This window comes from the organism of the source record quoted next, unplaced genomic scaffold (assembly GCF_019419815.1).
Source record: "Pyrus x bretschneideri cultivar Hongxiangsu unplaced genomic scaffold, Pyrus_bretschneideri_v1 Contig1, whole genome shotgun sequence".
Taxonomy (NCBI): Eukaryota; Viridiplantae; Streptophyta; class Magnoliopsida; order Rosales; family Rosaceae; genus Pyrus; species Pyrus x bretschneideri.
This window is the reverse complement of record NW_025999390.1, coordinates 5418089-5486409: the sequence shown is the minus strand read 5'-3', so window position 1 is coordinate 5486409 and position 68321 is coordinate 5418089. Positions and strand designations below refer to the sequence as shown.

The window sequence follows — 68321 nt, the reverse complement described above, 5'->3', positions numbered from 1 at the left end:
CAAACAAATTTTAATTATCAAAGTAAGTGATATTTTGGATGAGGTGTGCCCTTTTGTTTTCCATGTGGAAGAAAATATACATTAATCAACAAGTTGAGCTTTCCATTTTCCTAAATGGGTATGGACTGGGAATTTGAGTGGGAACTAAATTCATGAATAATGGTGGATTATTCATGGAAATTGGAAAACATCATAATTTTCTTTGGAACCGAAATGGCCCAACAAGCTTGTTTTGTCTCACCCACTTTCGACGGCCATACTACCATGACCCATAACGTTTGTTTCTAAATTCCTTGTCATTTTTTTTTATTCCCTTGTGAATTTTTGTATTGTTCCCCGTTGTGGAGTTTTGACACAAATTATGTGGTCATTAATTTTTTATTTTCCTTTTCAGAATTAGTTTCATCCAAAATTCTGTACGAGTCCTAGCTAGTGACCGGTTTGATTAAGGATAAGTCAAAATTGATTTATTGATTTCAATTGGTGGAAGATCAATCCCACATTTGAGTGGAATCTTTCAAACCACAACATGATTTTTTGTGGCATTGGTATTCTTAACACTAAATAGATGAGAGAGCTAATCGCATCTTGGATTTGAAATGAAAGCGAAACTTGTACCGATCCCCGTTTTTTTAGCAAAACATTTGATGAAATAATCAGATTAGGAGTACTATACTTCATCATAGACATACCAGATTCAAGCTACCTCTCATGACATGATGCATTTCTTCCAGGAGAGACAAAGTCTACACTTAAAGTGGTTCATGGTGGATTGAAAAAATAATTGAATTAAGACGGTTGAAATTAGTGGCTGAACTACCTTAAAGAATTCAGAAAAGCAAAAATAATATATTTTAATGCTAATTATATAGAGCCACATGAAGAGTGGCAAGCTATATGAGGCAACTGTCGGTCTTCATGTAGCTCCTCTCGTGGTTAAGATGTAGAGAGATTAATTAAAAGCTAGCCAAATGAAAACCATTTGTTTGTCACCATTAATTTTCATCTGAAGTGTTATTTTGAGGATGTCAGGATGATGTGATTAATTAGCATATTCGCATAATTTGTAACAAAAAAGATGCTCATTTTTAAATTTGACTTTTTCATTGACCATATTCTCACGTTTCATGTAGTTAATCAATGGGGTTTTTGAACATTAGTTCTTACAAAAGATTTAAAAAAATAAAAAAAAAAAACTTGGTGCTAGATTATATATTTAATTTAATTTCTTGAAGTGTACTTTTATCCAAATTTATATTCAATTTTTGTTATTTAATGTATATTTTTATTTAATCTCTCCACATTAAATTTTAATTTTATTAATATGCACATATTTAGTTCTTTAATTATAAATGAACATAAATGAGAAAATATTAAAACAAATTTGTCAAATCCCGGCCCGGGCCCCCACCACAGCATGGGCTTGACTCCACTGTAACATGATATTGTCTGCTTTGGGTTCCTACCACACCATCACGGTTTTGTTTTTGGGAACTCTGAAGTTAAGCGAGTAGCGCGCGAGAGCAATCCCATGATGGGTGACCCACTGAGAAGTTCTCGTAAATGTGAGATGTGTTGAGAGCTCACAAACCTGCACCTCGATGTTAGTGTTCCTGCCCAGAGTTAGGGCACAGTCCTTCACGTGATGTTCACATTCCGCACCATACGCTCATCTTGGAGCCAAGTTAGGTGCACAGTCCTGTCGTACAGACCACTATAGGTGGTTCCGACTCGTAGGTGACTTGCGATTATTCACACAGTCTTCACGTGATCGTAGCACTTGAGCGTATTTATTTACACACAATCCTATCGTACATACCACTTTAGGTGGTTCTGACTCGTGTGCAGGTATATTTGTTGAGATGTGAATTTGAGCCATACAAGTCATATTAGGTGACTCCGGCTAGATGGATGAGCTCTAAATTCAGCTGTACATGTCACGTTAGGTGACTCCGGCTAACATATCATTTGCATTGAGTTATATCACCTGGCTTACATTTTTTTTTATGCTGAGATATTTGACATGGCATATTGGTGAATTTTGCTATACTGAGCATGGTTGTGGTATAGATATATATATTCTATTTTTTGGGAAATTATATAGGTTTTACGGCGAGGGGTTAGAACTTTTGAGAAATGTAATGATTTTGAAAAGTTTTGTTTTTTCCCACTCACACTTTCTGTTTTGCGTCCCTCCAGGTTCTAGTTAAGAGTGTTTTTTGATGGCTTGCGAGGAATCCACGGCAGCTCTGACAGATTATCACCATTGTATGGTCACCTTTGGGTGTTGTATAATTAGCATTTGTCCTGCTGAACTGCACTTAGGCTGCTTATGCTTTGGTTGTGTATTTCACACTTAATCTCACACTAGCACTTTTTCTTAGCTAGTACTGCTAGTAGTTGGTTTTTATTTATTCGCATTATTATTATTATTATTATTATTGCTTCCGCACTGTGCACATGGCTATGTCACCCTCATGTAACGGCCAGCACGCCCTGATTTCGGTCTGGGTGTGTCAAAATTTGTGATACAAAAATATATAAATACATAAGTATACAAAAATGACCATGCCAAAATATATAAAATTGACTTTTTTGTATCGAAATATTTGTACATATATGATTGTATCGAAATATATTATAATGAACCTAAATATATGTACCGAAATGTATTATATTGAATTAATATACCAAAATGTATGTACCGAAATATAGTATATTGAATTAATGTACCTAAATGTCAATACTCAAATGTGTGTACCAAAATATACATACCGAAATGCATTATATTGAATTAATGTACCTATATGTTTGTATCAATGGATATACCGAAATATTCAAATGTATTTGTAGACATCGAAATTTCAGTAAAAACAAATGTTCACCAATGCATTAAAGTTTTGACGTGTCAAGGCATACATGGCATACGCCACGTGTTGTACAAATTGTACACATGGTGTGTGACTCAACAAAATAGGAAGAAATACCCTTGAAGGATTAAACAAGTTTTTCTTCTCATTTTGGGCAATGACAAGGCAAGTACATTTCAATCCATTGAGGATCAAAACAAGTTTTTCTTCTCATGTTGGGCAATGACAAGGCAAGCACACTTCAATCCATTACGGATCAAAGCAAGTTTTTCTCATTTGGGCAATGACAAAGCATACACATTTCAAGTTTAAAATGGTGTTAAGTGGGAAATTAGACCATAAGTTACACCACTTCAAGTTTAAAATGGTATTAAGTGGGAAATTAGGCCATAAGTTACACCACTTCAAGTTTAAAATGGTGTTAAGTGGGAAATTAGGCCATAAGTTACACCACTTCAAGTTTAAAATGGTATTAAGTGGGAATTTAGGCCATAAGTTACACCACTTCAATTTCAATATTGCATTAAGTGGGAAAATTAGGCAATGGTGCTTGGAAAGGAAAAAAATATTTTATGGTGGTGATTCATTCTCAAAGCCTATAAATAGACTTCTCCATCAAGGTATCAAGCATCAAGGAATTCACAAATACATTTCTCTACTCCAAAATTAGAAGAGGAATTCCCCAAATCCTTGAAGCTTTGAAACTCCAAAGCTTCCAACCATCCAAATTCCCAAGAATTCCGAAGGATCAAGAAAGCCCTCTTCATTCTTCGTCAAATCCTCCTTCAAGATCAAGCCCCGACGGCCCTTGAAGAACTTACACCAACTCAAGATCAAGCCCCGACGGCCCTTGAAGAAAGTGTTCATTGTTCATCATCCGTTCATCCTAAGCTCAAGCCCCAACGGCCCTTTGGATCAACAACCTCAACAAATCCACACATCCAATCGTTCTTCAAGATTAAGCCCAAAAGCCCTTGAAGATCCGCTCATCCATCAACCTTCAAGATCAAGCCCAAAAGCCCTTGAAGAAATCCACACAACCATTATTCAAGATCAAGCCCCAACGGCCCTTGAAGAAAGCGTTCATCATTCATCATCCGTTCATCCTAAGATCAAGCCCCAACGACCCTTTGGATCAACGACCTCAACAAACCCATACACCCATTCTTCAAGATCAAGCCCAACGCCCCTTGAAGATCCATTCATCAACTGTTCATCCTTAGATCAAGCCCCGACGGCCCCTTGGATCAACAAACAAATCCACACATCCAATCAACCTTCAAGATCAAGCCCAAAAGCCCTTGAAGAAATCCACACAACCATTATTCAAGATCAAGCCCCGACGGCCCTTGAAGAAAGTGTTCATCGTTCATCAACTGTTCATCCTTAGATCAAGCCCCGACGGCCCTTTGGATCAACAACTCATCCACAAACCTACACCCTGCGAAGATAGAATCAGAGGACCAAATTTGAGAGAGATCGTAACCCCAAAATCATCAAACCAAAAAATATTATTTTGTACACGTTATTCTTGTTTCTTGTTTCAAGGAACTTTCGTGTTCACAAATTTGGCACGCCCAGTGGGACAATCTCTACCTCTCATCTCTGTCTCCGTTCAAGATATTCAAGCACACTCCATGGCTTCAAACAAAGAACAAGTCATGACCATCGGCACTACCTCCATTGAAAAACAGCTGGTTCAGATGAAGGAAACAATTGCAAGGCTGATAAAGACTGCAGATGAGAAAAACTTGCAAACTGCCAGACTCATCAACCGTCTGGAGGCGCAACATGGTGTCATAGTGAAACCAAGCTCTCTTCCAACTAAGAGGACTGAAGAAGGCTTCAACCTAAATGCCTACGAACTCATGTCAAAGGCTAGGCATGACTTTGCTTCCTCTTCAAATCTTGGAAAGAAGGTTTCAAACACCGTCAATGACAAAGAACGTAACCTCACCAAAACTCAAAAGAAGTTGAAGGAGCATGGTTACGGAGTTGACAACAACAAAGCCGGACTTGGCTTCACACCAAATGCACCCGTGAAGATTTCAAGCAAAGTGAAGAAAGCTAGCGCTCAACACATCAGCGTGAGCATTGAACAAGACCAAAAAGAGCCTAAACCCGCCCCTCGGACGTCGGTCTTCGATAGGATGAGCCATTCAAGCTCCAGAATTTCAGTGCTTAATCGCATTGGTAATCAAGGCCGAACCTCTGTCTTCAAGAGGCTTAGCGCACCAACATCCCAAAGCTCTGTTTTTAAAAGGTTGTTAAAGCCTAAGAAACAAAGCAACACAGCCATCTATCCTCTGCGACGATCAGCTCCGGAAAGATTTGAAAATAATGAGAAGCCTTTTGGGAAGAGGAAGACAACACCAAAGGAAGAAAGGTTAGATGGGTTAGCAGAAAAAGGCGACGTTCGAAGCTTGATTCCTTCAAGGATGAAGCGCCAAGCAATCCTAGAGGTCGATACAAAAGGACCACTGAAGGTAAGGAGGCGCATCATCGTCCACACTGGCAAATCTTCATGCCAACAAACCCAAGAGGACGGCACTGAAGATGAAATCCCTAAGAAAGATGTCACTTCTGGCTCTTTTGACTCAAAGTCTTCACCTCGACTGTTGGGGGCATGCTCCAAGTCAAGTGAAATTGAAGGATGGACTCATGTCGCTTCGAAGAAACTGCACGAGAAACATATGTCTTCTCCACAAGTGCACCAATCAGAAAGGGGGGAAAGCAGCTTTCGCCAACCTCCAAAGCAATGTGAAAATGTTGAAGATAAGAAAATTTCAACACAAAGATCGTTCATGCGGGATCTTTTCTTCCTCGAAGACTTATTCAATTTCTCGACCAAGGCTCCTTGCTATGAAGATTGTGAGGAATGCCTTTCGAAGATCGCTTCGAAGAAATTGGACAAGCAGCAACCATCTTGTCCACAAGTTTATCAGTCGAAAAGGGGGCAAAACAGCTCTTGTCAACCTCCAGAACAATGTGAAAGTGTTGGAGATAATGAAATTTCGACACAAAGATCGTCCATCCCCATCACAATGTGCGACCTCTTCCCAGAAGACTTCTTTAATTACTCGGTCAAGGCTCCTTCCTATGAAGATTGCGAGGAACGCCTCTCCCAGACCGCTTGACAAATCCACAACAACAACCAAACACTCCTGGTCCGCATGAGCATAAAAGGCGACAACCAAAGCTCCTCGTTCGCACGAGCCTAAAAGGCGACAACCAAAGCTCCTCGTTCGCACGAGCCTAAAAGGTGACAACCAAACGCTCCTTGCCTGCACGAGCTGAAACTGCAAACGGCACCAAACGCTCCTTGCATGCACGAGCTGAAACTGCAAACGGCACTAAACGCTCATTGCCTGCACGAACTGAAACTGCAAACAGCACCAAACGCTCCTTGCCGATCATCCAATCCCAGCTGATTGGAAAATCTCAAATGACTTGCCTGACGAGGAGGTGTTCTACATCGACATCTTCCCAACATGGACGATGTTCTTCGACGGATCCGCACGAGCAGACGGAGCGGGGGCATGAGTAGTATTCATGTCGCCACAAAGGCAAATACTACCTTACTCATTCCAACTGAATGAGCTATGCTCCAACAATGTTGCTGAGTACCAAGCATTGATCATCGGGCTCCAAATGGCGATCAACATGGAAATCACAACTCTTGAGGTATATGGCGATTCCAAGCTCATAATCAATCAACTCTGAACTAAATATGAGGTGAGGAAAGATGATCTCGTCCCATACTTCCGGCTAGCGACCCAACTGCTACAAAAGTTCGAAGCTGTGACACTGGAACATGTGCCAAGAAAGGAAAATCAAATGGCAGACGCTCTCGCCAATCTAGCCTCGAGTATGACACTAGGAAAAGATGAAGTTGCAGACGTGCCAGTTTGCCAAAGATGGGTGATTCCGCTCGTTAATGAAATGTCACTAGATGATACAAATGTCATCTCAGTACTTCCAGTCGATGCTGAAGAGTGGAGACAGCCGCTGATCGACTACTTAGAGCACAGAAAGCTTCCAGATGATCTCAGACACCGTTCCGAAATACGTCGACGAGCACCTCGCTTCCTTTACTACAAAGGAACACTCTATCGACGCTCTTTTGAAGGAGTGTTCCTGAGATGCCTAGGTGAGGAAGAAGTTAATCTAGCCATGGAAGAAGCACATTCAGGTGTGTGTGGGGCACATCAGTCTGGACCAAAGCTACATTTTCGGCTTAAAAGAATGAGTTACTACTGGCCGAGCATGGTGAAGGACTGCCTGGAACACGCCAAAAGGTGCCAAGCCTGCCAATTCCACGCCAACTTCATACATCAACCGCTTGAACCATTACACCCTACAGTTGCTTCATGGCCGTTCGACGCATGGGGATTGGACGTTGTAGGACCAATTAAGCCAAAGTCATCTGCAGGGGAAGCTTACATCCTAGCTGCAACAGATTACTTCTCCAAGTGGGCTGAAGCCATCCCTTTAAGGGAAGTAAAAAAGGAAACTGTTGTTCGTTTCATCAAGGAGCATATCATCCACCGATATGGGGTGCCTCGCTACATTATCACTGACAACGGAAAACAGTTCTCCAACCGACTCGTGGACGAGCTTTGCGACAAATACAAGTTCAAGCAGCACAAGTCTTCCATGTATCACGCTCCTGGCCCGCAAGAGCATAAACTGTGTACGGCAAAATCATCATCAAAACCATCACTCATTTGAACTACGTCATGACTTGATCCCTCCTCAACCAAGGGTACGTAGGCAATTTGAAACTTCAAAACTTCAAGTACAGTCACATCATCAAAATTAAAAAAAAAAAAAAAAAAAAAAAAGGGAAATAACACATCTTGGTGATGTATATGTTTTATCTGTATTTAGCACAATACACTGATAAAATAAAGCATGTTCATTGATCTCCGAGAAATTACAAGTGCGTACAAAAAAAAAAAAAAAAAAAAAAAAAAAGATGAAGCTTTCACAAAGGTTGTTCATGTGAAGCCCCACTACATGGCAACACTCTCGGAGCAGGAGGCATCGGAGCAGGAGGCATCGGAGCAGAAGGCATCGGAGCAAGAGGCATCGGAGATAGAGCATTCGAGGCCTCAATACTTGGCGGAACGCTGGATGACCCAGGAAAAAGGTGCCTCTGGAAGAAAGACGCAAGCCTTTGACGGTCACTTTGCATTCGACCTTGAGATTCTTGCATCTCATCAAGCTTCCTCTTCATGCCCGACGAATAGTTATTTGCAAGCACATGCAAACTTCTATTCTCGTACTTAAGCTGTTTAATCTCCTGCTTAAGATCTTCCACCTCTGCCATCAATGATTCCACTTGACGAGACCGAGCAAGCAGGCGTTGGCCCATGTTGGACACAGAGCTCGCACACTGAACACTGAGAGCGAGGGACTCTTGAACGGCCAACTCATCGGACCGTCCTGAAAGCAACCTACTATCTGTTGGTGTGAGGAGGTTCCTAGCAACTATTGTAGCTGTTGTTGCATTCTGCATCACTGAGTCTTCACCTGTAAGAGGACCGTTAGAAGATAAGAAAGACGGGCACCATACATTACCTTGACGCGGCGCAACCGGATCACTGCTGAGACTCAATTCTAAGCTAAGGTTCGATGGGTTAGCCATTTTTTCAAAGGTGTTAAAAGAGATGGGTGGATGGAGTTAAAACTCAAAAGGCCGGAGATGATTTTCAGGAATGAGCAACCTTCAAAGTGTGCATGTTAGAGGTGATCAATACCTCTATAAAAAGGAAGAGGCGCTTGCTCAGAAATCGAAGGGCCGCTTATTCAAAAGTGAAGAGACATCGCTCTGCAAATCTCAAAAGCTGGATTTTCCGGCATAAGTTGGCGACGCTTTCTCTGCTTTTCAGAAAACGCGTGCAGCTTTGTCAAAAGAGGCGCTCGTTCAGAAATCGAAGAGGCGTCGTTCAGAAATCAAAGAGGCGTATTCAAAGATCGAAGAGTCGTCACTATTTCAAAAAAGCCGGATTTGCGGGATCAAAACGTTTGTCGACAAGGGTAAAAGAACAGTACCACCACTTGCTATTGGGAAATCCCTATATATGTCGACCTTCATCTTTTATGGCAAGGCAGACCTGCAAACAAAAAAAAAAAATGCCCAACTCTTCCTCACCTCCGAGAGTGCACTCCCAGCCCTGCTCTCAAGTACTCATCTTCAACTATTGATGTACCCCCAAAGAAGATACCAGATGCCTGTAATACAGATGAGGCAGGAGGAAACGGTAAATCGAAGCATGTGGAGACAAGCACAACAAATATATGTGTTGATTCATTCGCTGCTTCTTCAAAAGCAAAAGTATCTCATATCATCAAGGGCGAAAGCAAAGGTATCTCATATCATGCTTTTTCCCTGTCTTTTCCTTTGCCCTTGTTCTCACCTGCCAAGACAAGGACAGAGAGAGCAATATGTCGGAACCTCCACTCAAACTTGCGCTGCCACCAAGAAGTGATGGTCCATTCAAATGCAAGGTTTGCATTCTACTCCTGTATCAGAAGACAAATACTACAAGAGAATATGCCAAACCTGCATAAGGAAATACCACTTCTGCAAAGGGGAGCAAGTAAGGCAAGTGAAAATGATACATTGAAGCATGTGGAGACAGGCTACAACTGCATATGCTGAGCTATCCTCTAACCCTCTTCAATACGAATTGGAGAGATTGAACAAAGAAACAGAAAAAATGAGTAAGCTCAGACCTTCGGGGGAGACCAAAAGAATCCTGCTACCCAGTTCAAGAGTAGCACAAAGGAAAATCAACGAGTGGAGGAGACCAAAAGAATCCTACACCCAATTCAAGATCAAGCCTCGATGGCCCTTGAAGAAATCACAAGCCCGATTCGAAATCAAGTGTTCTCCACCCTTGAATCAAAATCAACTCCAGATAAAAGGAGTAAGTTCAGACCTTCGGGGGAGACCAAAAAAATCCTCCAGCCCAATTCAAGATCAAGCCTCGATGGCCCTTGAAGAAATCACAAGCCCGATTCGAAATCAAGTGTTCTCCACCCTTGAATCAAATTCAACTCCAGATAAAAGGAGTAAGTTCAGGCCTTCGGGGGAGACCAAAAGAATCTTCCAGCCCAGTTCAAGACTAAGCCTGTGGAAAATCAACGATTGGAGGAAACCAGAAAATCTTTCAGTCGAACTCAAGATCAAGCCTCAATGGCCCTTGAAGAAATTTCCAGCCCAATTCAAGATCAAGCCTCGACGGCCCTTGGGTTGACATCTACATTAAGGGACTTCAAAACGCATCTTTTACACGTGTCAAGCACATGTCTACGACGCGCCTTGAAGTGGGGGCATTTGTAGACATCGAAATTTCAGTAAAAACAAATGTTCACCAATGCATTAAAGTTTTGACGTGTCAAGGCATACATGGCATACGCCACGTGTTGTACAAATTGTACACATGGTGTGTGACTCAACAAAATAGGAAGAAATACCCTTGAAGGATTAAACAAGTTTTTCTTCTCATTTTGGGCAATGACAAGGCAAGTACATTTCAATCCATTGAGGATCAAAACAAGTTTTTCTTCTCATGTTGGGCAATGACAAGGCAAGCACACTTCAATCCATTACGGATCAAAGCAAGTTTTTCTCATTTGGGCAATGACAAAGCATACACATTTCAAGTTTAAAATGGTGTTAAGTGGGAAATTAGACCATAAGTTACACCACTTCAAGTTTAAAATGGTATTAAGTGGGAAATTAGGCCATAAGTTACACCACTTCAAGTTTAAAATGGTGTTAAGTGGGAAATTAGGCCATAAGTTACACCACTTCAAGTTTAAAATGGTATTAAGTGGGAATTTAGGCCATAAGTTACACCACTTCAATTTCAATATTGCATTAAGTGGGAAAATTAGGCAATGGTGCTTGGAAAGGAAAAAAATATTTTATGGTGGTGATTCATTCTCAAAGCCTATAAATAGACTTCTCCATCAAGGTATCAAGCATCAAGGAATTCACAAATACATTTCTCTACTCCAAAATTAGAAGAGGAATTCCCCAAATCCTTGAAGCTTTGAAACTCCAAAGCTTCCAACCATCCAAATTCCCAAGAATTCCGAAGGATCAAGAAAGCCCTCTTCATTCTTCGTCAAATCCTCCTTCAAGATCAAGCCCCGACGGCCCTTGAAGAACTTACACCAACTCAAGATCAAGCCCCGACGGCCCTTGAAGAAAGTGTTCATTGTTCATCATCCGTTCATCCTAAGCTCAAGCCCCAACGGCCCTTTGGATCAACAACCTCAACAAATCCACACATCCAATCGTTCTTCAAGATTAAGCCCAAAAGCCCTTGAAGATCCGCTCATCCATCAACCTTCAAGATCAAGCCCAAAAGCCCTTGAAGAAATCCACACAACCATTATTCAAGATCAAGCCCCAACGGCCCTTGAAGAAAGCGTTCATCATTCATCATCCGTTCATCCTAAGATCAAGCCCCAACGACCCTTTGGATCAACGACCTCAACAAACCCATACACCCATTCTTCAAGATCAAGCCCAACGCCCCTTGAAGATCCATTCATCAACTGTTCATCCTTAGATCAAGCCCCGACGGCCCCTTGGATCAACAAACAAATCCACACATCCAATCAACCTTCAAGATCAAGCCCAAAAGCCCTTGAAGAAATCCACACAACCATTATTCAAGATCAAGCCCCGACGGCCCTTGAAGAAAGTGTTCATCGTTCATCAACTGTTCATCCTTAGATCAAGCCCCGACGGCCCTTTGGATCAACAACTCATCCACAAACCTACACCCTGCGAAGATAGAATCAGAGGACCAAATTTGAGAGAGATCGTAACCCCAAAATCATCAAACCAAAAAATATTATTTTGTACACGTTATTCTTGTTTCTTGTTTCAAGGAACTTTCGTGTTCACAGTATTAATGTACCTAAATGAAGAACATACAAAATTGTTATCGGAATATATATTATAAAAAAATTAGTTGTCTAAATGTAGACATATTATGATGAATGAAATAAAAATTAAATTTAAATGTAATTAGTGCATTAAAATAAAAATAAAAAGATAAATAAAACATCGAAATATAACTAATAAATGAGATGATTAAATGTACTAGGGACTAAAATTGGATTTTAATCTTACACAAGGTTATCGTCTAAAACTCATATTTTTTTAAGGATTAAAATGAAGTTTTCTATTAATGAATACAATATTGCATGCATGTTATTGTGATACGCAGCAAGTATGACACTTGCCCGTTAGGGTGGGCACATTTTGGTTCGGTGCGGTTTTAGGTGAAATCACCACACTAAAATTCAACTTAAAGTAAGTTCAACATCAAAACTCAAAAGGCCTTATGGCATTACTTTAGTACAACCCAATTGAAAAAGTTAAGTTTACCATACTAAACTATAGTTCAAACAAACTTCAACATCAAAATGCCTTCTGACATTAGTAGTACAACATGAAAAAATAAATTGTCCTTGCAATTCAAGTCACTATTTTGCATTGTTAAACTCGTTCTCTTTCCTTTTTCTTTTGGACACCTACTCTTCGAAGGTTGAGGAGGCCTTTGAGCTTATGAACATGCTTGAGAAGGCGATACGTGGGAAGACCATGAACCTTGTGAAAGTGAAACGGATGGATGAGAAGTCATGAAACCTTGTGAATTAGAAGCTTGAGATTGCCTTGAAGCTTGTTAGTGTGGTTGTGGATTAAGAGTACCAGAGATGATACTTGAATTCAAAATCAAAACCAAATCGTTTTTCCATATTGCTGTTCAGTTTTAAAATCGCAAAAACTGAACCGTGTAGTGTTATTCAATTTAATTCGTGTTTCAATTTTAGTTTTCAGTTCTAAGTGCCTATCCCTACTGCTAGTGGCTACGCGTGGATGAGAAAATGCCCATATATATATATATATATATATATATATATATATATGTTAGATGAGATGCTTCAACATTTACATGTACATGAAAAGAACCGTTTGATTAATTTTTTCACCTTTTCCTGGGCCGGTTTTTCTTAATAATTTATTGCTAAAATTAAGTCAGACAACGAAATGAACAGTTGTACTAGACAAGTATGGTTTCTTTAGCTAGCTATAGTATGTAATTTCAAATAAAGATTTTGGATGTGGTCTCTAATTATGAATATTTTTTAATTGAAATTTTGTTGGTTTTTAATTTTTTATCGAAGTCTTTGAAATTAATGCGATAATTTATTTCTATGTATGTTACTATATTTTTTTTAATTAAAAATTAAAAATTATAGTTATATTAATGAGATTTTAAATAAAAAACCATAATTTGTGGGATTAAAAATATTAAAATATACATATACTATTGTGTGTGTGTGTCTGTGTATAAACATGGGTACATTCATTAAAATTAATAAAAAATTATTGTATCAAAATATGGGTACATTCTTCAAAAAAAAAAAAAAAAAAAAAAAAGAAGAAGATATTAGGCTTAATAATATTAGTAAATTTCTTCGATTAAACTTGATAGGGTACATTCTCAAATCAAAGAAAAAAGAATGTACCCATATAAGTTTAAAAATAGATTAGAAAAATATTGAATATATTTTATATATAAAAAATGGTACATTTTACATATAACAAATTGGTATATTTAAGAATGAGTACATTTTAAGATTAAAAATTTAAAAAAAAAATTAAATGAATGGGTACATGTGACATCTCACAACGCCCAGGGGAGTGATCCTTAAATGTATATTCCCATCCCTACCTAGCACGAGGTCTTTTGGGAGCTCACTGGCTTCGGGTTCTATCGGAACTCCGAAGTTAAGCGAGAAGGGGGCTTGAGCAATCCCATGATGGGTGACCCACTGGGAAGTTGCTCGTGAGTTCCCAAAAACAAAACCGTGAGGGAATGGTAAGCCCAAAGCGGACAATATCGTGCTACGGTGGTGGAGCGAGCCAGGGAAGTGGTCTCGCCCGGGCCGGGATGTGACAATTTGGTATCAGAGCCTAACCCTGGTCGTGGTGTGCCGACGAGGACGTCGGGCCCCTAAGGGGGGTGGATTGTGACATCCCACAACGTCCAGGGGAGTGATCCTTAAATGTATATTCCCATCCCTACCTAGCACAAGGCCTTTTGGGAGCTCACTGGCTTCGGGTTCTATCGGAACTCCGAAGTTAAGCGAGAAGGGGGCTTGAGCAATCCCATGATGGGTGACCCACTGGAAAGTTGCTCGTGAGTTCCCAAAAACAAAACCGTGGGGGAATGGTAAGCCCAAAGCGGACAATATCGTGCTACGGTGGTGGAGCGGGCCCGGGAAGTGGTCCCGCCCGGGCCGGGATGTGACAGTACATATAAGATTTAAAAATTGAAAATATATTTTTGAAGAAAAGCTAATGGGTACAAACTTATTCTAATTTTATTTATTTATTTTGGAAATGTTTTGAATTGAAAATTAGTTAAGAGTTTAATAAAGGTGTGAGTATTAAAATTCTAAATCAATTATTAATTTTTATTTTAAAAAATTATGTAACTGACATGTGAATTCATTATTACATTAATAATAGGAACTTTGATCAAAATTTGAAAATTAATAAATTTTCAGTCAATAAACATTAGTAATTAGAGACCGGATACTAATTTTTCCAATTTCAAATTTATTCTTCTACGCAAAAATTGATGAATATTTGACATTATGTATACTCAAAACTTGCCGCCTGCATGTACCAATAAGAACACAACCCAAATATATAATAGTCAAATAAAGGTCTGTATAGTAATTGGGAATATTTTTGCTCACCCTTAAAGTGGGTTGATGGGTTGATGATGATCACCATCAATTCATTGTTGTTAGAATAATTTAAATTTTGAGATTTTATGTTTTAGATCAATTAAATTAAATTAATTTAACAATAACCAATGAGGTGGTGAGCATCATTTTTTTTGAACAAACGATATTATTTACACTAAGGGTGGAAGTGAGTTTAATCTCACAATGGGCTAGCAATAATATGGTTCAAATTCGTCTTTGGCGAGAATCGAACTTAAGACCTCTTGCTTACAAATGAAGAGGAATACCACTAGATCGTAATACTAACTGGTGCATCACCTCATTTAAGAGTGAACCAAAATGATCTCATTGTAATTTACCATTTAATATGAATTCGTAACCCTAGCTAGTGGCACACTTCTATGAAGGGAGCTTCAATTAAGGGACACTTTTGTAGGGTATTGTATTTCAATAAAGAAATAGTTGCAAATATTGTGGGAGCCTCATTGGAACCTTAAAGAAAATTCATTGTGAAAACTCTGAACGAAGGAGAAAGAATGCCACACCCTCCTTACACCTCCAGAACCGGTCTACCGGCAACAATACACAATCCAATAGCCACGCTTGGTCAACTCCAAATCAGAAAATTAAAATTCAAGGTCTGTGATCGTTTATAAGGTATCCCTCAAATAACTTAAATGTGTTGTTCAACAAGTTTACGAACAGAAACACACCGTACTACATGGTTGTAAAATGCGATCAAAGATCAAAGTTGTGAAGATGACACTACATATATATATTGGGACAAAATAATTGATGATCCTATCGATCTTGTTTCCTCCCAAAGAAAGTATAACCTAAATTATCACTCTAATAATGTTTGATTTAACTTGAACTCATGTGTGACATTCCAAGGCTTTTGTTAAAAAAAAAAAAAAAGAACATATATATGTAATGATATACACACACACACACACACATATCTGCGTGTATATAATTTGTCTCAATGTTAACTTAGGACATACTAAAATAAAGTGAATAAATTTTGAAATTCTATACGAAATATTCAGGCATAAGGAAAAGAATATACGGCGATTTCCCCTTTTATACGTACTTCTAGAAACAAAATCGTCGTTGGCTCTATAAATATGGCACATATGTATAAAATTACAATTGAAGTACGAAATTGATAGGATACCTCAATTTGTAGAAACATTTAACCCATCTCCTAACAGATGTGGTTTTCCTAGCATCATCCTCGAAATAAATAGTGCACAAAACATCGATAAAAGATTCAAATTGCATGTGAGCTGTAAAATGGACTCAAATTTGATACCACAATATGTTCGGACAATGCTATGGGGCCAAATTATTTTTATTTATGCAAAAGCCACCGACTACAGCCTACCAACTTTGAAGCTTAATTTGGGATTTTATCTCATAAAAAAGTTAAGACGACCACGTCGTTCCACCCCAACCAGTATGAGGGCTCGGAAAGAGTTTTCTCATCGAGCTGCGTCTAGTACACGGACGATCAGACCGAAAAATATCTCACTTTCTTAAATGCCTATGTCATTATTGCCATAAGACACATCTAAAGGCCATTTTCTAGGAATTACAATAACTGTCTGCACTAAATGACCGATCTACTTGTGCCCCAACTCAACAATATGATCGAGGTTGCTCTTTCTCCACTGTCTATAAATAGAGCCAGAGGCCTTCAAGCTAAGGATTTTCATCAAATTCAATCTATATGATCAATCAACTCAACTGCTTTTCAGCCCAACCTGAATTGATCTTTAGCAAAAACTCTCTTAACTCTTGAACTACAGTCTCAATGTCTTCTTTTGAAGCAAACACTCTTACAATCTAAAACTTTTACATCTTTACCACCCCATGGTATGATTTGGTTGATGTGCCATTACAACCCTCTTAGATGCGTATGTTTTGTACTGCTCCAATTTGATACCAGTGATCTCGGTGGACTTCTCTAGCCTTATCTTGACCTTCATGGCCTGAATCTTACTATATTTTTTACTACTTTCTTTACATTTCTGGTCAATTTACATTTCAATTCATGTAGTTAGGCCCACCTGCCTAGATTTTACTTTTGTAAACATTTTGTCATCTTAACTCCACCATGAAATGATTACATTTTGTTTCACTTTAGTTTTTGTTTCGCTTTCATTTACTTTTTAGAAAAGTGTACACAAAGTTACATTAAATTTTAAGTGCTCGTTCCCTCGATGCAAGAAAAAATACTTAACTGAATCACCTTCGCATTTAGTGCACAATCATTTGATTAAAAAGTTAGATTTACGTGCAACTTTCACACACATTCGAGCCCAAACACTGTCTGGCGGTAGCCTCAAACAATGGCTCGTCTATTCTCTCTTTCTCTCGAGCCATTCCATAGCATTGAGACCAAAAAACACTCGAGCCAAATACGTGTGCAGGCTTCGTCTGAATTTCGGCACCAACAATTTCTGGTCGATTATCATTAACAAAGAAAATTTAACAGGTTAGACATACCGTCGATTTATTCTTGTCGATTATATATCAGTCAAATTACACATAACATATACGCTATCTGACAATTACATTTTACCGCATAAAATATTATGTTGAAAGCTGAAACCTAATCATCATATCTTTATATAGCATATATACGGTATCCCTATCGTGTGAGTTCTTGTTGTATGCAAGCCAAGATATATATTAATTTATTTATTTTCCTTACCAAAATGATATAGTAATTAACTTGGAGGTATCGCCCTAGATTTTTTTTTATAAATAAAAAAAAACATTGCTTTCCTTATTGCATGACGACATAACATCAATTTATCATACAAACATTATAATCTAAATATATTTTTTAATCATAATTCACAGATAATTTTTGAAAAGTTCAATCAATATATGGAGACCTTTAAGTTATCCACATGCATAAAAATGATAATTTATTATGAGGATGTTATTTGTTATTATAATGTTGATTTGTTAACACATATAGATGGCTAAACATTAAAATGTTGCCACGTAATTTTTTAGATTTTATTTTATTTTTGAGAGTTGAATTAATCCTAGCCGTCGAAACTTTCAAATTTTTTTATTGTTTACAGTTGGAAATCCACTGGTTCTGATCGACAGACCGTTTAGAAATCCAACGGCAATTTTTGCGCCTGATTTAAGTAAGACCTGGTTTGGTACTGAGGTGATTCTGAAAAAAGCTGCTATCAAAAAAAGCTGGGAGTTGTTTTTGTGTTTGGTAAACACTCAGCTTCAGCTTTTTTTCACAGTTTTGGATGAAAAAAAGCCAAAAACAAGAAGCTGCAAAACCTAGCTTTGAAAAACTGGCTTTTTTTCACATCTGTTTTACATAAAAGTTTACCAAACACTCTAATACTGCTTTTTTTTTTTCAAAAGCACTTTTACAAAAAAGTTTACCAAACACTCTGCTGCTTTATTTCACAGCTGCTTATTCTCACAGCACAGCGGAAGCAGTTTTTTTTCAAAGCACAGCAATACCAAACCAGCCCTAAGTTAGCTCTATGTCCTTCGCTTGGTGTGGGCCCACCAGGCCGCAAGCCCCTGCAATAATCAGCAGGGCAGTTGGCAGGGCACCTGCCTTTGCCAAAATTACCCTCTTATATTTTCACCACTGGAGCAAGTTTTGTGGGCAAGAAGGCAGTTTCACCTAAGTGCAAGGACAATTGGAAACTGCTGCAGATGCTGTTAATAAGAGGGATGGAAAATGATTCTTGTTGGATTTTTTTTCTAAGGATTTCATAATTGTGACCGTTCATTATACATCGTACTGTCATTTCAAAATTTAAAATTTAAATTTAAATATAAATAAGATCTAACAAAAACTGATCGTACAATATACAATAAACGATCACGACCACAAAATTCTTAAAATCCCCAGAAAAAAAATTTGCGAAATTCATTTTCCAAGAGGGAGATCTTTAGTTAAACTATCAACTCACAGCATGGTTTTCTCTTTAAAAAAAAAAACAGACAAAAAATTAGCTATGTCAGCTAGTGAACCGGAATTCCACCAATTAAGATTCCAAATTGGAGATGCTTCGCACAGGACATTTTAGCACTGTTTCTAATTAGTTAATTTACCCTATTTGCAATCTTTCCCTGCAGGCCCTCCTATATAAAGACCAGTACACCTCACACTCTTAACACCCAGCTGCTTAGTTCTTAGCTAGTATTCATGGCTTCCATAACATTTTCAGGCACTACTGGAAACTTCTCTTTGCAGCCAACAGCTGCCTTTTCTGAGAACTCCAATCATATAAAAGATGGGTTTAATCCCTTAAAGAAGAACTTGAGTAATACTAGTAAAAAACACAATGGTCGGAGCTTGGTGTCCACAAATGTAGCAAGTCCACCATTGCCGGCAATAGCTCATCCACCCCCAAAAAGAGAGAGCGGCAATGGTTACGACGGGAGTCACGTGGCATGGACGAGTGTGCGGCAGGAGAGATGGGAAGGAGAGCTGCTTGTCCAAGGAGAAATACCATTGTGGCTGGTATGTGATCGTTCACTAATTCATTTCATGTATATAATTATTGGTTTATTCTATCAAAGAATTGTTGCTAAGGATTTCATGTACATGTATATAAGCTTGAATGTAGAATTTATGTGGACGAGTGATATTTCCTTGTCAATCCTGTTCAAGTTTATTAAAATTCAACGTAATAAATTGTTTGAGATTCATAATAACATCATATCTTTTACTGCCCAGACAATAGAATTTATTTGGATTAAGTACCAAAAATTCCCCAACTTTCTAGTGTCATTCCAAATTGGTTTCAATTTTTTTAAACATTCCAAACAAGTACTTAACCTATCACATCTATTAAGCCCTAGTTAAATTTTTATTAAATTAACTAGGGCTTACTTTTGCTAAAAAAAAATTAAAAAAATGGGGCTTCCTTTGTCTCCAAAATCAATAAAAGGTAATGGAAGCCAACCACCAACTCCACCCTACAACTCAAGCCGCCAACATCGAAAAGAAGGTCAAGGAAGATGCTCAAATGGTATAAACTACCATGATGCACCCACCACCATCTTCACCGCCTACAAAGAACTGGAAGCTTTACGAGACAAGAATCAGTGAATGAGAAAATCACAAAAGCAGAAACAAGCTCCATGATCTTCTTCTCAATGTTGGATGCTTGAGTTATAGGGTGTAGTTGGTGGTTGTGTGTTGGGTTTGGAATTGATGGCTTGATGGGGGTGGTGGTGATTGTTAGTTGTCGAAGCCATGCTTCCATGACCTTCTATTGATTTTGAAGACAAAGTAAACCCTAATTATTTAACAGAAATTTAACTGGGCTTAACGGATGTGATGTTTTAATAGGTTGGGTACTTGTTTGAAATATTTTAAAAAATTGAGACCAATTTGAAATATCGCTAAAAAATTAGGAGATTTTAGGTACTTAATAAACAATAACGGATAGGGTTAGGCCAAAAATAAATAAAAAAGCCAAATAACTAGGTACAATGTTGTCAAGGGCGGATCCACATAGGGACCTGGGAGGTCCCAGGACCCGTCGGCGATTCTCAATCGCTGCTATAAATTTTCCGGAGACCCCTCGTACTTGAGCATGAGGTCTGTGCAGATTGTAGGTTGCAAGTTGCAGTGGCTGTCTTCTTCTCGGAGAAGATGACCGCACGAAGAAAGAAAATAGGGACCTTTCCTGCCTCTCTCCTCCTTGCTTATGCCATGGTCTCATCCGTTGGTGCCACCCACTTCTCCTCCAACCTTTCTCTGACATCTGGTGGGGGCAGTACATAAGCCCAAATTTTCCCAAATTATTTCAACCATCTTAGTAATTTTTCTTATGGGTGAAATTTCCTTCATAAGGTTAGTAAGATGGATATGATCTATCATGGGTTGGTGAAATTTGGGGGTGAAGCTGCCATGGGGAGGGAGAATGGGGAGGGATGCTGTTGGTGGAGGTATGACAGCTTTGTTCTTAGTGAGAGAGAAGGTGGATGTTTGGAAACCAGTAAAAGAGAAAAAAAGGTGTGTTTGGTTAGAAAGATAGTGAGAGTTTGGGGAGAGTTTTATTTGACCGGTATTTTTGAATGAAATGTATTATATTTAAATTTTCAATGTTATTTTTGTCTATAAATTTTTTGACCTTTATAATTGGGACCCTCCGAGTTTAAAATCCTGAATCCGTCACCATCATGTTGTGAGCCAAAGTAAGGTCTTTTTTATTCAGTAAATTGCCGGAAATAGGAATAGAAGAAAGCTCAACCCCCATTACTTTGATCGTGCTTTTTCTTTCTAATCTTTATTGCTTCGTAAGTGAGAGGCCTACCACGCACACAGAAAGAAGATTTGTCCTTGATGTGTGTGTCTTCTTGCTAAATGCTAGTGCTAAATCTGATTAATGAATTAATCAACTTGCTGTCGATCGCCACGTACAAACGTTGTGCTGGCCAAAGTATACATATATTCCTCACTTTAATTACTTTTAAAATGCTACAACAACTCCTCGACAAGAATGTCATTGACGTTTGCCTTGTCATTTCTTTTTATTTTTTTACCAATTATTTTTATGCTTCAGAACGTATCAGTGTCTCATTCCAAATGTATTTCTAATATTTCGATCTACAGGTATTTATAGACAAAATGATTCAAATTTATTGAGCACCATATTATTATAAAAGGTGAACATTTATCGAATATACAGCTGGCTCATAATTAACTTAATGTCACATGCAGAAAGGGACGTACCTAAGAAATGGTCCAGGGCTGTGGCACGTCGGGGACTACAACTTCCGCCACCTATTTGACGGCTATGCCATGCTCGTCAAACTTCACTTCCACAACGGTCGCCTCACTGCTGGCCACCGCCAGATCGAATCCGAGGCCTACAAAGCCGCCATGAAGAACAAAAAATTATGTTTCCGTGAATTCTCTGAGGTCCCTAAGCCTAACAATTTCCTATCTTATATTGGTGAGCTAGCCAACCTATTCTCCGGTGCATCACTGACTGACAACGCCAACACCGGAGTGGTTAAGCTCGCCGATGGTCGGGTTGTGTGCCTCACAGAGACCCAGAAAGGGTCAATAGTGATTGATCCTGCTACCTTGGAAACTGTAGGGAAATTTAAGTACAGTGACACATTGGGTGGCTTGATACACTCGGCACATCCTATCGTGACCGATACGGAGTTTTTGACTTTGTTGCCGGATTTAATCAACCCAGGATATTTGGCAGTCAGGATGGAGCCGGGGACTAATGAGAGGAAGGTGATCGGGCGGGTTGATTGTAGCCGTGGACCGGCTCCGGGTTGGGTGCACTCTTTCCCTGTGACCGAGCACTACATCATTGTGCCCGAGATGCCACTGAGGTATTGTGCTGGGAATTTGCTCAAGGCCGAACCCACTCCCTTGTACAAGTTTGAGTGGCACCCTGACTCCAAGGCGTTTATGCATGTTATGTGTAAAGCTAGTGGCAACATTGTAAGTTCCTTCCAATCTGATGTTTTGGGTACTAACTATTTTGCTTTTTGTTCTTCTTTTGATTTATTAATTGTATACAATTTCTTTGTTTTGAAGGTGGCGAGTGTGGAAGTTCCATTATACATTACGTTCCATTTCATTAATGCTTATGAGGAGACAGATGAGGATGGTAGGGTGACTACAGTCATTGCAGATTGTTGCGAACACAACGCTGATACAACGATTCTGGACAAGCTTAAGATACAAAATCTTCGGTCGTATATTGGCAAAGATGTACTACCAGATGCCCAGTACGTACATGACATGAATATCTATCTAATATGAAAGCAAGAAAAAAGTTATCTTGCTGAATTTTTATCATGTTTATTATTTTGAAATTATTATTGGCAATCGAAAAATGTAGTTGTGCACTCTAAACTCTCTATATTTAGAAAAAAAAATACTATTTATGAGAAGTGTACAATTAAATTTTTGGAGTACCAATAATAATTCTCTATCATTTTCTAGAATAAAAAGCACAAAATTAACTCAATATGTGACCTAAATTCACCGACAAAAAAAAAAAAATTTATGTATTCAATTTAATGTGGAGCTAGCGATTAATTTGTTGGGTAATGCTAAAAAGACTAAATGTGTAAATTATATAAATTTTATAAAATAAGTAACATGAAAGCTGATGATTAGATTATTATTTAAATTTTGTAAACTAATTTGTTGTTGTTCTTTTGATGGAAAACACAGGGTTGGTAGATTCAGAATACCACTGAATGGGAGTCCATATGGAAATTTGGAGGCAGCACTAGACCCAAATGAGCATGGTAGAGGGATGGACATGTGCAGCATAAACCCTGCTTTTCTGGGCCAAAAATACAGATACGCTTATGCTTGCGGAGCTCAGCGCCCATGCAACTTTCCTAACACCCTCACCAAGGTATAGTTAATTATTAAAGTTACAAAATTACATGCCCTGCTTCCATTTTCCACTTTGTATCATATCATACCGATTTCGAGCTAATTTCTTATTCAAATTCTTTGAATATATATTTGCAGATTGATTTGGTAGAGAAGAAAGCTAAGAATTGGTACGATGAAGGGGCAGTGCCATCCGAACCGTTCTTTGTGGCCCGTCCTGGGGCAACTGAAGAAGATGATGGTGAGATTACTTTACTAAAAACTAAAAGTTAAACTAATTAAAATTTTGAAAACTCACAATAGTTTTTTTTTTTTTTTTTTTTAGTTTCATTTTTGTCAAAAGTAAAAAACGATATGATTATTAAACGATTCCTTAATATTATAAAATTACCTTCAATCAGAAAAACAAAAAAGAGTTCGTTTGGAACAATTTTTATGACATTTATATGTACATGATGTAGGTGTTGTAATATCGATGATTAGTGCGAAAAATGGAGATGGATATGCATTGTTATTAGATGGATCAACGTTCAAAGAGATTGCTAGGGCAAAGTTCCCCTATGGTCTTCCATATGGACTGCACGGATGCTGGGTTCCCTCCAAATAATCAAAGAAATGATGAACTAGCCAGTGGCAGTTCTAGTTTCGTTATTTACAGCTAGCCAAAAAATGTACCCACTTCGAATGCGTTGATGTGTAGGTCATGGTTAGCTAGGAACACAAAAATATGCTATTCATTAAGTTATATGATATGAATAACATTTAAGCAGACAGATATAGGCTAAAGTTAAGTATAGCAGTGTGACATATCTTTGTTCATATTTCTTAGCTTTTAAGTGAGCGTTGCGTGTAATGTACTATATTTGTAGGGTTGTCGAAAAATAGTTCACCATCTTAAGAGCCGTTTGATATTCATTTTATTTTCAGTTTTTGTTTAAATTTTTTAAAAATTGAAACTTATTTGCCCACGGAGCCAGCTTGGTATCAGAAAATAGAAATGCATTTAACTACTGCCTATTTGATAATTAAAACTCATTCAAAAGTTAACCAAACAATTTCGGCATGCAGATAAGAATAGGGGTAACTAATTACATGCAGAGAGCACGTCCGTAAGAAATGGTCAGAATTTTCTATCCATTGATCTGTTTTTATTCATTTTTTAACAGAGTTGAAGTTTCGAATTTTTTGACATCTTTTAACATTAATTTCATTTGTTGTGTATGAAACTCTATAGTTCATGACAATTTGCATTGTGCTTATGTAATTAAACTATAAACTATCCGATCATCCTTTACTTTTCTTCCAAACAAAATGAGCAGAGACTTTTGGCATGTTTACTAATCTGGATCGAGAATTGGAACTACTTTGATTGCTGATTTTCCCGCCGTTTACTAACCCACGACTATTGCAATTTCTCCAATTTACGACTTTTAACTTGGTAGAAATTGGAATCCAATCATCTGCTGAAAAACTGAAATTCTTTAGACCAAATTATAGACAAACTGAATTGTTAAGGGCTAATAAACTCTAGAGAGACTAAACTATGAAAAAGTTTCTGAAACCATGAAGCAGCAGAGCACAATAGTTGTTATCTGCATCCATTTTTCAACGCCAAAGCGATTCTGCAAGAAGTGCTTCCATTAGAAGTATGTTGTCACTTTCATAAAAAATACAAGTGTACCTGACAGATGCTTCTCCAAAAAACACTTCTACCATGACGAAGAAGCTCTCTTCTTAACCTTTTACACCAAACAGTCAATAAGCAGAGTTTCCAAACCCATGGAGCACAAGAGCAGAAGAGATGCTAGCTGCATCCATTTCTCAACGCCAAACTAAACCAACCAATTCGCCAATCCTTTCTTGCATCCACGTTCTGAGTCCTTTATCCAGCACAATGCACTTCAATGACGAGCATCGAAGAACTAAGTTTTCGATGTCACACACACTGACATTGAAGCAAGAACAGAAAACAATTGTCTCTAAGCACGCATGACTAGAAAATGCAAGAATGCCCTCACCGCTTACCAATTCACAGCCGGTTAAATCCAGCATCTCCAACTTCCGGCAATTCTCAGCAAGAGCAACGACTGTTTGATTTGTCACATTGATCAACCAAGACAGGTTCAATCTTTTAAGAGATCCAATTGCAGCAATTGAAACAACTCCGGAGTCGGTGATTTTCGGACCACATTCCGCCAAATTCAGCTCCACCAAGCCACACATAGTCTGCAAAATGGAGACCCCAAAATCAGTGATTCTATCACACTCTGCAAGATTCAGCCTTTTCATGGTTTTTGAGCAAGACCCATTTGCCAAAAACTTTAACCCGCGATCCGTAATCAACGAACATCCTTGCAAACCCAAAACCATAATCGAATTTGAAGACCCAATTGCATCTAGGGTTGGGTCCGAAACCAAGCTGCAAAACCCTAAATCCAAATACGTCAAATTACGCGATAAATCCACAAGCGAAACGATCCCAAAATTCCCAACATTCTTCCTCCTTCTGATCGAAACCTTACGCAATTTCGGACACCCATGTGCCAGAGCGCACAGACCGTCGTTCCCAAAATCTTCAAACAACAATGCTTCGTCAAATTCGTCAGAAATCTTACGTGGGGTTTTCGAATTGAGGTCGATGACTTCGACTTTGGGACAGAATCGAGCTATGAGTTCGAGGTCGGAGTCGGCGATGGACTTTGATGCTTCGAATTGGAGTAAATTTGGGAATCTGGGTAGGACTCGGAGGAGATGTTCGGGTTCGAGAAGACGAATTGAGGATCGGTTCAGGCCCTCCACTCTCAGCCATTGTTTGCAGACCTCGGAGAGCAATTGTCTTTCTTTTGGGTCGGTGACCCAATTGAGGATTAGGGTTAGTTCGTCATCGCCTAGCTGAGACATGTCTCTGTTAAGCCTGCGTGCGCGGGGGTGCCTTTGAGGTGATAAAATCATAAGTTGCATCCGTTTTTTAGAATGATGACAGGGACATGTAGGAGAGACTTTCGACAGCATGTGATATCTATACATTTTATTTTATTTTTCACATATTTTTTTAATTTTTTAGTCGTTAGATCAGATGAATTGAAGAAGATCAACGGACAAAAATTATCAAGGGGTATGTAAGAAGTAAAATAGAATGTGTGGATAGCACATCCCATTTTTTAGCGTGTCTGAAACACAAGATGTACATCACGTATCATTATACAAGTACTGTATTCTAAATTAAACTTCTCGCCACTTATATAATATCATGTAGTGTACCACCTTGATTACAGGCTCGATGAAAAATTTCTCGACATGTAGAGGCTGTATTTTAATGAGAATTTTAAGGCATTTTAATTCTTTTAATAAATTTAGAGGTACTCTATTAAGATTTTAAATGATTATCTGAAATTTGGAATGTCTTTAATCAGGATTTTAAGAGCATCTCTAATAAAGATGTCAAATGTTAATTTGATGGCTGATGCAGGTAATGTCAAATTTTTTTCTTTTTCCAACCGATATATTTTTTTGTTATAAATGATATTTATAGGACCCATTTTAAAAAGAAATCAATTAAAATAAATTTTCAAGATTTATAATTAATATATTAATAGGACCCACACAATAAAATAATTAAAATTATTTAACATCATCTTTTCTTATATGTTAAATTTGACATATAAAAACTCTTATGTCAATCCACATAGGATTGACATATCGGTTGGACCTTGCTCCTATCTTTAAATTTGATTACATGACATTTCACTTAGGATTTAACATCTCATTTGAAGATGATTTAAGATAATTTATTAAAATCCTTATAAATTCGACTGTATTTAATGAGAACCTTAAAAAAATTTATAACATACCAAGTATATTATTAGGAATTACTTTTTAAAAATTTTAAATAGTTGAAGAATTCGAGATAATTTAAGAAATTTCATAAATAATGGCATGCCATTCTCTCCGCAGCCATGCATACCTAAGCGTAAACTTACAAAACTCAAACATGACCCGACGATCACATGCTACGAACATGCACACTAAAACATCAATAATTGAGTCGGATAATAACATGGTGGACTCGTTCCCAAAAAAAAAAAAAATAAAAATAAAAATTAGCAAGTCCATAATTTAGTTTCATTTGTTGTGGAGTCGTTTTCTCAATCAGTAGTATTCTTTTATTAGATGAAATAAAAATTCAAATCTGTTTCTCTTTCGCTTGTGTAAACACAATTTTTTATAAATTATATCAATAGTGGTTGGACTCGTTAGCCAATAAAATTAAGTATTTGTAAATTCCTTACCTCAATCTATTTAGACGGGGGAGTCTTAACTCTTAAGACGATGGTTTTCGAACTCGAAACTGGAACTGTTCACGTAAGAAGGAATCAAACATAAGAAGCTTCAGGTGATCATGACTAATTAAGAAAATAATTTTTTAATTAATTAGTTGTAATCACTGATTAAATGGTATGTAAGCATTCTCAAAACCATGCTGTCGTGTACTAATCTTGTTCTATAAAATTATATTATATTATATAAATTATTCGACCGTCATTGTAAATCTTTTCTTTGACTCTACAAACAAATGATGAAGGATTATTATTATTTAATAAATAATAATAATACATGCAATCGCATTCCAGCATAGGATAAATAATAATTTGCGAAAAATGAGTAATTGAAATAGTTAAATATATTGAAAAATCAACTGCCAACACCGGTATGTATTAGTATTTGTCTATTTTCTGTATTATGCTCTTAAACCTTTTGATAACTCACTCTCTCACCCTTAATCAATCCAACTTTCTTAATATTTACGATAAATTATATGATTCTTGTCTTTGTAGTTCGGACAAAGTTTTGGTACACGTAGTGTAAATTGTCGCAATTTAACTTCTGAAGTTTATTAACTGTTGCAATTGAAAGCTAACCGCGTCACTTTTAATGAAATTAACAAGTGACAAGTTTTATCACGTCCAAGACGCTAATTTTGTTTCATAAAATAATATAATTAAGTTTATTATTCTTGAATTTGTATCAACTTATAAGCTACGTTGTAGAGACCACACTATAGTATAGTGTGACTTGATATTTGTATTAGTGCAATATTTCGGTCAATTGTATAGGAATACACGATAATTAAAGGCTTATTTGAAAATGATTTTTGAATGATTGACTGAAGTTTTGGTAAAAGCGTTTTTGATTAAAGGCTTGCACCAAACATTTGCTTCTTAATTCAAGTAATTTCTTAAGATTCATTTACATTTTATTTTCAAAAATACTTTCATAAAAACGATTGAAGTCATTCTAATAACAATTTTAAACACATTATTTTTAGCCGACGAGCTTCGTAGAGCGACGGAACCCAGCAAAATCCTTGTATAATAAAATATATACAAGTGAAAAAAAAACAAAAGGGAAGTTGTGGACCCGGTGACCACCGATCTTTTGCCTGCGTGTTCCAGCTTTCATTTGTACCTTTTTTCCAGTTCCAGAAGCATGAGAGGTTGTTGCTTTCCCACGCTCCTTCCTCCTCTCTTATCTTTTGTGAATTATATATTCAATATTTAATTAATCACAATTCTTCATTGTGAATGTTTTTTAGTTTTCGATGAAAAATAATAATAATAATTAAGGGAACAAAAACATGAGAAAACATCCCATGAACTTTTCTTTTGGGCCGGTCAACACCTCCTTCTCTTTTTGTCTGTATTTGACTCGTTTCACAACAAGCATGGCCGCAGTTAAATAGTAAAGGGAGAAGAAGATAGAATTTATATAGTGCTTTGTTTTAAAAATATCTGTTTAGCGCTGTTTAAGTCTCGAGTTTCAGGCTGATAAATGTACCATAAATTTGATAAATAAAATTTCACTCAAAAAACAATATAGGTAATTTTCATGTGTAGCCATTTCTTTTCTCATATTTTGAGAATTTGTTGAGACATCAATTCAATACATGACTTTTTACCACGATGGCAACAGTTGAAAAAATATTTCATAAAAATAAACACAATATAATAAATAAATAAAAATTTGTCAAACAGTATATTTATTTTTTTATTTATTTTTTGGTCAAAAAACTTATTTTTGAATCACCCTAAAAGTCACACAAAAAAAATTTAAATAAATAAATAAACTGTCTGTTGGGGGACGTGTGTGAGAAAGAGAGAGGAGAGAGAGTAACATGTACAAGTAAAAAGTCCAAAACTTTGGACTTGTTCATCTCTCCCTCTCTTCCCCTGTATCTTCCTCAATGGCTCATCTCTTCAGAGACCTCTCTTCGCTGGGCCAATCCAAGAGAGGTATCACCGCCCCCACAACCACCACAGCCACCGCCTCACCCGCCAAACCACTCAGCATACCCACCAGATCCATTTCCGCAATGGGCACCGATCTCCCATCCCCGCTCGGCCAGCTCTCGGCCCAACTCAGCGACTCGGACCTCCGACTCACCGCCTACGAGATCTTCGTCGCCGCCTGCCGTACATCCACCGGAAAGGCCTTGACTTTCACACCCTCCTCCGCTGACTCGCCGACCCAACACGCCAACTCCCCCAACGGCTCCCCCGCAATGCAGAGATCGCTCACTTCCACAGCTGCCAGCAAGATGAAGAAGGCATTGGGTCTCAAATCGCCGGGCTCCGGCTCCAAGAAGAGTCCCGGATCAGCCGGGTCCGGGGTCGGGTCGGGTCCCGGAAAGCCCCGGCGGGCAATGACGGTGGGTGAGCTGATGAGGATCCAAATGGGTATTTCTGAGGCCACTGACTCCAGAGTCCGGAGAGCTTTGCTCAGGATTTCTGCTTCTCAGGTCAGCTCAATTTCTTCACCTTTTTTTTCTTTCTCATTTGTGACTTTTGTTGATCTGACTTTGAAAGGTATAATTTTGCTTTGAATTATTTTTAGTGGGTAATTTTTGGTTTTTGATAAGTCTGATGATGTGATGAGATTGTTTAGCTCAAATTTGAGAGTGGTTTGGTCAATTTGGATTGCAAAAATTGTTTCTTTACTAAATGTAGTTTGATCTGATGAAACTGACAGTGTTAAATGAATCAAAATCTCGTTTCGAGCTCAGTATGCTACACCGAATGTTTAGTTTTATAGTCAGCATTTTTGAGCTTTTGTTTAAGGGTCGTTTGTATTGGAGTTGTAATTGATCGAGTGTTCTGTTTGTTGTACTCATTGCAGGTCGGAAGGCGAATTGAGTCAGTGGTAGTGCCACTGGAGCTGTTACAGCAGCTCAAGTCCTCTGATTTCACTGACCAGCAAGAATACGATGCATGGCAGAAAAGAACCCTCAAAATTCTTGAGGCCGGTCTCCTATTGCATCCCCACGTGCCACTTGACAAGTCGAATAATGCTGCACAGAGATTGCGTCAAATTATTAATGGGGCATTGGACAGGCCCTTTGAAACTGGCAGAAATAACGAGACTCTGCAGGTTCTTCGTAATGCTGTTACAGCTCTTGCTTCTAGGTCATCTGATGGTCTCTATGATACATCACATTGGGCAGATGGGTTGCCATTGAATCTCCGGCTTTATGAGAGGCTTCTAGAAGCCTGCTTTGATCTTCACGACGAAACATCTATAATAGAGGAAGTTGACGAGCTAATGGAGCATATTAAGAAGACCTGGTCAATCCTTGGAATGAACCAGATGCTCCATAACCTTTGCTTTACTTGGGTTTTATTTCATCGTTTTGTTGCAACTGGTCAAGTAGAACTGGACCTCTTGTATGCTGCTGATAGTCAGCTAGCTGAGGTTGCTAAAGACGCAAAGGCAACAAAGGATTCCGAGTACTGCAAGATCTTGAGTTCGACATTGACTTCAATATTGGGATGGGCAGAGAAGAGACTCCTTGCGTATCATGACACTTTTGATAGCAGTAACATTGATGCTATGCAGGCCATTGTTTCTCTGGGGGTAGTAGCAGCTAAGATTTTAGTTGAAGATATATCAAATGAGTACCGCAGGAGGAGGAAAAATGAAGTTGATGTTGCCCGTAGCAGGATTGACACCTACATCAGATCATCCTTGCGCACTGCTTTTGCTCAGGCAAGTCCTCAGTATCTGCTGCTGATTCCCCCCTTTCCTTCCTTCAATAAGAGGGAAAATGCAAAGAATATCATAGCTGTTTTGGTTTTATTGGATCCTTTGATGTTGTATGAAGCCAGTAACATCTATGCAGCATGGATACTAAAGTCAGATTTGGTATCCAACAACTTGCATGGTGTTGATGCTTTGTCAATGTATCCCAAAATAAAAGCCTAATTATACGGAGAATGCATTACTTGCTTAAGGCATATCATGCATACGACATAACAGTAGACTGTTATTGTGAAAGGGCCTGAAAGGAACAAAAACAATAGTTAGAAAAAATACATGATAATTGATGTCCGTATATTTTTCTTCCTGATATGAAATTATTTGTTTACTTATTTTGCAGAGAATGGAAAAGGCTGATTCAAGCAGGAGAGCATCAAGACACCAGCCAAATCCCCTTCCTGTTCTGGCCATCCTTGCAAAGGATGTTGGTGAGCTGGCAGTTAAGGAGAAAGAGGTGTTCAGTCCAATATTGAAGAGATGGCATCCTTTTGCTGCCGGGGTGGCTGTGGCAACCCTTCACGCTTGCTATGCGAATGAGATTAAACAATTCATATCAGGTATAGCGGAGTTGAACCCAGATGCTGTACAGGTTTTGAGAGCTGCTGATAAGCTGGAGAAAGATCTTGTGCTGATAGCAGTTTTAGACTCCGTAGATAGTGATGATGGTGGCAAGGCAATAATTCGTGAGATGCCTCCTTACGAGGCTGAAACTGCAATTGCGAATCTGGTGAAAGTGTGGATTAAGACAAGAGTGGACAGATTGAAAGAATGGATTGATAGGAATCTACAACAAGAGGTGTGCACTAACTATATTCATTTGTTAGTCTGAATCAAATGTTTATACAATTTTTTGGTCTTATATCTGGATCACTCCTATGCATTTTCTTTTATTGTTAGGCTTTTTCATTCGTTATTTTTGCTCATTACTTGTGACTGGTGAATCTTTCCGAAAGATAACCTTTTACATTGCAATGTTTCAGGTATGGAACCCACAAGTAAACGAAGATGGATATGCCCCATCTGCTGTTGAAGTTTTGCGAATCCTTGATGAAACTCTGGAAGCATTCTTTCAGCTGCCAATACCAATGCATCCTGCATTGCTTCCTGACTTGATGACTGGCCTTGATAGATGTCTTCAGTATTATGTAACCAAGGCAAAATCTGGATGTGGTAAATAATTTCGTAACTCAAAAGTTATTTGTATGTGGACTAAGGTATGATCTTTTTGTGATAACCAATACTGTTCATTCTGTTGTGCAGGATCTCGCAATACGTTTGTTCCCACTATGCCGGCATTGACCAGATGTACCATGGGATCAAAGTTCCAAGGCTTTGGCAAAAAGAAAGAAAAATCACCAGTTCCTCAAAAGAGGAACTCTCAGGTTGCAACACTCAATGGGGATAACTCGTTTGGGATACCTCAGATGTGTGCTCGTATAAATACATTGCAAAGAATCCGGAGTGAGTTGGAGGTTTTGGAGAAACGGATTATTACTCATCTCAGAAATTCAGAATCTGCTAATGTAGAAGACTTTTCGAATGGACTGGGGAAAAAGTTTGAACTCACGCCAGCAGCTTGTGTGGAAGCAATCCAACAGCTTTGTGAGGCAGTGGCTTATAAAATGATCTTCCATGACCTAAGTCATGTTCTGTGGGATGGTTTGTATGTTGGGGAACCATCCTCTTGTAGAATAGACGCTTTTCTTGACGGGCTGGAGAAGAACTTACTCATAATATCCAATACTGTGCATGAAAGAGTTCGTACACGGATTATAACTGACGTAATGAGAGCGTCATTTGATGGATTCTTGCTGGTTTTGCTTGCTGGAGGCCCCTCTCGTGCATTCTCCCAGCAGGATTCCCAAATAATAGAGGACGATTTCAAAGCCCTCAAGGATCTATTCTGGGCCAATGGGGATGGCTTGCCTTCTGAATTGATAGACAAGTTTTCAACAACAGTGAGAAGTGTGCTTCCCCTTTTCAGAACAGACACTGATAGCCTCGTCGAACGGTTTAGACGAGTGACCTTGGAGTCATATGGCTCGTCCGCCAGGTCCAGACTCCCGTTGCCCCCAACATCTGGGCAGTGGAACCCAACTGAACCAAACACGCTCCTTCGGGTGTTGTGCTACAGGAATGATGAATCAGCTACCAAGTTTTTGAAGAAGACCTACAATCTGCCCAAGAAACTGTAAAGTTAAAGCGAGGATGGTAACCGTGGGATGGCCTTTTGGCGGGCGTTGTCTTGCAGAAACTTCTAGGAAGCGCAGACAATGATTGTAAGTGTATTAAGTGATGATCACCGTGCTGAGATGCTCGCATTTGCCCTTGGCAGTGTTCTTGTATAGTAAGTTCATGAGAGTTTGGTATAAATCCAGCAGTTTGCAAAGACACGAAGATCGGAGACCAGAAGAGTCGAGAAGGACGCAGACTTCTAGAGGTTGATTATTCTTTTTTTTTTTTTTTTTTTTTTTTTTTCCATTCATTTTCATCGTTTAGAGGCTTATATAATGCGATTGATGTTATTCTTTATAAATGCTCTACTGCACAGCATTTTTCTTACCCCCGAATGTTCGATGTTATATATTTGTCAGTTGTTTGTTGGTTTGCTTGTTGGTACAGAGAACAGCGTCGTTTTGTTGGTCGTATAATTTATCAGAATGTAATATAAGTGAGGTTGTTGACAATTTATGGATCCCTGAAAGTTGATTAGAAACTTGATTCCATTTCAGCTGGATCAGAAGACGGGAGTGTGAAAATCACTGCCCCGAGATAATTCTTCTGCAATCCCAACTTTTACTCTCAAATTATATCGCAAATTTACAAAGACGCCTGTTTCGGGGAATGTCTGCAAGAAACTACCAGGCCTCGAGTTTTGCTGAAACTTTGTCTTAGCGAAGATGTGAGGGTAAATATCAAAAGTACACAACATCTATTACAGCAGTTTAACATGTTGACTTCTACATCTCAGAGCCGCCGGAGAAACAGACATTTTCTTTACTCCTCTAAGGTGGCACGGCCGAGATTTGCAGCAAGAGCTAACCGTACAGAAATGAGGGCTTGCGGTGGCAAGTCTGCCTCGATAAAGTCTGGACGGAGCTTAGCCATGGACAACTCTTGCAGTTTATTCAACAAGAGGGTTGTCTGAGACACATCTAGCAGAGGCCGGTCCGGCCAGTTAAGCAGCTTGAACTGCACAAAAGTAATTGAAAATGCAGTGAGAAATCATGTTTTTACGAAAGTGTATCAACGCGACCAAGCATTTAATTAATCTAAAAAATCATTTTCGTTACATACAAACTGATGCAAAAGTAAATAAAACGTCGCCCTCCACCCGCTAACTCATACCATATTTAGTTTATGTCCAAATCCAGATTAGCAACAATATCGTATAAGTCTTACCGAGTCATGCAGAAGAGGCAGCCAAAAGCGCTGAGGCGTAGATGGGTTTTTCATAAGCTGCAATTCATAAGCCAAAAAAAGAAAGTTACAAGACACTTCAAGCCTTGAAAACTATAGATCCTACGCAACGAATGCACCAGCCACATAAAAGTTACACACTAACCGATATCAAAGATTCTACAGCTTGCCGAGCAGCATCAGTGGTCTTTCCATCATAAACTTGCTTAAGGGACTTTTTGAAATCCCTATACCTAGAGCACACCAAAAGTTGTACGTGTGAAAAATCTAGGAGAACAATGACGAGGATAATTATGAAAATTCAGACAAATTTCATACTTGTGCAAAAATTCAAGACCCCCTGTAGCCTTGGATTCAGAACCCAACAATTCAATCAAGCCTTCCCATTGCTGTATGTAAACAATAAACCATGAGTCGCTTCTAAAATGAAACTGATTTTTGTTCTAATATCAATATTTCACGTTGTGTGCAAACAAATAATATTTCACCTTGAAACTTTCATCAGATATCGACTTTCCAACAGAATCAAACAATTGCTGAGCAATCCTGCTAAGACGAACTTCATCTCGGGCTTGTTGAAGCCAAAAAACTCCAGCACCTTTCCTACCATGCTTCCAATGGTACACCCCAGCAATCTAAAAACTGAGAACCTTTTAAACACAAAGTACCAGTCTATACACTAGATCATGCATGTGGTTACTATTTCCTATATCCGATTTCTCGTACAAAGTACATAATCTGACGATAATTTTTCATGAACAGAAAAGGCAATCCTTACAAATTTAAACATACCTTCATAATGTTTGAACTAACAGTGTCGAGTTCATAAAGACGGCATATCTCTATATTCTGCACAACAAGTTCAAAACAATGTTATTTTGTCTATCAGCCACAAGTATACACAAAGAAAAGATCCACAATCCAGGAAAAAGAACCACGTGTAATGGTTAGTAACAATAAACTTTGGCTCTAAAACTTTGCCTATCACCTTAAGTAGCGTTTCATTATGTTGAATTGGCAGCTTATATAATAGAATCTCTAACAAAGCCATTCCCTGCTTCGTGCAAGATGTCAAGTAAATTGGAGCAATCTGCAAACATGAGAACATCAAACCGTCAACATATTTAGTGCGTACACTGTGAGTTTTACCAACTCAATGTCATAAGAAACAAAGAGAAACTGTAACAGAAAATTGATAAGCACTTCAACTGATAGTGATCAAGAAATCATCAATCGCAATGTGCAAGACTAGAAATTTTATATGCCTACAAGTTTGATTCGACTGAGAGGACTGAATACAATCACAACAGTGAGCCTAATGGTACCCCTAGAATCAAACATTTTAGAAACAGTTTGAATGACCAACATGGTTTGAAATATCATGTGCTTGTAGAGCATTAGAAAAAGTTCATACACATTGCGTTGAGCAAAACATAAGAGTGGATCTCTCAAAAAAGTAACAAACATTTCATATATTAATTATTATCATGGATTCCTAATCAAATACTGTAATAGCAAAAAAAACTTTGCCTTCGGCACACAATTGTATATGCTAATTTGTCTATGAAACTTGGAAAAACACAGGATCATGAATCAAGTACTGCAATACTCATAACAAAAACAATCTAGAATTATCTCATCTGCACTCACTTGCCAAGTCAATGGATGTGACGACAGGACTTGAGCATAGACAAGTCGATGTGATTCTGCTATACTAATTCCCCCCAGGCTATCGCGTTCTTCCTGTAGAAGAAGTTCTGCTTCATCGCTCCCAGTAGTCAACAACTCAATGGCATGGGCAACCATCCTATTTCAAATAATGAAGAGTTACATCTATATGAATTTCAATAACAAAGTAGTAGCACATTCAATCTTTTTTAATCTCACAAGCCATTTAAACTTTTAAAATTGGTGGGTTGGGGGGAATTGGGGAATGATTGAACATTATACAGCCTCTCTGGACCAAATGCTGAAATACACGCAGTTACAAGAGAACATAGAAGCTCACCAAGGCCCAAATGCTCTTGAGCATTCTGCTAGGACAACCTGTACCATTTCCAAACACCCAAAGGTTTCAGTAGAAGAAAAACATGGACAAAATAAATAGATTAGTACACTATTAGTGTCTAGTCCAAACTACTTACCTCGGTATTTTCCCCTAGGATTCCAAGAAGAATTGCTATCAACCCATGGGAACTAGACATTGGTTTTAACTGCATGCACTTCTGGGCTAGGTCATGCATGCTTTCAAGACCCTGATTTTCAGAAAAGGAATTAGTTTTCAACTATAGTCCAGCTGCTAGACGTAAGAATGTATTAAAAAGAGATGATAGGTACAAACCTCACAATCTATCCAGAGTCTTAAATTACAACATATTAGGAAATTTTAATTATGATCCTGTAATTAGAACTATTAAAACAACGATATTGTAATTGGGCATTTACCACTGTGAATGGTCTGACATATAGAAAGTGAGAAACAAACAGCTCTATCCAATGGCAAGTTACGTTGCAGAGATTGTCAGTGTTTCCAAGCATAATTTGTATCATATTTTTCAACCCCTCCCGGGTTTGACGGTGATCACAATGACGCCAGAATGCACTGCAGTCGAGTTTAGTAATTTGCGCTCTCCATTTCTCCCATGCCTAGGCAACAAGGATGTTTAAAGTTACAAATTACAGTAGGGTGAAAAAAAAAAAAAGCAAGAAAATAAAAAAACACTAATTTTTTACAGGCTCAAACACACCTTGATAAAATCTGGCTTTGCTTTGAAGCATTCACCTAACTTTCCATCTTCTACTTCAGGACGCATGCGTGGCATCTTTGAAATAAGGACGGAAACTGTCTCTACAAGTCCATTCTCTGTCTATTTAGTTACACACAGGACAGGCATCAGTTGTTTCAGCGCTAAATCCATAAAGTACACAATAGAAATTTACATGGAGCATTAGAACACAAATATGGTGATCTGTGGCCAGACATGGACAAGATTCACGGAACAATTAGCACAGAACTTGAACATATGGAAAGTTAAAAGGAGGTAGCAGGAACATCATAATATATTATAAACTACCTATTCCGTGTTCAATATATTTACCTCACGGTTTCCAAGCTGATGAAGTTGATAAGATCCATGTAACCGCAACATTTTCACCTGCACAAAAACAAACAGCATCTATCAGTCTTTCATAACTTGGAAATGGAACTACTTAACAATTCAGAAGACAGAGAACTCGAGCAATAAAACAAAAGGTAATATAGAAAGAAAAGGGAGAGGGTCCTTAAGACTACAAACCACAATCTCAATCCAGCCAACTGCCAGTGCCGAAGATAATACTTCCCAATATTTAGGATTGTCCTCAATAACCTGCAGAAACAAATCTAATCAAATTCTCCAATATCTTTATGAACCAGTGTGTGACGAACTGACCATCAGAGACATAACCCACAGAGGTGGAACTTCATCAACAATATTTTTACACCAACTACATTAAAATCAAAAGAAAGCAAATTTAACGATTACTAGGCTTTATTATATCAAAAAGAAATCACATTCACAAGCTAGTGTAACAAGAGAAAGAATCCATAAAGTAACTATCAGCGGCATATGGTCCTATGGATGAAGTGAACAAGCAGGGTAACATAAATAGGTTCCAAAAACTTAGCTAGAAATTAAAAAAAGCCATAGTTGAGTTCTGTTGTGTTCCCATTATAGACCTTAGTAAGACTCCAAGAAGTGTTTCAGAGCCAGCTAAGGAACTATGAACGCTAATGAAATTCCAAAAGAAAGATGAAAAGATTTGATTGAAACTGGAACAGGACAGGTCAAACCTGTAACTCAACAAGTTCATTTTGAAAATCCACTAGCTTCAAATGGACCGTTGGCTGTGTGCTGGAAAGTAGACTATCGAGATCCTGCCATGAAACACATGCATAGCATCAAGTTGTGACTTGTGACCATCAAAAAGCAACAGCTGAAATTATGGTGTAAGCACTAATAAACAAATAAAGGGAAGAGAACAAGATCATTACTGCCAGCCAATCAACAAGCCGTTCAGGTAGCCATGGTTGAGATTGTTTGTCTGCATAAAATATCTCCATCAACTCCCACGCAGCTTTTAAAGCGGTAGGCTCCTCAACTTTCTACATTAATTTTTTTGAAATTAGACCTAACAATTATATTTGTAGTTGTAATTCGGAAAAGGAAGATCGTATGAAAAACCACATGAAATTACTCGAATTTACCCTCAAAACCATTTTCGGGTCTTCGATCACTGCAATAGGAAGCGACTTAGAGCTACCAAGAAGTGAATTTATGTCCTTGCTGTACTCCATCACATACTCCCACCTAATATATTTTTCTCAACGGAGTCACATTTCATAATTTAGGGAGAATTGAAGAATCCAAAGAAACTAAACTGGATATTCTGCAGATTTTTGTATACTTTTTTCTCAGCAACCAAACAGACTAATCAAAATTTCTATTACCAATCAATGTTGTACAGCGACGGACCCATTGACACCTTCGATAAGCTCGCAACCGAGCTCCTCCGGCTCTGTAGTAGGGCGAACGGCGGCACAGAACCGTAAGCGATCCTCCGCCACTTCGCATCGCCATTTTCGCCGTCTCCATTACTAAGCCTCACCTCCACCACTTTCCCGCCAACTTCATCCTTTTCGGAGTCTTCGCCGGAAGGCGGACGGAGAACTGACACGCGCAGAGTGTTGCCCCGGGACCACGAGATGGAGAGGCGAGCGATCGGAGGGTTGAGGCCGTGGTGAAGTGAGTACACGACGGGTTGCCGGATCTCCGGCGAGTGTGGGACCATAGCGGTGTCATTGGAGCCTAATGCGCCAGCCATGTCGCCGGAGTCATAGGCGACGCCGGGCATTTTGTGCCAGAGATGGGGCTGGGGAGTGAGTGGGATTTAGGGTTTTGGGAGAGGTTTTGTGAGGGGGAGAAAAGAGAGGGAGAGTCAATACGCGCGTAGCGGTGAAAGTTGATGACGGAATGAGCAATTTGGGAACCGGACCCAAAGCAACTTAGCCTGTCTTCAAATGATTAAAAATTTAATTCAACGATTACAAACGGATGATTTTTTAAAAATTATAATAATTGTAGCTGTTAATCAAATTTCAATAGCTCGGATCATTTGATAAGTAGGCTCAGTTCTTTTGGGTCCGCAGGGAATCCGGTTCACAATTTGGGTATGTTTGGCAACGGATAAATGCTATCATGGCGTCATTGTTCTCTTTTTCTAGCTTATAGATACGGCTCTAATCCATCCAATTGTGATTAATTATTATATGGTTATAAATGTCATAATCAAGTTCGACTCTCGCTTAATAATTATAATAATTTGGTACGAATTCGTATTTAACTAGAATCAAATCTAATTGCAATTGAGTGGAATCATTAGTTCCAGCCAATTCAATTTTCATTTAGTTTGAATTTTTTTCGACTGTTGATGCTAAGGAAACCACATTTTATAGACCGCAATATATTTATTCACAAATTACATGATCCCCAATATATTTATTGTATACTGAATCTGCTGACAAATGCATGATCCCCAATATCTTTATTCAAAATTTAAAAATAATATGGATTGTTCCCCACAATTACATATAATCTCTTTATTTTCTAATCAAACTCTCACTTTACATCACGTATCAAGCACTTGGGAAAACCAACCGGGCAAAGTTTCTGAACAAACTACAAAGAGATTTGTATTACAAATTCAAACATATTTGTATTGCCTTTGTATTTCACATATTGGAATTACACACTTGGATTTATCGAAGAAGAACCGTGACATTCCTTTATCATCTCTTGAATCTTTCTCTTCATTAACTTGTCTTTAACACCAGCAAGCATGTTCCGGTAGAACTTTTCCAGCCTGACGAGATTGGCCCGATCTGCTGACTCTAACATGTTCTCCCATTCCCTTGCAATGTCATAAGTACCCGAGTTCTGCAACGAGACTGGAATATCCTGCTCTTTAAAAGGTTTTCCGAATATTGAACCATGAAGTATGCCAGTATACTTTTCCATGACTGAAAGTTTTGACTGCAGAAGCTTCATCTCTTCCATTGCCAAAGACAACCTTTTCTCTTCTTTGCCGTCTCCTGTCAAATTTCTTTCACCAGTGTTATCTCCGTCATCAAGAGGCTTTTTCTTATCGACAGTATTTAATTCTTCTTGCTTGAAATCATCTGCAAGCGGAGGCCACAAGACAACAGCAGGAGAATAACAGTCAATTGTCTTACCATTTCCAAGAACCCCACTCCTTCCTCTCCCCCATGACCAAAGCTTAAATCCATCATTTGCAACAACAACCGTATGGGCAGCCCCACAGACAACTTGGATTGGATCCTGAAATTTTGCGCCATTCAATTCATTAATCTGTAGGGGAGAAACGGCATCCCCCGAATCATTCCCACTAAAACTAGCATCTGGGCATAGGCCAAGACCCTTCTCCATTCCCCACGACCACACATCTCCCGCAGACGAAACAACACTAGTGTGAAATAAGCCACAGTCAACAGACACCAGATATACGTACTGCGGCAATTCTTTCACAGGTTCAGGAGACAATCCACTTTGGGTGGTTCCATGCCCGAGCTGCCCATTTTCTCCGAGGCCAAAAGTCCAGCACATGCTTTCAAATGTGTCACTTGGCCTTTTTTTGTGGGTGAGCAAAGCCGTGTGAAAAGCCCCGCATGCTACCTCATAAACTGCGAAGGGGGAGTCGTGATCAAAAGGTTCTACTATTTGGGGACGACTCCTGCTCTCTTTATCCCCCAGGCCTAACTGGCCATGGCTGTTACCGCCCCAAGAGAAGCAAACAAGATCTTCACCTTTATATGTTTCTTCGGCAGAAACCAGGGCCACAACGTGCTCATTTCCACATGCCACCTTCACAACAACGTGGCCATGGAAATCCCAAACAGGAGTTGGGGTAAAACCGCTCACCAGAGAGAACCCACCTTCATTGCTGCTGCTTTCGTGTGGGAAATTTCCCCACACCCAAAGGGTACCTAGATTATCAATTGCTAGGGACATCATTCCTCCAGCTTTAACAGAACAAACCTGATGCAAAAAAAGCATGTAAGGTTCCTATCTTCATAAGGTATTTATTTCGGCGAATACAATTTTCTTCAATACCTTAAGTGGCACTTCACTCTCTGTTGCGGATCCCACATCAAGAAACTGCTCCAGCAAGCAGGGCACCAAAGAATTTTCTCCGTTTACACCAAGTTGGCCATCCATTTAACAGTCAAGAACTTAAACAATATAAACGAGGAGCAAACACAAAGGCAAATACTAGGGATTCAACTAAGTTATTTCGTTGCATTGAATTAATAATTAATATGTAACCCTATAATGAAGGATACAGATGTTGTAACCCCAGCACCAAACCGATCCATCATCTGCCACCACAAAACTAAAGTTAGAACACAGCAGAATCATGTCCAGCGTTCGATTATTTCATTGTTGTATTACTTCAATATTCGAACTAGATTCCGGCTAAACCTATTCCCAGACGCATGTTCTTGCCCCTGATATCTAACTTATTGACTAAACACTAACCTGTATAGTTGGTTTATTTATATTATTATCATGAAGTTTGCCAAGCAACAAAACCCCATCACTGTAACAAACAACAACAAAAGCAAAAGCATTTTAAATTCCAATAGCACCCAGTAAAAACTTCAAATTTGCCTTCTATGTATGCAAATGGAGGAAAGTAATGAGCTTTCAATAAGAAAATATTTAAACTACTCAAATCTACGGGAAGCGGGATTCAAACTTTGGTGCAAGAGGATGGGCACACCGCCCTATCCAACTGGCCTAACCCACTACTGAGGAAAGATGTTAACTTTAACCATCAGACTTAATCACACATTAAACAAACTCTCAGAAAACACCATCAAAATCTGAAAACTGACCAGCAAGAGCAAGACTGTGGTAGGCACCGGCGGCAACTCCCACTAATTTGAGCCCCGTCCCTTTTGCGCTGCGAGGATCATTGAACTTGATTCGGACAGGGAAGAGCTCGTCGGATTCCGAACCGGTCCCGAGCCGCCCAAACATGCCTCTTCCCCACGAATACACAAACCCATCGGCGGTGAGAGCCAGAGTGTGTGCTTCGCCGGCGGCCACCGCCACCACCTTGCGAGACAAGTTGCGGCCGTGCGGAGGACTGGCGCTTTCCTCTTCCATTTTTGGAGCTGGAGAGACCCAGAAGATAAGGTGTTTGAGAAAATGCCGATGAAAAAAAACAGAGGTCTTTTTCTTCAGCTGGAATTGCTCTGTGCAATGACCCTGCTGACCAGATGTAATGACAAAAAGCCAATGAGAGTTACCCCTTATATCCTAAAATTTTGAGAGATATGTACTACCTATGTGACAGTTGAGCACATTGTAACCGTAATATTTTCTTATTTGGAAACTGATTTTCCCACGATTTTTACGCACTTGTGTTTATTTATTTATCTCATTTCTTTTTTATTTATCCAATCTAGATATTATTAATTGATAAAATTAAATGTAAAAATTGACTATCTTTTGTTGATGATCGACAAATCTTCCCTTTGCACATTCGGTATAATATGAGGCGGTATTGTATTTTGACTGCACAATGATCGTAGCGAACTTCTCTTTTGTTATTGTCATTATTATTTATTATTATGACTAAGGGCTTAAAAGAAGGTGACGAAAACACCTGAAATTTCCATGCAATTACGAGCAACCAATTGAAAAACAAAGTAAATCAAATGTGAAACAAAAATAAAACTTGGGTCTTGTTCAAAGTGACTTTAGTCGACATTGATAATGCTGATCTATTTCTTGATTTGTAGTGTGAAGTTGTGATTGGCAGATGCTTAACTGGAATTAAGAAGCTTATCCACTTAATTCTGTTTCTTGTCAAACAATTGATCATTATATTTGACTAAACCTGCCACAGCTGAATGTATAGTTAATTTCTTGCTTAATCAACAATTCAAGACATGTCAATTCATTCCACAATACAATGAGAGATTATGCCATGCCATCGAATATACATTTCTTTTTCTATAAGGCGTAATGAGTCTGTATACTAAGTGACACGACATATTTTCTTTCACATTAGAATGTGCATGAATTGGTCAGCATCCATCTCTTTCATTAAGCAATACCATAGTTTCATCAATTTTGTGCAAAAAGCACTTATTTTGTCATTTCCTTTCAAAAGACTTGTAATTTTCGTTATCTTAACACTTATCTTTTTGTGATAAAATCCGATACTTATCATGCCAGATATGTAGACAATAATATACAAATTGAAGACAATATTTGTTTGATTAATTAATAGTAAACCCTTGGGCTATCTCTTTGAGATTTTTGTTAATTTTCAAGTTTCCACTGAGCAATTTGTCATTTCCTTTTCAAATCTACATAATCCCTCAATCTATTTACAATTATAAATGATCGCTTCTAACAATTTAGTTTAAATTACATTAGAGAGACTATTTGGATCGATCAACGATTACCATATAGACCCTCATCAACATTATCAATGTCATCTTGATGATGATTAGTAGCATAATAAGCAGCCAAATTCAAGTACTTATCCTGTTGCATAATCCTATTAATATCCTTCCACCTTGCCCTACAAATCACACAATTCGCCGACCTTCTCCCGCTGCTCCGCTTCCACTTCATCAAACACTCTTCGTGAATAGGGTTTCTGCACGTCCCGCAAGCCACCACTCTCTCATCCCTTCCCACCATCTCCTCCAAACAAATAGGGCAGCTCCTCCCCTCTTCAATCTCCAGGTCATGGCGTGGCCTTGTTGTTGTCGACGAAGATCCCTGAAAAAGCAGCTGATGAAACCTCTCTCGAAGGCTGAAAGCCGCCAGTGATTCCGGCAGCGTAGGCAGCCCTAAGAGGCGGCTGACCTGGCACTGCCGCAGCGTCTTCCTCCTCAGACACGCGTCATCGAGGGGGAGGCCCAACACTCGAAGGAACACGAAGAGGATGTGCTTGCATGGGGTTGTACGGTCGGGGCACGTGCATGAAGGGGTGGCGGATAAGGAGACAGTGTACACATTCCCCGTGGCACCTAACACAAAGAAGTTGGATTCGCGGTGGTGAAGGAGTCGGAGGTTGTGGTGTAGGGCTCGGAGAATGCGGTCGGCGAAGGGTTGCGTGGGTATGATACGTGTTCGTGGCCGCTGGGCCGGGCGGTGGTTTTCTGGGGAGAAGTTGGAGGCGACGGACTCCATTAGGGCAGTTACGGCATGCAGTTAGGGTGGCAGTCGGAAATGTGATTGTATTGTTGGGAGAACAAAAAATGTGAGAAATAGGAAAGAACTGTTTGTTATGTGGGAATGGTGGGATTCTTTGTGTGAGATGGAGGAGTACGTGAGGGATAGCGGGAGGGTAGGGAATTGGATTGTGATGGTAGACTCTCGAGCCACGTTATAGGGCAACCATTTGTTTTCTGCACTTGCAAATTGGTCTCCAAGACTATTTATTTTCTGTAATGCATTAGCTAGGACCAAAAAAAGTGAGCCTATATAACTCTAAATTCTTACCAACCCTTTGTATATCCTTTCTCTATGGACGATTCTTGCGTTCGCCGCATGGGAACGCACATATTTCACCACTTCTGTCCATTTTTTTTTTGTTTGAACAAGCCTCGGGTGTCCCCTAGGGTACACACAACATATTATAATAATAATAGGTTATTAACATTATATGTTACAAACGCATATGAGTTAGGTTAGTCAGTTAAAACTGTGTGACAATGTATGTATGGTGACCTAGGCTCACAGGTTGGTTATTGGGCCTACACCCATAAGGTTTTGTGAGTTTGAACAATCAAGGCCCTAAAGAAACAAAAAATATTTGTATTTTTTTTTTTTTTGTCAAACAATAGATTTTGTTATATTAGATATTAGATTAGTCATCGACAAAGTTCAAACTTACGCTATCGTACAATGGCTCAACACCTTTCAACCACTAAGACTTTAATTACATCTAATACTCTTGAAACTCAAATTCGTTCTCATTAACCTTTTAAGTTCGAATGAGGATCCTCTCCGAATCGTATTTGTGAGGATTCTAGGGATTTTCAAATCGTGTTCATTTATCGTACATTGTGCGGCTAGTTTTCATCAAATACTTTTCATATTTAATTTTAAATAAAAGTATTTAAAATGATTTCTGATCACATGATATACGATAAATAGACACGATTTGAGGATCCGTGAGATCCTTACAAAGAGGATTCGGAGAGGATCCTCATTCTTTAAATTCAATTTATTTCTCTAGAGTCTCTACCGTCTACTCTTACTATTCTATTAAAAAAAATGTTATTTATTGATTTGCCTCCTGAACTTGTATGGAGCTACCAATTTCTCCCTGAACTTTAATTTTAGTTGATTACCCCTTGAACTTTTATAATTAGTCAATTTCCTTATTGAACTTTAATTTTAGTCGATTATCCCTCTAAACTTTTATAAATAGACAATTTCCCCCATGGCATTAAATTATAAAAAATGTCACCCAATTTTCCATCCATCTTGATCACGGAAACAACTATATGAGGGCAAAAAGAATGAAAAAAATGGATGGATGAAATATTGAAAGAAAGTTTTTAAAATCTAACGCCAAGGAGGAATTGGCTATTCAGGGGGTAATTGGTTAAAATTAAAGCTCAAGAAGAAAATTGGCTAATTAAAAAAGTTCAAGGATGTAATCGGCTAATTTGGTATCTCCATACAAGTTCAAGGGACAAATCAACAAATACCTCTAAAAAACTGCTTTGTTGGCACGAAAGGGACCCACTTTTGCTGAATTGGTCAAGCTCAAAAGAAAACGGTAAAAGGAGTTTACCCTATGAGATCCCTCGCCTTCCCTTTACCTTACCCTCATCCTCCGGCGTACAAGCCCACCAAAAATCTCTCTGCTTTTCTCAGAGCACTGAGCAGTTTACTCTTCGTCTTCGTTGCTCTCAACTCAACAAAACCCATGTTTCGAAACGCTTCTCAGCATCCAAACAAGGTACTACTTGTTACTTCTCCTTCTCTCGTTTTTGGTTCCAAATTTTCTGAATTTTCCGGGAAAATGGAAAACACACGGATTTCCCAGCTGCCAAATAGAAAATATTGCATCTTTTTTCATATGGGTCAATCAGAAAGTTTGAAAGAGACCATATTGTTGTATTATAAATTTATAAGCTTGGTTGAGTGAGAATTTGTTCTAGTTATTATGACCCAAGTAACAAAATTAGGAGAATTTCAATTATATAGTTCATCTTCTTATCCTAATTTGCTAACTTCCGGAATTGGTATCGATTTTACTGTCATGGGTGTTACTGAGTGTAGCCACAGAAGCAAGAAAGAGAATGGTTGGCAGTGAGCTTTAAGCCAGAGAACTTCATTCCAGGAGTTGTCATTGGCTTCATTCTTGGGTTGCTGCTGGATTTATCACAGCCCGGTAAGGGTCGATCGAAGAAGAACAATGCTTCGGTAGGCCAGCTCCAACAGCGGAGTTTGGTCACAAGCAATGTCAGTGGTGGTGAAGAACTTAAAATGGTTTGTCTTTGGAGCCTCATGTTCTTAATCCTATTGAGTTGTTATGCTATTGGCTTCTTCGCTTTTGAATAATCATTGCGTGGAATAGTGTTATTGTTGGTTTATTGCATAATTGCATTCTTAATATTTGTTAACATGTCCGACTATGCATAGGCCTAATTATAGAGGGTAAAGTTCATTCGTATGATCGTATCTGGTTTTTTTTATCATTGAGAAAACTTGATGAATGAATTTGTTTAATTATATTGGAATCTCGTTGGCCAGGGCGATATAGACAACAGACAAATAAGTATGCTCTTTAAATCTCATCGTGTCATTGTGTGTCGATGAGTAAGGTTATTTAGTGGCATCGATAATGAGATGCAACAATAACAAGGTGGAACTCATGAATTTGGGAGCAACTTTCCCTAATGATATTTTATAAAAAAAATTTAAGACTAATACCTCTATTGAGACTGTTTGAATTTTACGTGGCGTGGCTCCAGTGGTAGAGAGCATTTGGCCCTTCAACTAAGGCCAGAGTCTGAACCTCTGCCTCCTCCTTTGGCCTCTTTTGTACACACAAAGAAAAATGTCTGATTTTTTTTGTTTTTAAAATATGAAAAGTTAAAAATAATAAAGAAAGCTACCATCCCATGTTTTGGGGAACCGTTGAATGTCGCATTTGTTTTTTTCAGGTTTTCTTTCTACCAATGTCAATGAATAGCCATACCGGTATCTCATAGAGGTTGTTAACTTCGTAGTACTATTATCAGATTAGTAATGAATAATGATCTGATTTTAGTTCCTTTGCTTAATAGGTTTCTTATTTTGGTTGTTGATGTATTCTCTGATTTCAAGTGCTGAACTGCTCATGACAGGTACTGGTAGTTAGACGAGACCTAAAGATGACAACGGGTAAAATTGCATCTCAGTGTGCTCGTAAGTACCTTAGATTCTCTACTCTACATATGTTTAATTCATTGCATCTAATATTGATTTCTGTGAGAGAGATTCCCTCTCCCAACCTCAACACCTTATTCTTCGAAACCTTTTGCTGAACCATTTAATGAATATTTCTTTCACAAACTTGCAGATGCTGCCACTGGCGCGTATGCAGAACTGATGCAAAGGTGATTATGAGTGGTTTCTGCTGATTCAGTGGATCCTCTCACGAGTCATATACTTATTTACAAGTTTCATTATATCAACGCTATAACAGTATATATTCACTGCAGCCACAGATCCCTTTTGAGACAGTGGGAGCAACACGGGCAACCCAAAATAGTGGTTGCATGCAAGAATCAACAAGAAATGTAAGTCCGTGATGTGGTTCTGAACTTCTGATTCCTAAATAACATAAATAAATACGATTCTATTGGGATGAATTGTGGGGCTAAGATTTTACTCTTTATTGTTATAATTTTGAATTTTCTAAATCAGGAATAAGCTGAAGGAAGCAGCTGAGAACATTGGCATTCCAACTTTTGTCGTTGCTGATGCAGGGCGAACACAGGTAAGATATTGTAATCATGCAAGTACAAAATTACTCTGAAGTCTGCAACTAGTACGAGAACTGCTTATTTGTGAGGAGTGTTGGATTTTCGACATATGTGGTTAGCTGCCAATGAATATGAATTTACTTGCGGAAGTTCAAGTACTATTAAGTTGCTAGGTCGTTTCAGATTTAATCTTGAACAGAAAAGATGCGATTACAGCTTTTCTTTTGGCACAGGAGTAAGAGTGTAGTTGAGATCTTGACTTTCACTTTATTTTTCCCAGGTTGTGAGTGGATCAAAGACAGTTCTTGCCATTGGACCTGGTATGCATCTCACACTTGGAAATATGTATAACCGAAGAACAGCGAGAGGTGTCACTGTCTTCTCATTACTCAGTTTCTGTGCAGGACCAAAAGAATCAGTAGATTCAATAACAGGGAAACAGGCTCTTCTATGATAGTGCCGTAGAAAGCAAAGGCTTCCTCCATCTTCATGTCTCTCTCGTATTCGTGGGTAGCTTTTTCTTCTTCTTTATTGCTTCTCTAATTGAGGCCCTTAAATGTAAATCAAGGTGACGGTGGTTGACATCACGTTGCAAGCAGTGGCCAGACGTGATTCAATTCTCCCTAGTGTTTATCCAAAGGAAGGTCGTTAGTTTTCTAGTCGGATTCCATCCCCGACGGAGGTAAGATAGGAAGGAAAGGTGGACGTGTAGCTTGTATTCTGATTGGCATGTATTGCTAGACAAATTGTAAAATTTTTAGGTCTATTAATATCATTCATTCTCTTGACTGCCGAAATGTAGCATGAATTGTGTACACGGAAACTCCTCGATTTGGGTAATGAATCTACTGTTCGTAATTGCTTGTGAAGAATTCAGCTTGAAGTTTTCAATGGTGTACAACAATCTAATATTTGCAGCTTCCAATTTCACCATTCAAAAGCGTCATGTGATGAATGTAATTACAACGATCTTTTTGTTTGGGGAAAGAAGGTGAGCCCGGTACACTTTATTGTTAAAAGGAAACATTAATCTAATATTTTCCCTTCCATAACACCCCAAGAAAACTAATTAAAAATGTTTGAAAATTTTGAGTTTTAACGATAAAGATAAAATAAAGGGTAAAATGAATAGTACCATGATTGACTTTTTAGGGTAAAAATGTGGTTTTTCGGTAAAGTGAATAGTACTTGAAGTTTTTTGTTGAAGTTTGTTTGATACAAGCGATACGAGAAGAGAAAACTAACGCAAGAATATACATTTCCGGGGACCAGAGGTGAATGTTTTTAATCTATTAAGCTACTGTTTTTTTAATACCAACAATACAAACCTCTTGTTAATTATTATGTGACCGATTAGCTTTAACTACGACAAATTTTTTTTACTTCCCGTACTTTTGACAAAACATAATTCTAAACTTAACCTACGGAAACAAAAATAAAATCTTGGATGCAGAAAAATTTAGTACATTGTCTTATCTAACTCACGTAACTCATAATTTTATTATTTTTTTAGTTAATCACTTATGACCTTTGGGAAAAGAAAATATAATTTCTCACCCAACACTGGCTAAAGTGAAATAGTAATATTCTCCTTGACCTTTTGGTAATTTTCCCAAAAATGCAAAACCCCACTAGACTCCCTGCCTCTCCAAGTTCCAAGTTCCAACTGCTGTGATTGTTAACCCCAAAACCCTAACTCCGTTATTTCTCCGCCCAGTGCTCCAATGGCCTCTCGCTGCAGATCTTTCTCGAAGCCGGCTTTCTCTCTTCTCAAATCTGCCGTCAACAAACCGGCGTTCAAGGCCACTCCCATGTCTTCTCTCCCCTCCACCCGCCCTTCAATCAATCTCTCAAGGTACGCAAAGCCCTTCAAACCTGTAAAATTCTCAGTCTTTTGGGAAATTTTCAATTGGTTATTGTCGGTTTTTTGGATTTCAGATCGTTTTCTCAATTGGGTTTTTCCTCAAATCAGCAAAGCTCTTGACTCTTTTTTTCGATATTTTTGAATTTCAGGCCGATTCCGCAGTTGGGTTGTCTACAATCTCTGCTTCCATTTCACACGGCGGTGTCTTCAGCTCGGCTCACGTCGTGCCTTGGCATTGACTCTAGGAGCTCGAGGTCGTTGTCTCAGGGTATGCTCGGTGCAAACCCAGGAGTTTGATTTCTCCAATGTATTGTATTTATTATCTCTGTAAGCAACTTTTTTACTCTATAGTTAGCTAAAATTTGAATCCTGAATTTGTATTGATCTTCATTTCTGTGTTTATAATGCTCAATTTGTTTACTCGTCGTTGCAAAATCTGTGAAATGAATAGGTAGAAAATTGGTATTCATGTAGATCAGTCTGAACCTTTATGTCTTTATTAGCTTCTTGCTCAGATTGTGCAAACTTGAGTTCTTTTTTTATTGTGATTTATCTAGCCATATTTTTGGTCTGATAATTAGGTTTACAGAAGCAAGTTTGGACCACCTAGTTAGAAAATTGAGAGTGTAAATAACATCTAAAACTGGTAGAGTATTAGTACTGCTCAAGAAAAACCAGCTCTCACTGACTTTTGGAGGCGCTGTTTGACATACAACACGTCACAATTCTGAATTTGTCTATTGTTATGTGCTACCTGTGATAATACGTTAGCTTTCGGTAAGATTCAAATTTTAGCAATGGCACCTAGATTGGGGATGATAGGTGTTGCATACTGCCAATGGTGTTGAAACTTGATTGGTTTTGTGTTTTCCTTTATTAGATAAAGCCAGTGACTTTTAAACTTCTATGGATGGGAAGAAAGATTTCATCAAAAGTTTCATGCATGGAAGCCTGGAGCCAAATTGCACACCCCATACCAAATAATAGGATAAACTTTCAAGAAGAATTTTGTCCATCTGATGTATTTTGAGAAACTAATGCCATATTATCTTTATAGTCTAAAAAAAAGAAGAAAAAAGGGGTATGTGAAGTCATGGTCGGAGTTTGAGCTTCAATTTGTTTTCCAGACATTTAAGTCCTTACAAACGTAGACACAGTCGTCACTTTAACCATTTTGTTCAGTGCTAACATCTAAGCTGTTTTATATTGTCTATTTAGGTTTGATGAATGCTTGAACATTATCAATCTAAATGAGTCATATTCGTTTCATGGATTGTATATGATAGTGATAGTAAAAATTACGATTCCATGCTGGAATACCTGGTGATATGTAAGGGTATATTTAATCATGCACTATAAATAACTTCTAGATGTCTACTGTCATTGGCTTTTTCTCTAATCACAATCCTGAAAACCTAGTTCTGTTCTGGGTATAAGCCATCAGATGAAGATTGTGTTTTTCCAATTCTGACGTCAATAGTCAGGATGTGGGAGGCGCCATCCTCTTTGTTAAGGCTGAAGATAGATGTGAAAACAATAATATTGTTTTATGAGTGAATTACCCTTCATTCTTTGGGTCTCCAACACTTGATTCTTAACCTTTACACAGTGTTTCTATATATGCAGACAGTGGTAAACAGAAGCATGGGTGTTTGTTTTAATTATTATTACTGACTGCCCTTCCTAATAAGATATTTCACTTATCAAAATAGGTTGATTTACCAACTTCTAATCGTAGTTTGCAACTACTGAACGTTTCGCACTTCATGTAGTAATACTGTTTAAATGTCTGATTTACTTTGTTCTGCAGAATATTGTTGTTTGATAGGGAGGCAGTTTACTCGTTTAAGTCGTTTTTAGTAAGATGTGCTATTGTCAGTTGATTCTAACACGTTGTACTTATTTTTCTACTTCTTTAATACATTCAGAACTAGGTCTCAGCGTGCCTCGATAAGAGATTGAAGAAGTTGGAAGATAGAGGCCAATGGATCAGTCTCATCACCTCGGCTACCAGCAAGTCCTTTTCATCATCCATTGGAGTTAAATTCTGAACAGTTTTGTATCCTGAAGATGTAGCACGGTAGCTGCGAGAAATGAATTCTCTGACTCGTTGCTATAATTTTTTAAATTCTCCCGCAAATATTTTGTTTACCTTCCCCATGGCTACCACAGAAATTTCCATTATGCACCGATGCATACTCGCTCATGCATGTCATACATTGCAGCATAGTAGAATTTTCGGGATTTTTCGTATACTCTATAACGGCACAGCAGCAATGTAGAGGAGAAAATAATAGTGATGATTTTGTTAAATTTCAAGGGGTGATATTCTGACGTGTGTTATAAGTTACAGTTTTCAAACTTTTATCTTTTTACCCGGAAGTTAAGTGAGGGTGCCGTTGCCAAGGTGGGCAATTGGGTTTCTGCCACGTAGCATAAAACTTGATAAAAGGTTTAGGAAGAGGAAACGTGAAGCGCAGGTGAGGGTGCGGGGCGGTCGATGTGATAAATTGATAACGTCCAAATTGTTTCCCATTTGTTTGAAAAAAGAGCTAGCCCTGAATCCCAATTTCAATGTCTCCCAACTCCTCCACCACACAATACACTTGCATGTGCGCTCTCTCTCTCTCTCTCTCTACAAAGTCCTCTGCATCTACTTTCAGACCCAAGCTCTGTGCATGTACGCAACTCATTGTCAATGTGTCACTTTCCAAACATGATTGAACTGTAACCAAGATCTAATCAGTTGTTTCGTATTCAAGCAATTCGCAGTGGTTAAGAACACTTTATTTTTCGCCTTAGATCATGTGTTCGATTTTTGCTGTCTTGTTATTTGCTTGTACGGGCGATTTTGATTCTTATAGTTGGGTGAATTTTCACTTTAGTCTGTGTAGTTTCAGTAGTTGCAAGTCATTGTCTTTGAATTGCGATGATGGATAGGGTTTGTTTTTCAACTCATTATGTCTTGAATTCAAAAGCTTCTTATTTCCTTAGTCCATCTTAGAATAGTAATATTGCGCAACCCAAAATAATACTAAAAATCCATTACTCACTGAACGAGCCATGACTGCCAGACGTTACAAATCTTATCTTATGAACATCAAAACCCCACTCCATAGCTAAATAAACAGTTGTCTTTAGCAGCTCCTTCTGCTGGTGTCTATAAATAACCTGTCCTGTGTATATGTACAGTTACTTCTTGTTGAATGGAAGTTTAATTAATTAATAAAATATATCAAAGTTGGTTGGGAAGCTTATAAAAATGGTGACCAAGACCTTGTCAGAATAAGGAGGTGGTGGGAAAGGGGACAAAACCCTTTGTAATGAACATGTACATAGGAATTGGATCCTCTCCCCGAGGCAATGCCTCGGGATTTTATTGACCGGACAACATAGGCCGTTGGATCAAAATCCAACGGCTACAGTTATTTTAACTTTAGAAGGACCCCCCTATTTGTAGCCGTTGGATCAAAATCCAACGGTCCATGTCGGTCAGCAGGATCCCGAGGCGTTGCCTCGGAGAGGATCCAATTTCATGTACATATGCCCCATGAATGGAAGCCATTTACTACTTTTGGTTTCAAAGATTTCAATTAGTGACTAATGACCATGTTAAGTAGTATTAAGCTTTAAACTAATCCTCCCAACTAAATGAGCAGTCTTCTCACCTTTGCTTGATTTGGTCATTTTATTGAGTGGAGTTGCTTTTTCTTCCATGAAGTGTGGTTGAAGGGATTCTCATTTCCTTACTAGGTCAAATGTTATCGAATTAATTCACTTTTTATCTCGATTTCGTATTATCCTAATTCAAACATTTGATAATGTTGGTGTGAAACACTTAAAGAATTATAGATGTAAGCACATCTCATCTTATTAGTGCAACAGTTGTTGAATAACAGTCAAGTACAGTAACAGTTAGGGCAATAAGTATGGTTAAAGACATTTCTCAATTATACAGTGAAATAACAATTGAGTGCATGTGTTTTTTTTCTTCAAAAGTATTTCCTATCATGAAAATAAGTTTTGAGAGATTTTTTTCTTACAAGTATGGCGATGTTTTCGCTCGGAACTCCATTCTGTTGAGGAGTGCGAGGGCATATTCTTAATCCTAACTAGAATGTAATGTAATTTTTCAATTGTTCCGAATCTTATGAGTGGAATTAATCAAATTCAAATTTTCTCATTCTGTTTCAGAATATCGGCTTATGTTTGAGTATGATGAATCACTTTGTGCTAGCCAGTTGCTAATAAACCTTTCAACCTCATATAAGAATGGAAAATTGGAGCATTTTCTTCTCCAGTGGATGAAGAGTCACGATATTCTACATTAAATTACATTAAAAAAAAAAAAAGGAGTGTTCAAATTCAAAACTTATTAAACTAAAAAGGAAAACTGTAACCAAAGCAACAATCAACCACCTGCAATTTACTTGTCATTTCCATTTCCCCCTTTTTGTGACATTAGAAAGTTAGGCTAAACTTAATTAAATTTTAATCCCAAAGTAATATGTTCAGTTTTATTATAAGATTAATATTATTTTTATTGTTTGTTACAAATTAATATTAATGCAGAAACTGGTGTGTTTGCGTTTGTCAGTGATGGCATCATAAACCAGTGAGACTGGGGTGCATGAGGGCATGAAAAAGAGGCATGTGACCACCGCAAACTTTGCTACACCCTCACGCTAATGTACAAATATTCAACAGAATTAACTATTTAATAATTAAAGAAGCAATTTTTTATTTAAATTAATTATTATTCCCACCAGTACTACTAAGGTTAAAGGTTCCCTGCTTAATTTCTTATTATTTTTCCTGTTTACTTTGTTGGCCAACGATAAGAAGCAAATCAAATTTCAGAGACAGAAAATCGTACAAATTAGAAGGGCAGCTTAAGAAAATATCACTAATTTATAGGACAATGTACAAATTAAACTTAATTAACAGATCTCTGGATCAGCAATGCCTAGGATCCTCCATGCACATATATGCAATATCATAGCATTTGTCAACTTCAATTAACAATTTATTTTTCATTTACTAGAAAATAACTTTTTTGTACGAACGAGGTGTGAAGAATCAAATTTAAACTTGAGGCTTCAAATACAAAGGTTAACGTTCTAATCAACTGAGCTGTAAAATCCTTGCACACTAAATTAGTTTACATTGCTAACAATGCATAATTTCATCATAGGCATACGCTTAAAGAATCAGTTTACTACAAAACACTTCATTTTTACAATGTAATAACAATCAAGTGAGATAACGGTTAACTTTATAATTTTCTATTCGTGAATGATAACAGAATTTTAAGCCATTTTTCTCATGTAAAGGAGTTTTGAAGTATTTGTGAGGAACCCTAAATACCAAACCTCGCTTTGAAATGGTATTTGGTTTGACCCAAGTTAAACACGAATGATTTATTTATAAATAAATGGTCGGGGACAAATTTTAGGACTGTATTACACATAGCAAGTTCTGGGTTCGAATCCTGGTGCTGATGAATCATACGATGGTGGTTAGGAAAAAATTGAAACGCCTCTGTGAGTCTCTCCAACTCTCGAAAGAGTGAACTGCCGGAACGAAGCTATCCGCTAATCCTCTTTTAAATAAATAAATAAATTAGGAAACCAAAAAAATTGAAGACAAACTAGGGACTAACTTGTATTACTGTGGCCTTGGTCCAAGTACTTGTAGACTTAATGCTGAATTATTGTGGAAGTGAAACCACGTGCAATAAAATGATAGAAAAAGTGTGGATTTTGCGAAATACATGCATCTTCAATCATTTTCCTTTTCATCGGGAATTTCGTATTTGATTTTCCCCATGTCTTCAAATTTGAGAAAATAACAAAATCTGCCAACCGGATTTCTTGCAGCAGAAAATGATGTGAAAATAATCTGCCTCTTCTTTCTAACATTCTCTGAAATGGTTAAAATCCTCCCACTGGCTTCAATCAGTTTTTCACTGAAATTCATGCAAAAATATATAATATTAGACTAGTAGTAATCTTCCTTTCTATTCTTCAAATAAAAATCGGTAAATGAAAAATAACATTGTAATTTACTGTTGTGCAATAAGTTTGTAGGTCAAGCAGTTAAGATGAATTACTCTTTATTCGAGTTTTCGTATTATTTTTATCAGTATCATTTGTGTGAAACAGGAAAAAAGAAGAAGAAGGAAAACTTAGCCACGAACCTCGGTTAATATGCTTTCAAGGCTTGTAGCTCAAGCAGTTAACATGATATACTCTGCAGTCGAGTTTTTGTATCTGGCGCCTTTATTGTCATTCGTGTCAAACTGAATAAAGATGAGGTTCTACTATAAAACTAATAAGTAATATGAGGAACAACCCAATTACTTATAAGCATATGCAAAGTCCCTCATTTTGCCGATGTTGGATTCACTCTCAACACAACCCCTCACGTGTGACAAATTTTCAAACCTAACATGTGGACTCACAAATCAGGTGACATGGAGCATGTGTGGTTATTAAGCTTCACACATGGGACAACCTACTCTGATACCATGAAGAAAGTTGATGTTGCACCATAATTCCAATTGACAATATGAGGAGTAGCCCAACTTCTTATAAGTACATATAAGGCCTCTCATTTCTCCAAAATGAGATTCACTCCTAGCACAAACCGATAAAGAAAACAAAACAAAACAAGATTAGTTTTAGCTGTGTGAATGATGGGTAATTACTTACTAAACAGGAGGAGATAGATTAAATAGGGTGGAGTCCAGCAATTGTTGTGATGAAAATTATGATTAGGTTTGGAGACCTTTCACTTGGTGATGGTGGGTTGTCAACAAGATAACATGATTATCTCTTACCAGACACCAACATAGTGGGTGCACATTTGGACAACTATAACATGTATACATCAAAATTCCATTTCAATCATCTGGAGTCTGTCCCCATGAACAATTTTTTGCCAATAATTACCTTAATTACATATAAATATCATGCATACAAACCCTAGATATGAGGAAAAAGTAGTGTTAATTCATGTAGAAAACGAATCATTAACTTGGAAATTAGGGTTATTTCTTAATAACAATGATGACAAAGATGATGATTCATGATGAAGATGATACTACTGCAACTCTTTTAAACGCACTGGACGCAATTTCAAATCCTAAACATCGTGGTAAGGGCAAACGAATTATGATGGTTTCCCAATGAAAAGATATGAATTATGTTCAATGGAAATTATTTTCACAATAGAGATGAGTGCATGATGAATTCTTGTAAGTCAAAATAGATATTTGTTTTTCGTTTTTAAGGACGTTAGTGGAGTTCAGTCGACTTCGAACTATTTTGTGGTAATTTTTTTCTTTGTTTGTTTTAAGAGAGGAACTTTTTCACTATGAACAAAACCAGTGTGCATTTTGCTCAATTGAATTTTAGAAAAAGAAAATAACATTACGAAGACGAAATTGTCTAATTAACAAAAAGAAAAAAAGAAGAAGATCAACTGGGCCCCACTAAATTAACCTCGAAAAGTTGCCTAGTTTTAGCTAACTCTCGCTTCTCCACTAGATCAGCTGCCGGAAATCGGGCCCCACGTGCTGATGAATCAAGTAATCTCCGCCGTTGCTTACGTCAAAGACCATATTCTGATGGTGGTGGTGGTGCGGAGGCGGCACCTGGTGAATATACGTCTGATGCGCCCTTCCCATCTCCTTCTGCCGCCGCAGCTCCAGTACCTTACGGTGCGAGTTGGAGTGCTTCGTCAGAACGAACGTCGGGCTCGCCGCGGGTCGGTACTCTGGCACGAGCCTACCCGACTTGTACCGAACCCCGCACGCATTACACAGTGTCTTCGGACCCATCGGCCCCGTCCGCCACTGCGGCGTTTTGTCGGTCGCGCAATGCAGGCACTTCCTCCCGTCACCGTGCCCGCCGCCCGAACCTTCCTGGCTCTCCTTCTTTTTCGGTGCCGACTTCACCGTCTTCTTCCCGGTGCTTGACGGCTGCGGTAGCGGTGTCGCCGCCTCCGCCGCCGACCCCAGAACGTCGGATTGTTCCTTAGTCGAGGACAGGAGGAGGATGCGGGAGGTCCAGTTGCACGGGGCGCCCCGGGACCGCTTGCTTCGGGCCTTGGCGGGTACCGAAACTTCCGAGTTGAATATCGGGTTGGAATTGCTGTAAGGATTGTTGTTGGTTCGGGTGGGGTCCGGTTGGAGTAGTCGGGTTTCGGAGGCGGCGTGGTCGGGTCGGGCTTTCATTCCGGATATCAGCTGCAGCCTTTGCAGGTCCTCACTGGAAAACGACTCCTCCACGAAATTCGACAGCCATTCGAGCTCAGCCAAATCGTCGTACTGTAAAAACAAATAATTCAAAATTCACATAAATAATTAAGTAATCAAAACCCCACTTAAATTTAAATTTTAAATTTTCCATTTTTTCATTTCGAATTCCGAAGAACTGTAGGCAGGGCCAAGTGACAAATTGCGTAACGCCGAGAACTCAATTCATTAAAATTCAATCATTATTTTGTCGTTTTTTATTTTTGGGATTGAAAAACAAATTCAAAAATCAAATTGACCCAAAAAAATTAACTAAATTATATACCGGGACGCAGAGTTCACTGGATAAGGGGCCGTCGGCGAGATTCCGGGACCCGAAAAGGGGTTCGGAGCCCGACAAGGAGGAAGAATTGCAGCTGTCCATGACGGTGAGTGTCGAAGAGTCGGTGGAGTTTCCGGCAGCGTTCTCGAAAACAGCAGCAGCAGGACAGCCGCCGTCGGTAATGACAGCGTCGTCGTCATTGGAAAAGTCGAGGAGGTCCTCCACCTTGAAGTGGTCCCCGCCACCACTACCAACGGCGGTCTTGTTGTTGTCGAAGGGATGGCGCTTTTCGGGTGCGAATTGCGGGCAGAAATAGTTCTGGTAATACTCCGGAGCTTCCATGGCTGCAAGGGAGCCCTAGAATTTTAGTCAGTAATTATTTTCTTGGGTTATTTTCTGGTTTTTTTTTTTTGGGCCTTGGAGTTAAGGCAATGAGAAAAGGGAGGGAATGAGAGGAGAGGGAAAGTAGTGAGGGAGGAGTGAGAGAGAAAGTGTAGGAAGAGGGAGAGAGCTGAGAGGGTTTATTTTGCGCTTCAAGAGGGACAGACGGACACCTAAAATGGTGGATTTTGACGAGAGCAAAAATAAAAGTCACCCCCCTCTCTAAAAAAATTAAAAATTAAAAATTAAAGCAAATTTTTTAATTTTAAAAGAAAAGATAAGAAAATCACTTATTACAACAAAAATTTAAAGAGCCTTTAATTTTGATTTAAAGAGAAATCTCGCCATGTTTACTTTTGTGCCCTTTTGGCTCTTTTCGCTTCTTTTGTGTTCAAGTTTTGCCCATTTGCCATTTATCATTTGCTTTAACAGGAAAGAAAATCTTAGACTGAGATAGTTACACTGCTGCATAGTATTACTAATTAATAAATTTAGTGTGTTGTATTATTAACAGTTGAATAAATGATACGTTAGACTTAAGAGACATACTTATTTATGATTGGCACGCCTCTAGAGAGGCATTCCGACCAAGTACAATATTACGATGCGAAAAAGTTACAGTAAAATACATGTGTATATTATAGTCAGCGACAAAGCTAGAATTTCATGGGTGTGAGGGCATCTCACATATATGGGTAATTTGAACTCATAACATGAAAGGTTAGAGTAATTTGCACAAAAATTGAAAGACTTTAGATTCAACAACGAAAACTAAAAGCATTGCACAAATCAGGAAACCCAAATATAAGGTAAAGAGTAACCATTTTTTTTTAAAAAAAGAGATAAGTTAAGGCCAAAGAAAAGCTAATAGAATAAGGAGATAAAGTGAAGACTGCATCAAAAGAAGAACGATTAAGAGAAAAAATGATGTCTGCTTTAAAACGGGAAAAAGTTTGAATTGATAACAAACTTAAATTTCAAAGGTATTAGACTGATATACAACATCTGTTATAGTAGTAAAAAAAAAAAAAAAAAAGACAAAATGTGCCAAAGATCATTTTGGTCTCTTAATGGCTCCGCTGTTTATTATAATTTAACCTCCAAACTAAGAAATTAATCTAACAACTACACTAAGAGGACCCACTCTTTATCAAGGGTATGAAATCAGATGCACGTGCATGGATGATGATGCGGATGATCACCCGGTTGTACAACAATAATCACGGCACGTACCGCACAGAATCATTCAAGTGCATCACATGTTCGTGTTGCTTTTGCACTGGACTACTTAGACCTGGTTTGGTATTGAGGTGATTCTGAAAAAAGCTGCTATCAAAAAAAGCTGGGAGCTGTTTTTGTGTTTGGTAAACACTCAGCTTCAGCTTTTTTTCACAGTTTTGGATGAAAAAAAGCCAAAAACAAGAAGCTGCAAAACCTAGCTTTGAAAAACTGGCTTTTTTTCACATCTGTTTTACATAAAAGTTTACCAAACACTCTAATACTGCTTTTTTTTTTCAAAAGCACTTTTACAAAAAAGTTTACCAAACACTCTGCTGCTTTATTTCACAGCTGCTTATTCTCACAGCACAGCAGAAGCAGCTTTTTTTCAAAGCACAGCAATACCAAACCAGCCCTTAAGCATGGGCAAAATTGGCAACACAAGGTTAACAGTCGTGATGCATGGAGGGTAAAATCGTAAAGTTCACGTGATTTTTCAATTGGATTATTTAACATAAAATAAAAGTTAAAACGTGATTAAGAGTTAAAATTCAACCCCTTAGGAACCGATCTAGCAGGTTTGTCGCTGAGACTTGTGCATTTGCGTCCAAGTTTACACAGACCGATTCCTCTGCTTTTATTTAATTTTTTTATTTTTTAATAATTTTATCTTTTTTCTTCTTCTGATTTTTACCCAATTTTTAATTACTTATAATATTCGTTTTTTTTTTTTTTTTTGCCCCCTAGGTAATCTCTGTGCAAAATGGTTTGTTTAATGGGAAGGCCTCACTTGTAAGCACGACGTCTGCAGCTCGACTTCAGCTAATCAACGGCTGGGATCTTCCCAACGTGTTTCCCTCTTACTACTACCCTGCCAGGCTGCCATATAGGGTTTCACTTGTCACCTCTCCTTGCCGCGTAGGATTATGACCGAGTAAGACACTTCTTTTACTAACTACTAGAGTATATAATCTGCCTTACAATTATTGAAAAACTAACTTACACGATTCAAGTATAATGGTATGTAAAGTTTGCTGTTAGAAATAGTCGCTCTCTAATTCTCTATGATTGAATGCACACGCGTGATGTTTCATATTTTCTTAAATTAGATACACGATTAATGTCATTTCGGTTACATATTTTGTTGCTCCAAATACTATTCAGTTAGAAGAAATTTATGTTTATTAACAAGTTGTCTGTAACATAGTTTGTTAAAACATGTATCCTTGCACTGAAATTATATGTTTGGCTATCCATCGTCTAATATTGCTCATCAAAGAAATTAAAGTGATATTAATTACCTCGTATTTGTTTTTTGTATGCGTGAATGAATAATTATTCAACACGCTTATGTTTTTCAAAGAATAATTGAAAGAAGAAAAATAAATATTTTTTCCAAAAATATATGATAATTATGTTAAATTTATCTAAACAACAGAAAACAAATTCAAATTCAAGTTCAATAATTAAATACGATCAAATTATATAGATTAAAAAGAGAAAAAAGCTATCATACCTTTCATGTTTCAAAATTTTATTTGTGTTAAGTAGGGTTAGGAACAATTTGATTCCAATGCCATTGAATTTTGATTAGATTGCCCCCAACAAACAGTAACTCTCTCTACCTCCTCCAACAATCTAATCTTACTACCAAAAAAAAAAAACGAGAAACGACGTCGTCCAATTAACATGCATAATTTAAGCTCATGGGCGGTGAACACTTTCCGGAGCGACAAATAGATGATGGTAATCACACTGTTGAACGTCGGGTAGTCACCACGTGGCAGACATCGAGAAGTGCTGGCTTGAGTGAGGTGGGTCCCGAATCTGATGGCACCAATCCCAATTTAAGTCTGGGCTAGAATTGGATAGGTGTTACCGTTCTTATTTATTGCTCTTAAATTTTATTTTATTTTATTTTTGATAATTGTTATTGCACTCTAAAAATCTTATTTTACATTTCAAACTTATTATAATTAGAAAGAAAAATACATTTGTAAGGAGTGTAAAATGAGATTTTTGGAGTGCTAATAACAATTCCCTTATTTTTTTGATAATTTTCTTTTCTTTCTCACTTTTTGCGTGAATTAAAAGAGTGCATTTTTGTTAACCACCATTTAGTGTGGTGTATGCTTATCACCCAATTTATCATGAGTTTGAATTTTGAGATTTGTGCTCATCCACTATACAAATCTCGAAATTCAAACTCATCTAACGATGATAAATAGAATGGTGAGCATACACCACATTAAATAGTGGTCAGCAAAAATGCTCCCGAATTAAAAGGAAAGCCTGATAAAGAGAGCTGTAGGTTGGCTTGGAGGGTTTTCGTTTTTCACATATTATTTCGTCTTTTAATCAATTTTTTTGGTAATATTATTAATTATTTTCTACCCGGAAAAATATTATCGACATTATAAAAACTTAATTGTGCACTTAAATTCTCTGTATATTTATATAAAAAGTTTATAATTAAATTTTTGAAGCGTTTTTTGAAAAATATTTGACATATTTTATTTGGCATGGGGTCCAGTTTGCACGAGATAGAGCAATATCAGCTGCCCCTGTGCGTGCTTTCGCTCGTGTCGTAAGGCTAAACTGGCGGTGGTGTCGTGAATCAATAACTCATTGCCCTTTGTGAGATGTTCCGACCCGATATGTTGTTGTTGTTTTTTTATTTTGAGCATTGTTATTAGCACTTCAAAAATTTTATTCTACACTTTTTATAAGTGTATTTTTCTTTCTAATTATAGAAAGTTTGGAGTGCCAAATGAGATTTTGGGGTGTTAATAACAATTTTTAATAACAATTCCCTTTATTTTTAGCAAACAATATTATTTATATTAAAAGGAGTGGATGAGTTTAGCCTCTAAATGAGTTAGCAATGATATAGTTCAAATTCGCATTTGGCAAGAATCGAACCTAAGACCTCTCACTTATAAGTACAGATGAATACCACTAAACCGTAGTACCAAGTAACTTAACTTTAGAATTTAGATATAAATCATGCATGGGTTTTGGGATGACAATTTAACCCGTCAAATCCGATCCCCGCAAGTAATCGATCCAAATGATTAGGTTTCAAGCATAAAATTTCAGATATTTTAAGGTTATGGGTAATCGTCGGGTAAATTTTTCGATTTTGGGTTCAGTTATGGTTATTGGGGTATTCGCCCCAAATCCATACCCGAAACCGAACCATTTCATCAATGAATACAAAAATATAAATATTTATTGTATGAAAAGGAGTTGTTAATAATCATGCATTGAAGCCTCACGGATATGGAGGTGGACGAGTGTGAGGAGACGACTCTACATGATGTGAACATGGAGGAGGAGATAAGAGGAAGCAGTAGCAGGCTCAGCAAGAGGCCTATGATGAGGATGATGACATGCATGATGGTGCTCAAAGGGTGCAGTGTGCCCAATAGTGATGACTCATGCTAGTTTTTGAAAACTTGTACAAGTTATTAATACAAATATATAAATATCATAATGGGGAAAACCGTTCCTCGATCACAAATCCGTCACCCAATAGGTTCGATTATGGGGAAAAACTATTCGAGAATTCTACGGGTTTAGATTCGGAGAAAATAAATGAGTTCGGGTATGGGGATGACACATCCGAACCCAATTTGCCCCGTTGCCATCCTTGCATGGGTTGATGATTCATCACCATGTAGTTTACGATAACGTGCATGCAAGAAAGGCTGAAGGAAATACAAAGAAATATGTTTTTGATAGAAAAAGAAGTATAAGGGAAGAGGTTTGTAAATAATGAAGAACCTGGGTTGCTTTAGAAAATAAATAAATAAATAATAGGGTGCATATTATTAAAGGAAAACTAATGAAAAGATCTTAAAAATTTTGAGATTTAACGATAAGGACAAAATAAAAGGTAAAGTAAATAGTATCAGGATTAACTTTTTAATGTAAAAATGTAATTTTTCGTTAAAGTGAACAGTAATTAAGGTTTCCACTTGTAAAGCTAATAGAAAAGCAAAAAGTAATTAGAATTTGATCGTCAAAATGGAGCAAGAATTATATTCATTATTTTAATACAAACAATATTACTACTTTAAAACAGCAAAGAAAACAAAAATTTTAACTCGAGATGCACTGTGTTAGAAAAAAATGCCTAACCATCATGGCTTTCCTTGGCGTCAGGAGAGGTAAAATGTTACAATGTAACGAGAAAGGGTATAGAAGCTGTATGCAATGCCGCATGGCCAAGCTACTCCGCAACTTTTGTACGTGTAACAGAGAGTTTGCGTTGACCAAAGGTTGCTTAGTCAAATGAATTAAGCAAAGGCCTGATTTCTCAGGGAAAAGCCCGACAGCCTTGCATTGCAAGCCCAAGTCCTTTTCTTTTTCAATTTTTGGTGCTGTGGTGGGGTCGTATTTACCACTTTGCCATCCCAGCCAGCTCCGCTGTCCTTGGTTTCTTCCTTTGGTTGCTTAAGTCAAGTGCTTAATTAAGCTTTTTGATACTTGCAAATGGAATTCCCCAAAAAAGAATAACTCATGTAGTAGGCAAAGTGCATATGTGGAATCAAGCAAATGTATAAGAACTCGTTTGGATATATACTTTTGAAACGACTGAAGACATATTTGGTGAAAATGTTTTTAGAACCAATCATTAGTAAAGATGTAAATAAATTATGGAAAAACACTAAAAGTGCTTCCTTCTTGGAGAAAGCACTTTAAGCGCTTTTGAAACCCAAAAATATTTTCTCTAAAAGTGCTTTTGGTCATTTTAAAAGCACGTACAAACGAGCCCTAAGTCAATTTGTATAATTTCAACGAGACAAACTTCCTTATTACTGGCTGTATATAATTGGTTACACTCAAGATTAATTCAATTTCTACTGGTTGTTTAACGTATCATTCTTTTAATAGAGAAGAGACCAAACTCCACTGATACCAGGGGAATGATACCTTGGCATAAGCTTTTCACTCTCTCTTTGTCCGACAAGGTGACAACCATGGTCGGAGAGGGAGTTGAGTGATAGATGTGTTTTTATTTTTATTTAACGGGGCGAAATAAATTATAAATAAATATATATATTTTTTCTTTGTAAAGGTTAAAAGTTCTTTTTACAATCGAAAGCACTTCTATCAGAAAACACTACAAAGATCATTTTGGATTTCAACCATTCTTCTGATATAAGTGTGTACGAAAATCTCAATTTTTTTGTTCTCCAAAAAAAAAAAAAAAAAAAATCTCAGTTTTTTTGTTGGGTTTGATAACAAGAAAATGGGCTCGGGTTTAATGAGACCTTTACCTGGACCAAGCTCCTCCAATCCAATAGAGGCCCATATACCAATAAACAATGGAGGGGACACAAAGCTTTGTGAATTGCGATGGAGCACTGAAACCTCAGACCTTGACCGGAGTCAGATCGAGCTCGAAATCAGAGAGAGAGAGAGAGAGAGAGAGAGAGGGGCAAAGCAATGGAGAAGAAGCAGAGCAAACCAATGGAGCTGTTAAACACGATGGTATCAGAGCCATACTATCTGCTCCATTTCTTGGCTTTTTTCTCCTACCTCGTCATCCGTACCTCCGCCTCCCACGTCCTCTCCGCCCACATCACCGATCACCTCCTCCACCGAGTAATTTTCCATCCCTTACTCTATCTCTCTCTCCCTTTCCATTTTGATTCATAAATTTACCTTCCTTTTTTTTTTATATGATCGTAATTTTTTTCAGGAAATTCAAGCAGCTTTGACATTTGGGCTCTTGACTGCAATCAAGGTTTGGATTTTTTCACCTTCAGCATTGCAATTGGGGCAAAACCCACGTTTAATTTTCAATTTATGTTTCTGGGCATTTTGTTTTTTAAATGTTTTATGTGGAATTATAGATGGTGAGGGAAGAAACTTGGGAAGGATTTATCGCTGATTCACTCTTTTTTGCTAAGGTGAGACAAATAATTATCTTCATTTCCACCACTGATTAGTCTTAATCATCATTTTAACAATGTATCCGTTGTATTATTGGGCGTAGCGATTTTGGCATCTACCAGTTTAGCTTCTGGCACAATGTGGTCGTTGTATTATTAATTCTCGATTTAACACTCAGGGAATGCCAGAAGCTAAACTGGGACCGTGAAAATCGCTAGCCTATGGCATATGGAGCTCATATATTCATAATCAACCTAAGCTGAAACTGATATTAACAAACAAAATGACAATGCCGGTGATTACGATCAAATTCCACTTTTTGTATACACCTATTTCTACGCGGGGTAATTTGTTTGTTCTGTTTTCAGATTTTTCTTATCGGTCTCACTTTAATTCTGGACCTGCCACTTGACTCTCTGGTATGTTGTGGTGTTTACAGGTGCGTATATCTTCAAATTCCCTTTCTTTTTTCTGCAGTGATATATATATTTTGATCTAAATGCACATTTGTTGTTGTTTTATTTTGTGCAGTGATATATATTTTCACACAACAACCTGCCTTTCAAAAATTAGGTACCTGATAAACTGTTTTATTTCCCCGTCTTTCTTTCTTTTCCTTTCCTTTTCCTCTGTTTGCATCATGTAGATTAATGCAAATTGTGAACGAGTTTTGCTTTTTATATAATGACTTAAACTAAAAACTTATTCTCTGTTTTCATTTTTCAAATTCTCTCAGGTACTTCTAGTAAATTGACACCGTTGCAGTTAGAAAGTTTGCTGACTGAAGGGAGCACATCGAAACATTGGCTGGTTTGTTGTGCAGACTTTTTCTCGAGATTTTTATTTTCATAAGATATAGAGTATTGTGCTATATACATCATTTCAATAAATGCACTGATAGTATACGAAAGAGAGTTAAATGTTCTCTTTTGGTATATTTAATATGGAATATTTGGCAGATTGAATTTCGTGCTTCTTACTCTCCTGCTTGCATCCGCACAAGTCGGTGCTTTCCTGAGCTTTCAATTACGTATGTGATCATTTGACCTTTTTTCTCCTTTAAATTGTTTTCGTGGTTGTTCCTATAATCGTATTACTTGTTACTGAATTTTGTGTTGGCCATGAATCATTATCTACAGATATTCCAACAAAAATTTCTCTTTTGGAATAGTTGATCTCGGACTCTTCCCAAACACTGCAGAGTATTTTGGAATATCCCTTTCTGGTAAATGATATTGGATAACAAATCCTGAACTTGATTATTAATCTTTAATCGAAATTCTTCAATTACCTCTAAAGCCAAAGTACATAATATGTCTTCCATATTGCTATATTTAGTTACTGGCTTACCGCCCAGCAATCCATACTGAGATCATGTACTTGCAGGGAGCATGGGACAACTTCCTACCTATGTCTTATTCACGAATGGAGCTGAAGTTGCACGCTATCCACAACTAGAATCTCAAGCAAAAGCATTTCGTGATGCCCATAACTAAGGTACCGGGACAAATTATATTGCCTAGACCGCAGTCAATTTTCCTGTTTTCCGTTATTTCTAATTGCAACCACCTTATTCTTCCCTTCCATATCCAACATAGCTAGGTATGAACCAATTTTGTAGTCGTTGGTCTCAAGTTGTTTTCGATTTCCCAGAACCTCAATCGACTGATGATTTCAGTTGGGTTCACCAGCTCTTTGAGTAACATAATCAAATATTTCCAATTCAATCTATCATGCT

The 68321-nt window shown here is 38.0% G+C and overlaps 10 protein-coding genes across 13 annotated transcripts in view; 5 read left to right on the top strand and 5 right to left on the bottom strand.

Moving 5' to 3' along the window:
* The first annotated feature begins 18867 nt into the window (after positions 1-18867).
* Positions 18868-23772, top strand: LOC103957092 (carotenoid cleavage dioxygenase 8 homolog B, chloroplastic). Its single transcript, XM_009369180.3, has 6 exons — positions 18868-19185; positions 21397-22140; positions 22237-22430; positions 22882-23071; positions 23191-23293; positions 23514-23772. Exons 1-6 carry the CDS (start codon positions 18868-18870, stop codon positions 23657-23659), a joined length of 1695 nt encoding a protein of 564 aa, XP_009367455.2. The 3' UTR covers positions 23660-23772.
* An 821-nt stretch (positions 23773-24593) lies between these two features.
* LOC103957091 (F-box protein At3g58530) lies at positions 24594-25953 on the bottom strand. The gene is made up of 2 exons (XM_048590609.1): positions 25078-25953; positions 24594-24674 (listed from the first exon to the last, which is right to left on the bottom strand). The coding sequence occupies exons 1-2, from the start codon at positions 25951-25953 to the stop codon at positions 24594-24596; spliced, it is 957 nt and encodes a 318-aa protein (XP_048446566.1).
* A 3313-nt stretch (positions 25954-29266) lies between these two features.
* LOC103957090 (protein unc-13 homolog) lies at positions 29267-33830 on the top strand. The gene is made up of 5 exons (XM_009369178.3): positions 29267-29848; positions 30226-31092; positions 31484-31939; positions 32124-32313; positions 32404-33830. The coding sequence occupies exons 1-5, from the start codon at positions 29294-29296 to the stop codon at positions 33336-33338; spliced, it is 3003 nt and encodes a 1000-aa protein (XP_009367453.2). The 5' UTR covers positions 29267-29293; the 3' UTR covers positions 33339-33830.
* Positions 33624-39471, bottom strand: LOC103957089 (nuclear pore complex protein NUP85). Its single transcript, XM_009369177.3, has 18 exons — positions 39053-39471; positions 38810-38912; positions 38597-38707; positions 38396-38479; positions 37860-37931; positions 37662-37718; positions 37311-37430; positions 37009-37209; positions 36708-36818; positions 36572-36609; positions 36214-36370; positions 35552-35653; positions 35356-35412; positions 35052-35198; positions 34882-34952; positions 34709-34796; positions 34546-34602; positions 33624-34335 (listed from the first exon to the last, which is right to left on the bottom strand). Exons 1-18 carry the CDS (start codon positions 39454-39456, stop codon positions 34141-34143), a joined length of 2175 nt encoding a protein of 724 aa, XP_009367452.2. The 5' UTR covers positions 39457-39471; the 3' UTR covers positions 33624-34140.
* Positions 39472-40117: 646 nt separating this feature from the next.
* LOC103957087 (ultraviolet-B receptor UVR8) lies at positions 40118-42937 on the bottom strand. Of its 2 annotated transcripts, none has more exons than XM_009369174.3 (4): positions 42518-42937; positions 41963-41998; positions 41733-41833; positions 40118-41657 (listed from the first exon to the last, which is right to left on the bottom strand). In XM_009369174.3, the coding sequence occupies exons 1-4, from the start codon at positions 42789-42791 to the stop codon at positions 40347-40349; spliced, it is 1722 nt and encodes a 573-aa protein (XP_009367449.2). In that variant the 5' UTR covers positions 42792-42937; the 3' UTR covers positions 40118-40346. The 2 variants fall into 2 exon arrangements, with proteins under 2 accessions (XP_009367449.2, XP_048437500.1); XM_048581543.1 differs by having other exon boundaries at positions 41733-41825; positions 42518-42658.
* A 1037-nt stretch (positions 42938-43974) lies between these two features.
* On the bottom strand, positions 43975-45222 carry LOC125475987 (mitogen-activated protein kinase kinase kinase 1-like). Its single transcript, XM_048581523.1, has one exon. It carries the CDS (start codon positions 44835-44837, stop codon positions 44091-44093), a length of 747 nt encoding a protein of 248 aa, XP_048437480.1. The 5' UTR covers positions 44838-45222; the 3' UTR covers positions 43975-44090.
* A 1243-nt stretch (positions 45223-46465) lies between these two features.
* Positions 46466-49492, top strand: LOC103957085 (peptidyl-tRNA hydrolase 2, mitochondrial). The gene is made up of 8 exons (XM_009369171.3): positions 46466-46620; positions 46944-47153; positions 48014-48074; positions 48229-48265; positions 48371-48448; positions 48576-48648; positions 48915-48954; positions 49039-49492. The coding sequence occupies exons 1-8, from the start codon at positions 46588-46590 to the stop codon at positions 49086-49088; spliced, it is 582 nt and encodes a 193-aa protein (XP_009367446.2). The 5' UTR covers positions 46466-46587; the 3' UTR covers positions 49089-49492.
* A 767-nt stretch (positions 49493-50259) lies between these two features.
* On the top strand, positions 50260-52654 carry LOC103957084 (protein NONRESPONDING TO OXYLIPINS 2, mitochondrial). Of its 3 annotated transcripts, none has more exons than XM_009369170.3 (3): positions 50260-50489; positions 50648-50766; positions 52427-52654. In XM_009369170.3, the coding sequence occupies exons 1-3, from the start codon at positions 50359-50361 to the stop codon at positions 52450-52452; spliced, it is 276 nt and encodes a 91-aa protein (XP_009367445.2). In that variant the 5' UTR covers positions 50260-50358; the 3' UTR covers positions 52453-52654. The 3 variants fall into 3 exon arrangements, with proteins under 3 accessions (XP_009367445.2, XP_009367444.2, XP_048437458.1); XM_009369169.3 differs by having other exon boundaries at positions 50648-50805; XM_048581501.1 differs by having other exon boundaries at positions 50261-50489; positions 50648-50825.
* Positions 52655-57910: 5256 nt separating this feature from the next.
* Positions 57911-59638, bottom strand: LOC103957130 (GATA transcription factor 12). The gene is made up of 2 exons (XM_048589439.1): positions 59084-59638; positions 57911-58830 (listed from the first exon to the last, which is right to left on the bottom strand). Exons 1-2 carry the CDS (start codon positions 59420-59422, stop codon positions 58045-58047), a joined length of 1125 nt encoding a protein of 374 aa, XP_048445396.1. The 5' UTR covers positions 59423-59638; the 3' UTR covers positions 57911-58044.
* Positions 59639-66036: 6398 nt separating this feature from the next.
* LOC103957083 (thioredoxin-related transmembrane protein 2) overlaps positions 66037-68321 on the top strand; it is a 2623-nt gene continuing 338 nt past the window's right edge. Inside the window, 11 exon segments of the mRNA XM_009369166.3 lie at positions 66037-66292; positions 66390-66434; positions 66544-66600; positions 66952-66987; positions 66989-67022; positions 67115-67156; positions 67320-67393; positions 67543-67613; positions 67723-67808; positions 67970-68067; positions 68069-68080. Of these exon segments, the coding sequence (XP_009367441.3) occupies positions 66134-66292; positions 66390-66434; positions 66544-66600; positions 66952-66987; positions 66989-67022; positions 67115-67156; positions 67320-67393; positions 67543-67613; positions 67723-67808; positions 67970-68067; positions 68069-68080 (714 nt within the window). The 5' untranslated portion in view covers positions 66037-66133.

What these genes read in the sequence shown, in the direction of transcription:
- LOC103957090 (XM_009369178.3), top strand. Translation starts at nt 29,294, where the DNA reads ATGGCTCATCTCTTCAGAGACCTCTCTTCGCTGGGCCAATCCAAGAGA. An exon ending in TCAGGATTTCTGCTTCTCAG is followed by an intron (nt 29,849 to 30,225) that starts GTCAGCTCAATT and finishes TACTCATTGCAG; the next exon opens with GTCGGAAGGCGAATTGAGTC. An exon ending in ATAGGAATCTACAACAAGAG is followed by an intron (nt 31,940 to 32,123) that starts GTGTGCACTAAC and finishes GCAATGTTTCAG; the next exon opens with GTATGGAACCCACAAGTAAA.
- LOC103957089 (XM_009369177.3), bottom strand. Translation starts at nt 39,456, where the DNA reads ATGCCCGGCGTCGCCTATGACTCCGGCGACATGGCTGGCGCATTAGGC. An exon ending in CAAAGCCAGATTTTATCAAG is followed by an intron (nt 37,210 to 37,310) that starts GTGTGTTTGAGC and finishes CTTGTTGCCTAG; the next exon opens with GCATGGGAGAAATGGAGAGC. An exon ending in ATAATGAAACGCTACTTAAG is followed by an intron (nt 35,413 to 35,551) that starts GTGATAGGCAAA and finishes CTTGTTGTGCAG; the next exon opens with AATATAGAGATATGCCGTCT.
- LOC103957091 (XM_048590609.1), bottom strand. Translation starts at nt 25,953, where the DNA reads ATGTCTCAGCTAGGCGATGACGAACTAACCCTAATCCTCAATTGGGTC. An exon ending in ATTTAACCGGCTGTGAATTG is followed by an intron (nt 24,675 to 25,077) that starts GTAAGCGGTGAG and finishes CACTTCTTGCAG; the next exon opens with AATCGCTTTGGCGTTGAAAA.
- LOC103957130 (XM_048589439.1), bottom strand. Translation starts at nt 59,422, where the DNA reads ATGGAAGCTCCGGAGTATTACCAGAACTATTTCTGCCCGCAATTCGCA. An exon ending in CCAGTGAACTCTGCGTCCCG is followed by an intron (nt 58,831 to 59,083) that starts GTATATAATTTA and finishes TTGTTTTTACAG; the next exon opens with TACGACGATTTGGCTGAGCT.
- LOC125475987 (XM_048581523.1), bottom strand. Translation starts at nt 44,837, where the DNA reads ATGGAGTCCGTCGCCTCCAACTTCTCCCCAGAAAACCACCGCCCGGCC.
- LOC103957085 (XM_009369171.3), top strand. Translation starts at nt 46,588, where the DNA reads ATGTTTCGAAACGCTTCTCAGCATCCAAACAAG. An exon ending in TATGCAGAACTGATGCAAAG is followed by an intron (nt 48,266 to 48,370) that starts GTGATTATGAGT and finishes TATTCACTGCAG; the next exon opens with CCACAGATCCCTTTTGAGAC. An exon ending in CTGATGCAGGGCGAACACAG is followed by an intron (nt 48,649 to 48,914) that starts GTAAGATATTGT and finishes TATTTTTCCCAG; the next exon opens with GTTGTGAGTGGATCAAAGAC.
- LOC103957092 (XM_009369180.3), top strand. Translation starts at nt 18,868, where the DNA reads ATGGCTTCCATAACATTTTCAGGCACTACTGGAAACTTCTCTTTGCAG. An exon ending in GTAAAGCTAGTGGCAACATT is followed by an intron (nt 22,141 to 22,236) that starts GTAAGTTCCTTC and finishes TTTGTTTTGAAG; the next exon opens with GTGGCGAGTGTGGAAGTTCC. An exon ending in GATGTACTACCAGATGCCCA is followed by an intron (nt 22,431 to 22,881) that starts GTACGTACATGA and finishes TGGAAAACACAG; the next exon opens with GGTTGGTAGATTCAGAATAC.
- LOC103957087 (XM_009369174.3), bottom strand. Translation starts at nt 42,791, where the DNA reads ATGGAAGAGGAAAGCGCCAGTCCTCCGCACGGCCGCAACTTGTCTCGC. An exon ending in CCACAGTCTTGCTCTTGCTG is followed by an intron (nt 41,999 to 42,517) that starts GTCAGTTTTCAG and finishes TTGTGGTGGCAG; the next exon opens with ATGATGGATCGGTTTGGTGC. An exon ending in GTGCTGGGGTTACAACATCT is followed by an intron (nt 41,834 to 41,962) that starts GTATCCTTCATT and finishes ACTGTTAAATGG; the next exon opens with ATGGCCAACTTGGTGTAAAC.
- LOC103957084 (XM_009369169.3), top strand. Translation starts at nt 50,359, where the DNA reads ATGGCCTCTCGCTGCAGATCTTTCTCGAAGCCGGCTTTCTCTCTTCTC. An exon ending in CCTTCAATCAATCTCTCAAG is followed by an intron (nt 50,490 to 50,647) that starts GTACGCAAAGCC and finishes TTTGAATTTCAG; the next exon opens with GCCGATTCCGCAGTTGGGTT.